This window comes from Amblyomma maculatum, chromosome 3, assembly GCF_055883805.1.
Source record: "Amblyomma maculatum isolate TAMU_Amacu chromosome 3, ASM5588380v1, whole genome shotgun sequence".
NCBI lineage: Eukaryota > Metazoa > Arthropoda > Arachnida > Ixodida > Ixodidae > Amblyomma > Amblyomma maculatum.
Window position 1 is genome coordinate 47,086,526 of NC_139346.1, and position 72,089 is coordinate 47,158,614.

The following is a 72,089-nucleotide window of genomic DNA, read 5'->3' on the forward strand; positions in this document are numbered from 1 at the left end:
AAACTTCGTTCATAGGCCGGTCTTAGCATTGAATCATTTGATCATGACGTAGATCATGCGGACGTCCATCACTCTAATGAATGTTCTAGATGCATAAATCTTGCTCTAGAGTCAATACATTAACTTTATGTAAATGAGAATAGCATAAAGGAACCAGTGTCAAACGACAAATAACTTTGAAAGCTCAGTATTCATAAGAAGCACGCACAAGAAATATTTTGTGTTACCCGCAGCCCTTTGTGCATTATAAGTAACTCGACCACTAGGTAACAATTAATTTATCTTCAAAAAAACACAACACAAGATTCGCAGCTAGCACCCTCCAATTATTTTTCTTAGTCGTTAGAACCTGCCAGCTGCTTCTCGAACAGTACGGCCCCCGCCACATCCATCCAGCGCTAACGTGGGTATTAGCCAGTATTTGACTCCGCTTCAACCGATTAGGACACGCGAAATAACTGTTTGTTATGACGGCCTAGTATTGAAAGATTCCTAGAGAGTGTGTCAATCTGTGTCTTCCGCAAAAGGAAGCTTGGTTAGACTAAATTACGACATACAATTGGAGGTGCATATGTCCCCGTTTCTTACTCCTATCGAAAACTAGCGTCTAACGTGACTAGTAGATTGACGCTAGATAAGAAGCGTAATGGTATAATGCAAAACCTAACGGTGCTCAAAACACTTTTGCGTCATAATGTTTATAAGAATTCGCTTGATATTTTTCTGATCACTTCCGACTCAAGCTTTCTGCCCGCACCCACACCTGACGTAATTGAGCGTTTCTCCTTAAAATATTTAACACCTAAAATGCAAAATAAAGGTATTTATCTTGAAAAATTATTTATCTGCTTCTGCAAGTGAGTTATTTCGCCAACCTGGCTTTCCATCAGTAAGTGAAATAAAGTCGCATTTATGGAGAATGGTAACAAGTTTTTTTTTTTTTCATGTTAATAGCAAGAGATTGCAATTTAACATCTATCACTTCATTGTCTTGTTCGACTAATAAACAAGACAACGCCATCACAGTACATTAAGGTGGGCCAATTTAATAATTATTTAGGTACCTATGATTCCCACAATCCATAACCATCAGGAAAATCTTCAAATAGCACTAATTTATGTATAACTAATTATCATTATTTCAAGAGCGCCTAAATTGCTATGATACTGCTTTTATTTGTGTACGTGCATTTCTATGTATAAGCCCCATACGCACTACAACCTTGAGCCAGAGTGCAGCATGTGTAAACAAAGAACTGAATAAATACATTTGGAGCGCCACGCGAAGGGAAAGTGCGTCACCTGTTCCTTCTGTTTTTGCAGCGTGGAACGTTTTCAGTTAGCCATAAATGCCGCAGAAGAGTCAAAATACATTTTCTACCCTCTCCTGCCTAGCGGCAGTGGGGTTTCTACAAAATCAAGTTATAATCTGCGACAAACCAGTTTCCTACACCTCTGATAAGCAGCCTTTAAAACGAACGGCACTGCTTTCCCTGCATTCATTCAACTGCAGCGCACAACCTGAACTCACGTCGTTTAATCTAGCTGGTACTTGTCGGTGAGCACCATCACTTTTTCATTCACCTCGCTTCTTACGCTCTACAGTAAAACCTGAATAAACACGTAAATGTTTCTTTGCCATCCCAGTGTCAAGTCTAAATTAAACGTAATATTGAAAACCGGAGAATATACTTACCTTGATATGAGGGCTCTGTGACATTCTGTTGAGGTTAGCCTAACTTTTGCAGCTACACTTGAACAAGGGGAAATTTATTAACTCTGAAATTAGGGTGCTAGGAAAAAAGCATAATGATTTTTTTAATTTCAATAATATTCTGCGAGCTTCAAATAAATATTTCGCTCAATATTGCCGTAGCTAGAGAAAACTACCCGCCTAAACTAACTAAAAATTGAAAACAGATGATGGATTTAACGATGAAACCAGAACGTTATTTAGGCTATCGATAAAAATGTTTTCAATACAGCCTTGAACACCTGTTGCAGATTAGCCATCAGAAATTACCCAAGATTTATGCAGTATCCTCCATAAGCTTGTTATCACCTATGTAATGAAATGACGTGCACTTTAATGCTCGTTTAAGATTCGTTTATCAATATCACTGCACGAGGCCTCCGAATAATCTATTTCTAGCCATTTTACCTGCCAACTGCTACCTGCCCGAGGCGTGTTCAGTATTCTTAAAGGCTCGGAAGCTCCAATCGAAGATGAGAGGGGGCAAGAGGGCGAGTGGTTCAAATATCCTAGTACGTTTACTCACATCTAGCCCTTCGAGATGCCTGAAATGGCGGCGCCCTTAAACTTGATCGTGTTATCCGGTCTCGTAACTGTGCGTCCAATCACTTCCAAGCCTTGCGGAACAATTGCCAAAGGAATGCTTCGAAGCTATCAGGCCTCACACTGTCAGCGCTGCCGGCACGATAGAATATATTTGCAACGAAGGGCTGCTAACATTCTCGCGTTAACATGAAACCAATATTTTCGTCAGCATGTTCCGCCAGATCAATGCCACGCACTTTTTATAAGTTTATAAATCCCCAGTTATCAAACGAGAAGTTATCAAACGAGAAGAGTCATCTGAAACAATAAAAATGTAAGCGTGATAGGGTAATTTGACCTGAAAGAAACATGGTATTAGGAAATCAAATCTACTGTGGGTAGCTAATAAACCGCTATAAATTGCTCTTAATTGCATTTTTGTAGTTCTAACTGCTGTTAACGAGTTAATAATTTGCTTGGAATGGATTGGTTTTCTGAATTTCATAGTTATGAGCGTATTTTTGTACAAAAGTGGTAAATGTCTTCTTCCAATTTATGCAGTTTAATGAGCGTTAAGTTATTCATTTCTCAAAACAAGACTAACTTAGTGGAGTATCATGCTCAAAATTATTACTAACCGATTTATGGGCCTCCTAAGCAGGTGAGAGCTTGAGTACTTGCCTTACATATGACAAGCTATACTGCGCTGTATGTACCAGAAAGAATTTGCGTGGCGAAACTGCACTTGGCCAATGTTTTTATTGTAATTTTACTGCTGTTCAGAGTCACTCTATATTTCTGACATATCGAAATATTTTGTGGAAGTTTTTCAGAAAGTTTTACTTACAGAGGAGGAGAACGTGTAAATTAAAATAAAATATATCAGGATACCGGGCTAGCTGACTCTTTTCAGCAGCAAGGAGGAAAGTTGAGCCGCAGGTTCTCGTGCCTTCATTCTCTCTTGCATGTCACGTGAAAAATTGTCAAGAGAAGGGTGGCTGTAGGCCGCGGTAGGGAGCTCTGGAAAATATTCTCCGCCTAGGGCATACGAGGGTAGGGTCGACCATCACATACACAATGTTGTTTATTAGCGTTGCTGATTACAAAGAGCTTTAAACAGTGGTAATTTCTAAAAGAGATGAAGAAATAATTTCTAATTCCAGGCTATTAATTTTGCTGCCTTCCTTCACCATAAAGCCTGAGCGCATAATTATCTATGTGCTCTTAATTCCAGGAAATAGCGCTGTGTTATAAATAGCTTGTTTTGCACATTTGACATGAACAAGTTCTGGAATACTCATGGCGGCATCAGAGCAAAGTAAGCAATATCGAATTTCTAAGCGTTACACTTGCAATTCAGATATATTTTCTCACAGATTTCGGTATGCTTAACCTTAACATTGTTTAATAAACAAGGTTATGGTTCCATATGGCCCCCCTCGTGACACTACGAACTCTTATATTTCTTTTTTGACCAAAAGTGTTACATTGTCCCAAAACTGCCTTACAAATTCAAAATGGTGCAGAGCCCCACCTCAGTGATTCAGTGTTTAGAGCACTCGATTTGTGAACCTTATAACGGGAGGCCACATCTCGTCCGCAGCGGCGGCTCATTGATGGAGGCGAAACGCAAGACGTCGTGTACTATTCGAGGGAAATGCACAATAATAAATGCTATGGTGTCAAAATGTACACTGCTCTGCACAGTGTTCCATCATAGCCTGGGTCGCTTAGGGACATCAAAACCTTTCAAACAAACAAAACAAAGCTGGTGTACCGTAGGGCAAGCGCTGAGTCCTATATCATTGATCATATATATCCACCATATTATAAGAAAAAAAAAAACGCCGAGACAACCAGCGTTTTGGTTAATGGGAATTGTTTCCGTTCGCATTCTCTCATTTGACTGTTGAATATCGCGAAAATAGTGCTCGGTAATTTCACGGCAAGCTTTGCTTCCCAATTCACTATCTCTAAAAAAAAAAAAAAAAAAAAAAAAGACGAGGAGAAAACCAACGACAATAATGTTCAGTGACAAAAGTTAAGTACTTTTATATTAAAAACTTTGTTTTTCTGTGATACTGAAATCAAGTACATCCATGCATTTCCCATTACCCGTTAGAAAGGATGTACTGACAATGCCTTGAGATTTAAGTACGAGCAACGTCTACACAAGCCATTGTTATCTTATAGGCATCATGTCTTGCTATAAATGTACTTTTCACGTGAGAGCAATTGTTATCATTTCTCCACATTGTTTTCTACGCACTAAAGTAATTTGGTACACCGAAATATAACTATACCGAACATGCTTTCGTTTTCGACTCGCGATAAAAAGATAATGCCGCGAGTCATTACAATTTCCTGCTGTGATAGCCCAATCTTCCCCGAACAGTATGTAAGATTACTCTGGTTACCCTGTTCTATAAACATTGGCTTGCGTGTTTTTAAAAACGGTTGTGGCATAAAATGATCCATTTCTCATTGAGATTGTATTTTGTGCACCAAACAACACATCCTAGACTACAATATACTAGAAAAGAATTATAGTATTCATTTTGATTTTTATATGTTGAAATGATTCTACGAGAACACTTGAGTACAAGTCTTTACGACCGATTGACAAAGTGTATTTCCTGTCGCTCGAGAAGTCCTCTTTAATCATATCTGATACGTGACTCTCATAAGGCTACTGTTCACATTATCTTTATATTTACTTATTTTCAATAAAGTTGCCGTTGTATGTTTACTTAGTTTACCATATTTTTCATTTTCATGACGAAATAACTTTAACTGTTGAGATTGTCGTCTTGAAATTGTAACAAGGATGTCCAAAGCAACCACTGTGGCTGCTTCTTTCTTCATCAGCCGTAGAGTTTGTTCTGGAAAGGATGACAAACATGAATTATTCCTACCCTCATACATCCGATAGCGTCGTTGCATATTGCTTCTCGCATATAAATAAGACGAGTAGTTCACCGACGAAGTCTTTTTGTAATTCTGATCTACTGGCAGCTTCCCAACATCTGAACAGTGGCGCGCATTTATTGACAGGATTCTATTGCGGCCACGAAGCCGGAACCAGGAAGTAAGGGAAGCGCGATCTTCACACTGGCAGAATATTTTTCGCCGCAAGTTTTTCACACCCACTCTATATAACATAAAGTTTTATAGATTGCATTTAATTTATATGAGACGAATCACGAGTTAAATACCCGGCATCTTGGGCAATTAATTGAAGAACAGACTTTAGCTGGCTAAACTGACCATCGATGAATTAATTCATGTAGTCACAAAAAAAGGCTCTCTCGAAGTACTTCTTTGTTAGCTCCGTCTCAGGCGCACGCTTCTCGTATACATGCGCTCTTTTCAAACAATATAAAGCACACATGTGCAGAACAGTTCACGATGAATCCCATTATACTAACCTGTTCAAACCTGGAGTGATATTAATACATGTTATGCAGTAGATTTATTACTAAGAAGTGGGATGCTAAAACAAAAGGTCATAGCTCAGTTTTCACACGTTAGTGTTAAACGAATGGAGTGTTTGGAAAACGACTGCTTTTGAAATATTTTGAAATCTTACGTAAGCAAACTACCTGCTGTGTTAGCGCATGCTAATATGATTTGCTTATACGAAATAAGACCCAAAAATCAAAAACATTTTTCCAACATCAATTCTGTGCATTATTATTAACAAAGACGGCACACAAATAGACGACACCAGAAACGGCTGGTTACATGTTTGTGGTAAGGAAAGCACAGCAGGGGGCGGCAGAAAGTTAGATGGGCGGATGAGGCTAAGAACTTCGCAGGGGTCAAGTGGAGGCAGCTAGCACAGGACCGGGTTAATTGGAGAAATATGGGAGAGGTCTTCGCCTTGCAGTGGGTATAGCCTGGCTGATGATGATAATGATGGTGGTGGTGGTGGTGGTGATGATGATGATGATATATAAATAGCCGCTTCTCGCATCAATAAACTCTTACAAGTAGTCGCATGCCCTGTCGTCTCTATTCTGTCTAAGTGCTCCCTTTGTGGCGCCTCTAAGAATAGAGGCGCTACTCCAAATAGCTACTCCAGACCGTGCTTTCCTATCTCATGTTCAGTATTGATACTTTCAGCTGGGTGTTCCATTTAACAGTCTGTTTATTGCAATGCTTGTGCTCATACCAAAATAAATACTTCGGAAAGACGCGATGCACAAGGTAGCACTCTTTAGTGTTACCTTGCGGAGGCAGTTTTACTGTACCTCTCAAAAATAAGACATGTCGAAATTAAGCTTCCAACCGAAGCCAGGAGAAGCGACTCTCTAACTGCACGCTTTGCTCTCTGTCGTTTTACGTATATCAGGGTTCTCCGTTCACCCTCTGACAACCGCAATAAAACATTACAATTACTGCTGAGGAAAATTCATTTGCGTCTGTTAAGACTCAGCACGACTATTTAATATAAAAACAACAACATCGAATTGATCATTCAGGGTAAATAAAACATCTTTAACGGATACTGGGTGCTACTTCAAGCTGCATTATACAGCTTTTTGCCCAGTGTCTCCTCTTTCCCCTGTAATAGGTTTATGGAGAAATAAACTTTCAATTCAATTCACATAACTAGTAGTCCTGAATGTTTCTTTTACCTAAGCGTGCGGATGTCGTCTTCTGTTTGTTTTTTCTTTCCTACTGCTCTTTAGCTGACTATAATATAGCGCTCGCATGGCGTTTAATATGTACTTTACTCTTTTTTTTCTCTCTCTCTCTCTTTCAGGTTGGCCAAGATACGCTGAAAAATGACGATGACACCTGACCTGCTCTCTCTTGTCGTCGTTCTAACGGTGGTGCTGATTATGTAAGCATATGTGGAAGCTATTCAAGTCGTCTCTGCTTTAGCGGCTGTCATGCAGTGCATGGAGCAGCGGCCAAACGCCCTTCTAGTTCCACGCAGCTTAACTCTGTCCGGTTCGACACCAACATGTTTCCTCATTCTGTACTGCGCACGTTGTTTGAATTTTGATATTAAGGACTGCGGGATTAAAAGACTATTCCTCAGGGGCTACGGAATCGATTAGTACGCAAGTCAGCACTGAGATTCTAAGGAGAGCGCAAAAAAAAAAGTGTCCAAGGCTAGAACCGATATCAACATTGCTGGAAAACGTAAAAAGCTAGCTTTGTCAAAAACATTTAGGCTACAGCTGTTGAAGCTGGCTGGCAGGATAGTGTCGACACCATTTTAAGAAGACATGTCCATGATACGCCGCTCCTATGAAGCGGGTGAGGTACAAACATTTATTCACAAAAATGAGGTTATCACTATATATTTCGGTGAGGCCCACATTAAAACGCACACCTGGCGTTAATAAATTGTGCTTTAAGAACGACAACTCAAGTATATATATATATATATATATATATATATATATATATATATATATATATATATATATATATATATATATATATATATATACAAACATAAAGGAGATGACACAAGTTAAGAAAAACCGTAAACTTTAATCCAGTAGACTTTAAACTTTGGATTAAAGCTTACTGGCTTACTGTTTTTCTACCGTGTATATATATATATATATATATATATATATATATATATGTGGACCTATGGACCATATCACGTGCCATATATATATATATATATATATATATATGGCACGTGATATGGTGATATATATATATATATATATATATATATATATATATATATATATATATATATATATATATATATATATATATATATATATATATATATATATATATATATATATATATATATATATGGCACGTGAAAAAATATTCGCTTGAGTCTGCTGTCTTCACAAACCTCAGCGACCAACCACAACTAAGTGATAAAGTCTCCTAACCTGACTACCTAATCTCTCAGAGTAGTCTGGTGAAGACGCTGATGTCGTCGAAAGAAGACGTGACCTGTCTCGACAAATTAAATTATTTTATTAACTCAGAACATGGTGTCTCTGGCGCTACAGCATCAATTCAACCGCTTGTATCATATAAAACTGTCTTCTCCTTTCTTTTCACCTCCCTCAGTCTCGGTAGCTCAATGCCAAGGATATTGGAGTGCTGAGCCCAGATACTTTAGTTGGCTTTCGACCGCTCATGAGACGTTTTCATAGAGGCGAAACAGCAGGCGCCCGTTGTCTGAAGCCTATAGGTTTTAGTAATGCGCGGAGTCTTCGCGTGGTCCATGGGTGCTTTTGGTATTTTGCCTCCAATGAAATGTAGCCGGAATTAAATGCCGCTACCTTTCAGCTAAGAGAATATCCACTGTGCCACCGCAGAGCGTCTTATGCGTAACGTTGTTCTCAGCAGAGAGAGAAATCGCTTGTCCGGGAATGCAGTTTGGGGGGATCACTTGCAACAAGCATTGTTCTTTTCTCTTTTCAGATGGAGATGGTGGCAATTTTCGTATTTCAGAAGACTAGGCATACCGGGCCCTCAGCCAAATCTTCTGTGGGGAAACCTCGCGGAGTACCATTCTAATGTAAGAATGGCAGGGGCTTGTGAATTTAAAAAGTAGATAGAGCACTAGAGCGGCGATGGGCTTTTGTAGATCAAACGAAAACTTTAGTCTACCTAAATTTCAATGTATTGGAAGTAGGTGCTATTTACTTTTTGCGATTTGTTACACATTTATTACTTCTAATCGGTTCTTCGCTAGTTTTACGTAGTCCGAAATACAGTCGCACAAGAGGTTTGCGGCAGTGTTGGTCTTTGCTTGACATAGCAAAGCATAACAACAATCGCACAAAATCGGGAAACAAGTACGCGGCATCAAGGAAAGGACTGCTTTGGACATGCCTTTTTTACGTCATTATTGTATGCGAGCATTTCAGCTAACTCGTTTATGTGCTCGTCTTTCTTGATAGCACAGCTTTCTGTGAATGCAGGATGCAACGAGAGAATATGTGACCAATGTAGTTTTGCCGGAGTAGAGAGCATGATAAATACGAACGAAAAAGCAGATATTACAACTGACGCCTACGGGAATCGGTTAACATTTTGTAAATGTGCAAACCAATGCAAACAACTGCAGTGTTCTGAGCTCCTTCGCATACACGTAAGTTGCGTGTGTCTTCTCCGCAGGACCTGTACAGGGTGATCGGCAAGTGGTTAAAAAAAATACGGCGACACATTTGGGTAAGTACAATAAATGTTTTCTTGTTTCATACGTTTATTAACAGTTAATCTACCCCCTATCTATATATTATACTTCAATACGACAGATGCTTCTTCTAGATGCGGAGATCTTTAGGAAGTTGAAACACTCCTCTAAATAAATCCGACATGAACAGCCCACAGGCTCCTCTCGAACCTCTGATACCAGGGTACGTGGCATTTAACTTAAAAAACGATTATCTTGGAGGCCTTAGTGGTAATGATACAGCGAGGTTGGTAAAAGGTGATAATATTTATGAGCTAAAGTATTTTTTGTAATATCTAATCTGCCTTTTCATGATAGCCTCTAACGTTATCTCGCATCTATCTTTTGCCTTATGCAGAATGGTCATTAGGTTGAATTGTGCAGAACGCGCTATTTGCACCTCTCCTACGGCCTATTTCTCAAAACTTTCAGTGCATTACCTTAGTCATTCTTTATTTGTTTTAATGTTAAGCCCTCCTCTGGGTTTTTCTATTCTATGATATTCCCTGCTGTTTTCTCAGCTATGCTATTTTTATTCCTGACGCGGCTCCCTCAATGGTTCCGATCTGTCTACATGACTGCTACTCTACCCTCATATTGCTCGTGTCTGCAATTGAAGGGTAAATGTGGTGGTGGTGGTGACTATGATGATGGGGGATGGGGTACTGGGCACGACGTATGCCAGCCTGAGCTAGCGGCGGCACTCTTGGTGCCCAGGGGAATGGGGTAGGGGAAGGTAGGGAGGGGAGGGGGGAGGACGCGCGAGCAAGTCCGCAGAGTCGGGGGCCGAAGAACGGCAGCACTGCGACGAGGTCCGCAGAACACAGAGGGCTATCCTGGGCGCCCAACGGGTAGCACACAGAAAAAGCACAGCCACCACAAGTCGCACTCCAGTGCAGGGTCGGCTTTGGTGCCAGCAGCGTGCTGCTCGGCAAGCGTCCTTTTCTATCACAGATCAGAACGCCGGGGTGACTGCAGAGGGTCTGCAGTACGCTGCCACGTCGGAGAGTCCGGGTGGCAGTTGAGATGACCGCTGGGAAACCGCTGCCGTGGCAGCGGCGCGGCGGGTAGGGGGCAGCTCGGAAGATGGCCCTCCTAGGCCCATGTGCGAGAGGCACACGGGACACTGCCTCGGTAAATGTTTCTCTCTGTATATATGAGCCCGTGAGCGTCTGGAATGTCGGATATGTGCTGGAGAAGCTAAGTAGTCTAACTGCTATAGATTAATTGCTAAAGAGCAGCGCGCAGTGACGCCGGAACACCTTGTAGTGAGTTCTTGCTTCTCCATTGTCACTGCAAGGTGCTCTGTAGGAACATTAAGCATGTTCTTATAGATTTATGAATTAATACTTTCACATTTTGTCAGGCAGTCTTAAAACTAACTGCTTCAGGCTTCAGAAGTATTGCCCCACTGCACGAGTTTTTATGTACCCTAGTCTCCAAAAAGGACAAATGCATTCCGAATATACGAAAGATGCTTTTCATATGTTTTGCGTATCTATTACAGATTTTAGCTAGACGTCTTCACTACTAGAATAATACACTGCAGTAGAAAATTCTGTTGGTACTTCAAATCTTTCTGTTACTATAAGTTCGTGGAAAAACTGAAAACAAAAATCGGACGGCTGAACGTTTAGCACGATTTTTGAAAGGGTTGCAACATTTTGGGCAACGTGATCTTGATTCAAAAGGAGATGTCACAGTTAAACTCCCCCTTTATGTGGTTGAAGGAAGGGGGTGGTTGCACCACTGCTGTAGCTCTCACTAAATGGGCCCCTGGAGGGAGGAATAAGAGGGAGAATTTAGCCCGCAGGAATCCTTGCCTCTGACTGTGATAATTTTACACGCAGCTTCTACAACGGGGACGTGCCATTCGTCGTAACCTGTGACTTGGACCTGATCGAAGAAGTGTGCGTGCGGAACTTTAAGAACTTCATGAATCGTGGAGTAAGTACGTTATTCTGGGCAGTGATCACTGAAACCTCTGTACGAAAAAAAAAGACGGACAGTTTGGCAAGGTTTGGCACAGTGCACGGTTCTAAGCTGCGGGTGCTAATGCGTCGGATTTCACTTGCGCTTCTGTAAGATGTTCGGTTTACAAGGTTCATCAGGCTTCAGACAAAGAACGGCGAAATCGGTTAATTGAGAGCTTATTGGTACCACTTTATACAGTTTTGAGAACGCTTGCCAAAACTTAACTAAAGCCCTGCAGTAGTAGTATTTTCTATACCCGTTGGGCATGGAAGACGATGCGTTCCAAGCACAGTGCGAGGGACTGGCAGTTACGCGCGTGATGTTTAACTGCCAGCGGCCAATGAAGCCGGTCTGTCTGCACCGCAGCTGAAGAGGAAACCATTCACGCCTATAGCGTCTTTCCATTTATTTCGAGTTCAAACAGCACCGGAAAAAGAAGGACCGGCGACATCCCTACTGGGGATTCGGGTGCTAGTGATGTAAAGGAAATTCATTTTGGCGTTTATAGTGTTGTGGTGAGAAATATCAAAGTTACCGCGGGTCAAAAAACGGCGGATCAAAATATGTCAATATCAGGCCTGCTGTCGAGTGTGAGGTTTTATACTTTATATGACAACTTGCTACCAGATTTGCGACCAGACCAGGCGATATTTTGTCAAACAGTAGTTTTAAAGTGACTTAACGACTGCTTTAACGTTCATCCGCTGGTCAAAACCAGTTTCCTTGCGACTCTTAGAGCTATACAGCTCGTACGCTGTAGCTATTCACATACATGAAGCCAGAATTTCGCTGTTTAGCATGAATATTCTCGCAATAAGGAATATCTGTAAGGCTGTTCAAAGGTTTCTTCATTCGGTTGACCGATTTCCATTCGCTTTTCGGAATACCTACTCGCACTGTACAGCTTTTACACATGACATTTTCTGCACAGGGATATTGATCCAGAATAATCACATATCCTTAACTCTCCAAACTCTTTAATTCCTCTACATACTCTCATTCCACATTAGCATGACGTTACGGCATTTTCCCTGCTAATATTGATAAGGGCACTCAGAAATATACCGTATTATATGTACATTATTCTAAAGCAGTTTACAAATTTTAAACAGGCTACTCAGTTCGGTTCAGTCCAGTCGTGTCCGACTCTTCGTGACCCTATGGACCATATCACGCCACCCTTTCCGCTCTCCCACTATCTTCCTAACATCACATAACTTCATCTGCAGCGCCTCGAGGATGCCATCTAACCATCGCGTTCGCTGCCTACCCCTTCTCCGGTAACCCTCAACCTTTCCCAACATCAAATCTCTCTCAAGCGACTCCTCTCTTCTCATCAGGTGACCAAAGTAGCTGAGCTTTAACTTCAGAGTTTGACCCTCCAATGAGCAGTCAGGGTTTATGGTCGACAATATCGACTGATTTGATCTTCTGGCCTTCCAAGGAACTCTCAAGAGTCTCCGCCAGCACCACAATTCAAACACGTCAATTCTTCCGCGGTCAGCCTTGTTCACAGTCCAACTCTCGCATCCATACATCACAACTGGAAAGACCATAGCACGAGTTATACGGATCTTGGTTGGCAGACTAATGTCTCTGCTCTTTACTAGGCGGTCAAGGCTAGCCATGGCTCTCTTTCCCAGAAGCAGACGTCTCCTAATTTCATTGCTGCAGTCTCCTTTCGGGGTAATCTTGGAGCCCAAGAAGAAAAAATTTGTCACAGCTTCTACTAGCTGCTCCACAACTATACCCCAGCTGCAGGAACTTTTACTTCCGAAATGATGGCGTACTGTTTATGAAGTCAAGAAATGGTGAAGTTTTTTTGTGTTTTAAAATTCCTTCCCGCGTATATAAAACAGATGCGCAGAGTTGTATTTGTTTAAAGAGAGGAAAAGCGCTTATCCGATTATTGATATTAATATATATCTTATTTGCCTCGCTTATGGAGTCTATAAAAATTTCGAGCGTGGTAAACGTAAATGGCTAGATAGTATGAGCTCGAGCCTTAAATAATCTTTTTTCATGCCCATTTCCACTCACTTCACTGCTTTATGCGTGAAGTTTTAAAGTTAGATTTACGTTCGCACGTATCACTTAGTAATCCATGAATTAGAACACATGAACGCATGCAGCTGAACAGATGCGGCTATTTAGTACTCAATATTACATTTTCTTTTTTTGCTCACTTTTCAAACAAAGCCTCGTTAATCTAATTTGTGTTTGTGCGTTTACTATGCTTTTCTCTGCACACAGATGACGATGGCAAAGTTTCAGCGGCATCCTTACATAGGAAGAGCACTCTTGAATGCTTCTACTCCTCTCTGGAAGGGCACCCGAGGTGCTGTGGTCGGCGTCTTCACTTCCGCCAAACTGAAACAGGTAAGCGCTTATACAACAGTGTCGAATGTTTTAAACGTGGTGCCCGCCTTTGCAGTTCATGAAGTGAGACTCAGTGCAGTCATGTGACAATCTCTGCGGATGTGTATCAAATTCGACCGCATGTACTAAGCTGGGAACGCGTCATGTCACCCCAAAAAGCTACTTTACTTCTCAGGGCCCTCAATATAAAAGCCGATTCATGAATTTCATCAGCCCCCGGGCCTTCATTTCTAATGGTCAGTGATGGATTAAATATGAAAGAAAGGTGGGAAGTCTGTTAGGCAACAGAATTCAGAAAACTGTAGACGTTTCACAGTTGGGATGATTTATCGATGTCCAAAACTCTATAACTGCAGGAAATGTACACGTTTAAACAGTAAATCAAGTTCAGCATTGAAAATTTCTTCATTTCCTTTACCTTCGGTATTACAAGCACGAAGCTCATGCGCAGTTTTATGATAATCTGATATTAGACATAGAAACGATTCTCACTTATACGCTGTTGTCTGGCCCATACGCATGAGGGCACTACGTGCTCACCGAGATATGGTTCATCACTTTTCCCTAATAAATGATACCGACTGATATACCACTGTGTTTACATTTCATGGCATTCAGATGATGCCGGAACTCGAAGACGACGTCAGCGTTTTTTTGAAGTCCCTTGAGCAGCATGCTGACACTGGCAAGGAAGTGCACATGATGGAAAAGAACGAGCCCCTGGCCATGGACGTAATCGCCAGACGCAGCTTTGGCACTGACCCACGATTTCAAGACGACCCCGGCCACGAGTTATTCGAACTCATCAAGAGCACCGCCTACAACGCGATGACTGGCACCGTCCACATGCGGTCCCGTGAGTGAGCTTCTTATATGTGGCCCCATGTGATTTCCTTTTAATCATGAAAGTTTAATGAAGTGGGCGACAGTTAAAGTCCCTCTTTACGCACCGAAGCTGTGAATCGCTGCTTCTCGTTAAGTACGAGATGGGCAGTGTTGTCACTCTGCTGGGACCAGAACCAGGCCAAATTTACCAGCAAAACACACCGCACACCCATTACGCGATGTGGATAAGCGGCGACGCCGGTTAATAACGGAATACAACGGGTCCTTTGACACATTGTTCGATATTAATAGCCGTTAATCACGTATATGGGAAAAAGATTGGGGGACGGGCCATGGCTTTTGAGCCTCGCCAGATTGGATGTGATAGCGGTAGCAATGCAGCTTTCGGCAGCTCCACGACCGGCCCAGGGGTGCCCTTTATTGGCCGCTTGCCTCGCCACCTAACGTGGCTTAAGTAACAATTTACGTCGTGTGGAATTTCAATGAGAGATAAATGTAACAATACAACATAGCATGTAGGACGCACGGAGCACCTGCATCTCTATTTTTATTCATTTTTATTTTATCTGACAGAACAACAAACATATTGTCAGAACGGCAAAGAAAGCAAGCCGTTCCCCTACCGCTGTCATGTTGGTATATTTAAAGCCACTTCAAACTATGCTTGGGAGGTTTCAGTGAATCAAGCGGCGTGAATCAATGTCCTAGGTGCTAATGCAAGGTCATTAAATTCTCTACTTCCTTCAACAGCTAAATATAGGCGCTGAAAAAAGAGGCACGAACCAAGAGAGGAGACGTCTTAAGACTTGTCTTTCTTTTGTCTAGAAGTTTTGTATACAGCATAGCAGAAGGAAATGCAGCGCCGCTGTTGATCCGCCAGCGAGCTAAATGGTTGATTCGCGGCAATCAGGGTATGCTCAGCTTATCAAAGAGCGAATACATGTGTATACTGAACTACTGGAGACAAACCCTTGGGGATTAACAACCAATCCTGCCTCATACATTGCTTGTACGCAGGGACCTCATCATCGCTCACTCCTGGACTTCATAAAATCTGCCAACCTTTTTCCATTCATTTGATCATTTATTCATCCGTCATATCATACCCCTACTGATACCCCCAGGAAATAAATATCGTTAAAAAAATAAAGCAATCGCTATTACTCTAAAAATCAAGCGGCCACCTTGCGGGACTCCCTGCAGCCTCGTTTGAAGTTCGCACTACGCTACGCAGGCAGACATCGCAAAAAACTTTTCGGCATCAGAAATTCTTGCATCTTCTCCTGAGGTCGTTTACTGCTTCTGCGAGAAATCAGGGTGGTCGCTCGTTTTATCTTAGTTCGGCTTATGTGTGCCATTTTCAGCCTTGTTTATGTATCTATTTGTATTTAAATAGTAGCGCAGTTTCTTACAGTAGGCCCAAGCAGAAAGGATCAAAACATGTCATCAATGTATTAATAACGGGATTAGTAAAAGACCTCAAGTGCAAAGTATAAATAAATAAGAATATCAAATACGAATACAAAATACAAGGGTGAAAATATCACATTAATATTTTGAAATATGACTGTAATAAAAAAAGCACTGTCAATAATTCGTCGTATCAACGCTCAACACTGGTTAGAAAGCTTAGTAGGGGCTTTTTCCGCCATTTTCAGCAAAAATGAGCATTTTAGCATGTCAATCTTGGTATTGTAAGCCGTTAACGATTAAGCAAGACGATTCCTTTTTTTTCCGAGTTATGCTTGGTGTAAGAAATAGGTCTAAACTCATAAACATATTATTAGTTTGTGTTAAAAAAAAGCAGTTTAATTATTTGGATTTTTCGGCGTAGCTGTAAGGTTTGGATCCCGTGAGTTAAAATGTGGATAGCTTGTAAGTCTGTACGCGATACTTTGAAAAAATTAAAACTGAAGGCTTATGAGCTGTATCAATTCAGTGCTTCGATGTTACATTAGACGGTGCGTGTATTTTCTAGTGATGACCATATTATTGAAAAGTCGGCTGCTTTTTATGTTTACCAGCTGAAGTTTTATTTTGTAGTGATAACAAGGACTTCTACCCACTCGATTCACACAGAGGATGAGATGAAATGTTGTACAGAATAAATACAGGAGAAAGCCTTTTTATGAGTTATTTTCATGTATCTTTCATTAGCCAGCCGGCATCCTCATTTATAAATCTAACAGGATGTTGACACAAGTTACTCGCTCTCAGGAGCAATGATAGATGTGGCACCACATATGGGACGAGGAAAAATATTACTATCCTTGTAAAAGGGACAGCATAATTCTTTGTTTTGTTTTTTAAATTTCACTGCATTAGGCAGTTCATGGATTTTGTAGCAGGCCGGTACATTCCCGTTCCCAGGGACAGCACCTCAGAGCAGGTCTAATCCGCCTTTTGCGCGAGTTTTCTGCGCATGCGCGAAGTCGTAGCGGTGACCGATGGAAACACATTGAGCGGCGTCGACGGCGTTTCTCGGCGCCGCCAGTGCACGGGGGCTGGCGGCACCGGGCGGCACGGTGGCCGTCACAGGCTTGGCAAAGCGATGCCAATCACATTACGGTTGCCACTCTCTAAGCGCGCCAAGATGCAAGACGCGGTTTTTCAGGTTTCCTTCGCCGAGCTGCGGCCAACAACGACGTGAAGCTACAATTAGGGCCACCAAGCGTCAAGATGTGAATGGCCGCTGCGTACTCTCGACTGTGCGAAAAACACTTCGTTACAGGTATGTATGCATCTAAAGGAACTGTGCATAATGAAAAGTATCTACCGGAGTTTGCACCAAGCCTGTAACCCACCAGTGATAGCCGCAATGAGCATTTGTTCGGCGCGTCTGATGGCGATGTATTTTGTCGTTTGTTTTCTTTATGTGCGAAGGGGCCGGGTAGCGCAGATATCACAGGTGGCTCTGTGCGCCACACCGTAATATTTAGCATGTTTTATCGCGACTGCCGCCTGACTAAAAAGAAAATAAAAATTTGGCGTTTGTTGTGATGCACCGCCGTTCGCGAGCCGAGTGGTTGAGCTGGTCATGAGGCTCGCGAACGGCAGTGCATTAAAACGCCGTATTTTTTTTTCTTGTTAGGCAGTCACGATAAAACATGCTAAATATTACGGCCTAGCGCGCAGAGCCGCCTGTGATATCTAAGCTACCTAGCCCTTTCGCACATAAAGAAAAGAAAGGACAAAATACATCGCCTTGAGGCCCCGGCGCAACTAAAGCAATCACGCACCGAAAAAATCCTCATTGCAGCTATCACTGGTGCGCTACAGCCTGGGTGAAAACTCCAGTAGGTGCTTTTCATCATGCATATTTCGTTTAGATGCATACATACCTGTAGTATCTGTGTTTTTGCCGCTCGGAGCATATGACGCACTTGACAATCTTGCACAACGCACAGTATTTTTTTATTAAATTAAAGGCTCGCCTTTGTGCACGCCAAAGCATTTTGTTCCTTTGGTGTACGCAATCAGATGCACTTCGTTAGGGAGCTTGATAATCGTCGTCTACGTCCAACCGTTTGCAACGGCTAGGAAACCGCCCGGCACCATTGACCGAGATGCGCATCCGATATGTAGGAGATTCACATGTGTCACCAAGTTGTTGATTCCGCAGAAATCGCGGCGGAGGCAGAAATGAATGTTGGAGATCCTTTCACAACAGAATGACCATTCTCTGCGCACCGAGAACCTTTTCACCACTGCGACCACATCCGTACTGACTCCTGAGGGCAGAAACAGGCTACAGCGCTGAATCATCCGTTGCCAGAAAAATGCAGCGCGTTTCCTGCAGGTGTGCATTCCGGCCGGGACAATGCCCTTTTCACGGGGTGTGTATATGTGCCTCTCTGTCGATCTTCGTGGATGAAATCCTATAGCTGCACGGTTGTAGATGACGCGAGGAGGAAGCGACTCCCATTGCACCATGCCGGCGCCGCGGTGACCGCATTGTGCTCGGTAACTCAAGACACCCCGCGCATATGCGCCGCTCAAAGTCACAGGAGACGATTCCACCTAGCTCTGCAGCAACAACAAACCCCTGGCTGCTTTGCCCTTTGCGATCCCTCTCTCTCTCTCTGCCCCCACGCTCTCCTGTCTGCCAAAAACCTGCACGCTGAGAGCGTCTCATTCTGTCACGTCGAACACGGCCCGCGCTACACGCTCTTACAATACGAAGATAGTATATGCGTACGTGCGTTATGAGTGGATTGTGAAAACGCTCTACCTTACCGCATACTGCGTGAACATGATATGCTGCAATCACAGTCACTACTTTCCGCTCCGAGGCCAAAAAAGGGGGGAAGCTTTCGCTTTCTACCAGCGTTGGCATGGCCATTTCGTATGGTGTGCTTTCGCGTCGTCTGATACACTGCCGCTCAATGTGTTTCCCGTCCGCTCCCGTCCGCTCCCGCATGATGGCGCCACATCCTCGCGCAAAAGGCGGATTATGGTATGCTTCAAAGGTTTTATTTTTTCTGACGCGGTTAGGCTAAGGATATGCTACCCTCTTTGTGCTGATGGTTCCCAATAACGTACCGAAAGTATGCCAGTGCCAAAAACCACTAAAAGGTGCGCCGACATTCTGGGCATCTGACAATCACATTCTACAAGTGCTTTAGCAGGAGGTTCCTCAAGGCAGCGAAATCGTACCCAGGGTCGCTATCTAGGCCAAGTAGCATTACGATATGCTGATTTTGGTTTTATGGGAATGAACGTCCCATATGGCTTGACAGTACGATGGCCAGAGTATAACGTTCCAAATAACTTCGACCAGCTGGCGGAATCGAACCCGGGACCCTTTTAATCGAATGCACAAGCAACTCGGCGCAGGGACGGGACGAGGGCTGACCAGTCCCACGCCACTGAGGCACATTCGCTTAATGAAATTTTTCAGATGCCTTCTGGGACTGCCTGATTGCGGTATACAATTAGGACCGCCAATCAGCATTAAAACAGCAAGAATAGTCACCTTTACTACTTAGCTGCTCTATTTAGTAAGACTAATGTGCAATGCTAATTTTTATTACCTAGCCTACAGCCTAAAAGTAATATATTTAGCGCTAAAAAATGAGGACTATATTTAGCACCTTGCAAAGTATATCACTGATCAGCAATGCTATCGAATCAACCCGTCCCGAAAGTTTTCTTTTTTTTTTGTATAGGTATTAAAAGTTGTAGACGCATCGCCCCTGAGGCGAACATTGACACCGTCCACTTCAGCTAGCCGATTGCAAGAGAAGCTGTAGTGCAGTAAACAAAAATACTAGATGAACTTGGAGAACGCAATGTTTAGCCTTGAAAAGAAAAGACAGAAGGGATTGCTCTCGCCAAATTCAAACCACTGCTTTATCTCTACTGGGCACCTCTCCATCTCTAGTGGGCACCTTGCTGAGTAGACCATGCGAAAGCGCAGTCGAAGCGCTGGATTGTCACCTGCTTTGGCGAATTATAGCTCTTTTTTATCCAAGAGGACTCAACAATTCTAACGTCACGTAGGCAGCGGTAATCCACTAACTTTGCAATTTCGGCCCGCATTATTTTAAGTTTCCTAACGCGCATTGCCGCAACAAGTGCATCTACAACAGCCGTTATCATTCACTCTGATTATGGCTGACTATTGCGTCGTTAGTGGCTCCTGCGAGCCTCTTCTCGGTGGCACCAAACCCATACACGATGGGAATAAGCAGGTAGGGAAAGAGAAAAATAAAAGCTCTTCGATCTTGAAGCGGAGAGAAGCAGTCTGCTTTCTGCTAGCGATGTATGCACTCCAATTTCTGTGCGCCTCTTAAAGGACCCTCCTAAGGGAACGGTGAAGATCCTTTTGGGCGATCCAGAAGCTCGGTACTTGCAGTCTTATGACACGCACCTTTAGGGTTCGCTTAACAGGCTCATAATTCTTTTATATTTTGTCGTTTCCAGAGTGTGTCGCAAGTTTGGGGCCCTTCATGATGCCTCTCTGCTTCTGTACATTCGTACTTCCACGCAGCCGGCACATGAGACGTAACGTAATCAAGATAATTGAAAATCGAATCAGCAACCCGAAGGTAAGCTGAGCCTTTTCGAAGGCCATGCTAAGGAAAATTTCAGAAACGCTTCATAAGGACCATATAATGATGTGTTCCTGCGACAAGATTTGTCTGTATCCACACCAGTCATTTCCCTCTCTCATTTTGTATTTTTTTGGCTAGGTGTATCTTATGCATGGAAGCATTTTAGAGAGTAATTTTATGAATTTAAGGATGGATGCTCCGAGGATTGAGCGAAAGTGTGCTCAATTCAATTCCTGGTGCTTGGGGTCGTTTACTTTTTGTGTTTAGTCTTTTGTTTTTATTTCAAATTTTTTTCACCTTAATAATGCTTACTGAGCACTCACCCTCTCTTCAAGTTTGAACTCCGCTATCGTTTAGATTGGGGTGGATATGAGTTCCAAAACAAGGATTCACTTGTGGGCATGATAGTACAAGATGGTTGTGGATGGTATAGCGTCACAAACAGACGAACGAAAGAAACCCCAGAGAACCGCTCTCATTAGCAACTATATTTTATTGGGAAAGTTGAAACGTTTTACCCAGTTGCGTCACATGACGCAAAAAAAGTCGTACGCATCTCCGCGAGCACTTCGAAGGGTTACATATTTTTGCGCAATCTCTGACACACTGAACCCGCATCCAGAACAAGCCCTGCCGCTTCTCTTTTTACCTCTTGCCAAGACTATGAATCCCCAAAAAATAGGGTCGTACACAATGCGGGCGTCTTCTTCGGATGTAGTACGCCTCCTTTAGTCCTATTGATGCTTTTACCGGTGCAGAAAAATAAAATCTTTAGCCGTGTGTGTAGTTTTCTTCCTCCTTTCTTCTCTTTGTGAGGTTTTTTCGAGCTTCATTTATTTTATTTAGTTTATTTAGAACATACTGCAGGCCTACAGTAGGCCCAAGCATTAGGGGCGAATACATAATATATGCAAAAAGAACAGGATTAGCAAAATTGAAAAATGTTAAATACAAGTTGTAACACAACATACAACAATAAATACAAGGCTCAGATGCAAAATACAAAAAGTAAACGTAGAAATAAATGGCTCTCAAATTAAATGCTGTGAAGAAAACATTGAGTCAAAAGAATCAGCTCTGGTTAAAAGATCTGGCGGACACCTGTTCCACTCCTCAATGGTGCGAGGAAAAAATGAGTATTTAAAGGTGTTAATCCTGGCACTGTAAGGGGTTAATGATTGTGCATGATGATTTCGTGTTTGGCGCGTAGTGTTAGGTTTAAGGAAGGGGTCTGCATTCTTAGACATTTTATGGTTTTTTAGTAAGAAAAGTAGTTTCAGCCTTTGAATTTTCCGGCGCAGCTGTAATGTTTCGATACCATGAGTTCTCATGAGGGTCGTTGGTGAGTCAGTTACACGATACTTTGAAAAAATAAAACGGACCGCTTTGCGTTGAATCATTTCAAGGGCCTCGATGTTACGTTTAGTGTAGGGATCCCAGACGGTGCACGCATATTCTAGTCATGGCCTTATTATTGAAAAGTAGGTTAATTTTTTAACTTCAGGTGGGGCAAGTTTTAGTTTATGTCTAAGAAAGCAGAGTTTACGAAAGGCTGAGGAACATACGTTTGATACATGTTTATTCCAGCTAAGGTTTTTCGTTATTGTAACTCCTAGATACTTGTACTCGCTGACTTAGGCCAGAAGGGGAGATGAAATATTGTAAGGAAAAGAGAAGGAAGCCTTTTTGTTAGTTTTCTTCATGTATACTGTTTTTTTCTTTTCTAAATTTAGCTTCATGTCCCATTTAATACACCATGTATGTACGTTCTGAAGATTGGAGTTTAGTAAAAATTGATCATCTTGGCAAGTAATTTGGTGAAATAAAACGCAGTCATCTGCGAATAATCTAATTTGAACAGGGGTAGTTATAACGTTAGTATTGTCACTGATATATATTAAAAAGAGGAGAGGTCCGAGGACGCTTCCCTGTGGGACGCCTGAAGTGACCGGCAGGTGGTTTGAATAGCAATCATCAATACGAACAAATTGTGTGCGGTGAGAAAGGTATAAGGAAATCCAATGAATTATGAAATTAGGAAGACCAATAAGTTCAAGTTTGTAAATTAGTTTGGCATGAGAAATAACATCAAAGACTTTGCTGTCTAAAAAAATAACATCCATTTGACCAGCGCTATTTAGTACACTTGCGAAAGTATGAATGACAGAAGTTAGCTGAGTGACAGTGGAAAAGCCTTTTCGAAACCCGTGTTGATGGGGGGTAAGCTCCTTGTTACCGTTTAGAAATGTAGTTATGTAGTTAGCTATGATATGCTCAGCAAGTTTGCAACATGTGGAAGTTATTGATATGGGACGATAATTAGCAATAAAGGCAGGATCACCCTTTTTCAGCACGGGCACAATCCGCGCTTTCCTCCAGTCGGAAGGAATGTTTCTTGTTTCAAATGATTTGCGGAAAATAACAACCAGGAACTCTGTGATGGCTTCTGCATAACGGCGCAAAAAAATATTTGGTATCCCGTCAGGTCCAGCGGACGCTTTAGTTTTGAGGTTGAGTAGCATGGAGAATACGCCAGATGAAGAAACAATGTCGGGGGTCGAGTTGGGAGACATGGTACTGGATTGAACAAATAAACCATGATGGGAAAACACACTCTGAAAATACTTATTGAATGCCTCAGAGATTTGCGATTTATCAGCAAGCTGCACACCTTGACATGAAATGCGCGTAATTGTTTTTTTCTTTATCGATAAAAATTTCCAGAACTTATGTGGTGAGTCACGAAGGAAATTTGGCAGGCTATACTGAAAGTAATTTTGTTTAGCCTGCCACAAAGCGCTTGTGAAGTTAGCCTGCTGTATTTTAACTATGTTTCGACAGGCACCCCCACGCTTCAGTCGTTTGATTTTTCTTTTGAAATGTATTATTTCTCGCGTAATCCAAGGTTTCTTTGTTCTATTAGGAATGTAGTTATCAATGCAGTACGTACAGATTTCTTTAAATTTATTCCAGAGTTCATCAACATTAGTTCCTCGAAACATGTCAAGGCGTAAGCTGAAGTAATCTAACACGCTTTCATCATTAGCTCTGGCGAAGTTTTTCACGGAAATAATTTTTGCTGGTTCACTATCGACATTTTGTTGAATGGGACAAGTAAAAACCACCATGCAGTGATCAGATAACCCAGTTTCAACTGAAACAGTAAAACGTTCTGTTTCTTGGCTGAGAAAGACGAGGTCGAGAATAAATGCAGCTTCACCGTGTATGCGCGTTGGGTGCTTAACTCCCTGTTGCAATTTATGAATCAGCATAATATCACACATGTATGAAGCATTTATGCCATTGTTTGTACTAGGGAAGGGACTATTCCAGTAAATATTTGGGAGATTAAAATCACCGACAAGGTATATTTTATCACGGCGAAATTTAGACATGTGATCGGCCAGCTCACATAAATATTGAGGTGGTGAATCAGGTGGTCTGTATACAGCAAAAAGCACAAACGATCTACCCCCGTACGACAGTTTTAAAGTCACACTTTCATGGTTAGCTATTTGCTGCAACGTGTGTGCCTCTGTGTTTTGATTCACAAGGACCGCAACTCCCCCTCCACGTGTTGCTCTATCCCAGCGAAAAACTTGATAAGAGCGGGGGAAAACAGTTTCATTATCTATATCATCTCGCAGCCAAGTCTCGGTTATAACTACGGCGTGTGGATTGTGAATCAACAAGATAGCCTCCAAAGCCTCCGATTTATTTACAACGCTACGTGCATTAATATTATGTAAGCGAAATTCCTTAACACGAGGTTGTGAAAGTCAGTCTTTGCTTTGATAACTGTTTTTATCACCGAGTTGAACTCTGCTGTTATCGCTGTCATCCCAGGTGTAAAGCATTTTTTCGATTCGCAGCTTGTCATTTATCAAGGTAACTGTTTTCCCTTCATCCCTTTCTGTTTTTGCGCTGTCCCACAGTAATGGACGCTTCCTAAGTGTGTTTCGTGAATAATCGTTCTGTATTGAAATATTACTGCCTTTTAGTTTTTTGCAGTTTTTAAAGGGTACTTGCTTTTCGTTATAGTCCTGGAAGAGCACAATTACAGGGCGGTTTGTTGCCTTTTTGCCCAGCCTGTGTATTCTGCCCACAGAACTGCACGGTACTTTAAGTTTTTCTGCAAAAACTTCAGTTAGAACCTTCTTTTCCAAGTCAGCCTCAGATTCCCCGGGTTCCTCTTTTACTGCAAAACAATAAGGTTTGAGCGGCGGTTCCTGTCTTCTAAATCAGTTATTTTCGCCTAGAGTTCATATATTGTTTGTTCTAGAGTGTCAATTCTGTTTGTCTGCTTCTCCAAGGCTGTAAACCTTAGTCTCATATCATTCATGAGTTTTTCCATATTGCTCTGTTGCTCTCTCAAAGCAGTCCCTTCAGTGGCTAGGCCTTTGTCTCTTTCAAGTAATTCTTCCAGCATTTCATTAGTATCCGGACCAGGATTAGTTTCAACGTCTCCACATAGGAGCAGTTTGCACATACAAAAAGCATTGTAGGCAATTTCAACGAACTGCTGTGGGCACGGCAGGACCAGAAGATAGCGGCAATCACTTTTAACAGAACAGTAATCGGTACTAACCTGCACAAGGCAGAAGAGAAGTTTGTGAGACCACATGCCTACGCTGGTTTCGCCGCGCCCACTGAAGACAAATTCCTGTTGACGTTCTTTTAAAGGCGATTCGGACAAGGTCACGTGGTGGCTAGGTGGCGTTCCAGACTTGATGTCACGCGGGAATGGACAATCAAAAAGAAGAGGCTCCAAAGGTGACGGTGCAGCCAGAAAACATGTGTCGATTTCTGATCCATTTAGTGCAGTCGTTGATGCGGCAGAACTAGGTAAAAAAATCCTGCACAAGGCAGAAGAGAAGTTTGTGAGACCACATGCCTACGCTGGTTCCGCCGCGCCCACTGAAGACAAATTCCTGTTGACGTTCTTTTAAAGGCGATTCGGACAAGGTCACGTGGTGGCTAGGTGGCGTTCCAGACTTGATGTCACGCGGGAATGGACAATCAAAAAGAAGAGGCTCCAAAGGTGACGGTGCAGCCAGAAAACACGTGTCGATTTCTTATCCATTTACTGCAGTCGTTGATGCGGCAGAACTAGGTAAAAAAACCTGCACAAGGCAGAAGAGAAGTTTGTGAGACCACATGCCTACGCTGGTTCCGCCGCGCCCACTGAAGACAAATTCCTGTTGACGTTCTTTTAAAGGCGATTCGGACAAAGTCACGTGGTGGCTAGGTGCCGTTCCAGACGATGTCACGCGAAAATGGACAATCAAAAAGAAGAGGCTCCAAAGGTGACGGTGCACCCAGAAAACACGTGTCGATTTCTGATCCATTTACTGCAGTCGTTGATGCGGCAGAACTAGGTAAAAAAACCTGCACAAGGCAGACGAGAAGTTTGTGAGACCACATGCCTACGCTGTTTCCGCCGCGCCCACTGAAGACAAATTCCTGTTGACGTTCTTTTAAAGGCGATTCGGAGAAGGTCACGTGGTGGCTATGTGGCGTTCCAGACTTGATGTCACGCGGGAATGGACAATCAAAAAGAGGAGGCTCCAAAGGTGACGGTGCAGCCAGAAAACACGTGTCGATTTCTGATCCATTTACTGCAGTCGTTGATGCGGCAGAACTAGGTAAAAAAACCTGCACAAGGCAGAAGAGAAGTTTGTGAGACCACATGCCTACGCTGGTTCCGCCGCGCCCTCTCATGCATGCAGAATGATTCCCATAATAAACGTAGCACAGATAAATTAACGTTACACGTTTTTTTTACGTTACCTAAGGCCTTAAACGCGTGAAAAATGCTTACATCGCCACCTTTATTAATACTGCGACGTCAAATCACTTTCTTACATTGCGCCTCCTAATTTTTGTTTGTCTCGTTTTGCACATGGAGTTTCGCGAAGTGACCGGAGGTTTTGGGGACACCGAAATGAAGGGCTTCGGAGATGTGGGACCATATGGGCTCCTTAAATATTACGAACTCGCCTTTCATGTTCACTGAAAAACTGCATGGCTGAGATTGAACTGAATACTCAGGCGCCTTAACCACTAAGCCACGCGGCGGGGTGGCACTTTAATTTTAAACGTGCATTGAGATATATTTGGAATTTCGATGACATGAACTTTTTGAGATGTGCAGTCAGGATGAGCCTAATAATAAGGTAATTATGCTTAAATATGCAAAATAAAATTTGAATTATTGGCCTTGACAAACAAGTAGAAATGAGGTGTAACCGACCTTTTCGCAGTCTTTTCTTTCTTGCATCCTGAGCAGCACACTCCCAAAGCTCTCCACAAACATTTGTTGCATTTAGTTATTCATCTCAATGTATTCGCCGCGTTCTGAATCTAAAATTGATTTAACAGCGCGCTCGAAATGCGGGGTTAAACCCTATATCGGGACATTCTTCAGAGAGGAAAATAAATATGATGGTATTACTTGCACCGGATTTTTGAATTTGTATTTTCACCCTGTGGAATAGTGTAGGACATTTTGTGACTAACATATTGGTTGGAATGTCGTAACCTTGCAATACATAATAAAGTCTCGCTTTTTTGGTTGTCCTGGGATTGCTATCATTAATTAAAAACTACACAAAAGAAATTTTGGATTCTTTATTGGCAAAATAATGCAAACGAAAATGATGTGCCCCGAGAGAATTACTACAGATATACAATTGTGACAGCGCATTCTCGCGCTGGATTAAAAAGCTGTGGCGCTCATAAGCAACTTCCAACTGTATATTTTCGCTTGTTCAATTCTTCAAGGAATGCGATGCTCGTTTGTGGACTCTACGACTAGCACGATCCCAATATGCGAGCCTTGTCTGTGTACTCATCGCATGTGTGAAAAAAAGGGTGTGCGGACTTCGTAACTGAATATCCTCACCAGTAATTCCGTATGTAGCTGTCCGACAAAAGTCAACGTGCGGAAAAGGCTCAATCAAACGAGCCTCTACGAACGAAAATGATTAGGAGTGAGCCTCAGTGTCCCTTTCATAAAGTTAAATACAGTGTCGTTGAGTGTGTTACCCCTCCGGTTGGTCACAGGAGTATAATAAAGCAACCTGCTGCCCACAGGCCCTTGTTACAGCCCTCTTTTCTCTATAATTTCTATCCTACTAAGTCCTGAAACCCGGTGAAAATTTACTGTGTGAACAAAATAGATATTTGTTTAATCCAGCTTATTACTTAGCTCCCTCTGCAAGGTTGCAGTAATACGAGAACAACTCTCTCGTTGTTGTTCTCCGTCGCAGCGCTCGTAATTTGCGCTCTGCAAGGTCTGAAGTAATTATTTCTTGGCTATTCTTCAAATGCTGTACGGGGTGGCCAAACGCGAGTCCCATGTTCGAAAAAGAGCACAATGAATAACATACTCATTGCAGTAACACAAAATGTTGTCCAGCCGCACATTTCTCTTTCTTAGCTTTGTCTAGTAAAGTTCAGAAACTTGGCCCATACGATATAGTACACCAAGGTATACACGGCATTTACCAAAGTGTTCAGCACACCAACGGGTCGGATTTGTTAGCCTGGTAATTGTCGTTACTCTCTGATCCCAAACGTTCGAGAGAAATCTCAGACGACCAAAATTTAAAACAAATATTTAAAGAAGCGACTATAGCCGCAGCCCTTACCCTATGCATATAAGTGGCTGTTATGGCGAATCGCGACCAAAGCGACATGCCGCACTCTGTACTTGCGCTATGATATTTATACACTTCAGAGGTCTCCCTGTTCGCTCTTTTCCCGCTTAAGGTGCCCTCATTCCACTTAAAGCGGGACTAGCCCTGCTCCTGTAGCTATGTGAAAACGTAATCGCAGATTTAATATTCCCCCCAAATTATGAGCAGCATGTGTTTGTAAAACGGGCTACGCTGCATAGTCAGATCCGAAACATGCGTGCTCAGAACTTTCGAGCGCGGCCTATGCTGAGCAATGTGTACGAATCAGCTGCTGATTGTCTCACGTTACCTTCTTTTGTTTCTTTTTTCACAGTCCCGAAAACCAGACGTCCTTCAAAACCTGCTTGAGGTGAAATATGTCGATCGTGGGAATGGCTCCGGAGCAAGTAAGGGAGAGAACGGTGAGCTGTAGCTTCTGTCCTTCCGCAAAACACCAGAAAAGGTACCCTATAACCTTCCACTAAACAAAAAACGCAGCAAGTGGCCAGTCACACAGGTAGCAAGACAGCGGTTCCTAAAGTCAGCGATAGCAACTGCTCCTGGTCGCGCACACCGGCTAATCGATGGGCTGCGGGATGCAGCCACCGGTCACTTCCCAAAAATTTCCATTAATTTTCACGGACGCTTCAAAATAGCATCTTCAACACCTAATACTAATAAAAAATGTCAGATGAATAAATGGATTCAAAAGGCGAAATGCAAGCTTATAGAAGCCAATAAGGCACAACGATTCTAGGAGCCCCTTCCAGCAGCATACCTTGGAACCTTTTCTGCAATAATTGTTTGTGCCCCATTTCTCTACGCAAATTTCGAGTTGGCGGCTCCGCTCAGTATTGTGATGGAATGCAGAAAGCGTTTTCGCCCATTTATTAGACACGTTTAGCGCAGCGAAAATGTACTAGCGTGCAAGTATGCCGGGTTACAGAGCGGTTCGTGCGCCCGCTTAATAAGCACACCTTACTCTAGCCCTAGCTGCCACTGCGCCACGCAGAGAATTTCTGGTAAAGATTTTGGGTAGTATACGTTAGTTCGCCTTCGCTATGCTAAAGTAATGTTCTTTTTTCGATGACATACGGGCGAGCGTAAATGGTAGCTGCTGTTTACCCTTTTTTCTCGTGTGGCTTACCTTTGAATTTCTGTTTCTTCTTTTCCCACCAGAAATACCCAAGTCGAGGCCTTTAACCCTTGACTAAGTATTAATCAGTGCTGCTGCGCTCTGCCTTGCTGGGTAAGATCCGGGAGGAAAACAATAGCGCTCGGCGAACCATTCCTCACTCGCGTTGCTTAATCTGGAAGAGCATTTAAGAGATATTCACGTTTGCTAATATCAATTTATTGCAGAATTCTCTTAAGAAAGGGCCTGTTTCAGTAATTTGCGACGTACGTTGGCTAATAACACAAGTCACTTGTTCATCAGTCTAGATAGGTAAGCAGTTTAAGAATACGGATATCGCAAAAAACGTATTCAATCTTTTGTGACCAACCCTGTATCAATAGCCGGTAAGAATAGTGCAGTGAAACTAAGTTTCTTTGTTTTAAAATTTCAATGAAGCCAAGGCACGGGTGGTGCAGCCTTGGGGTACCTACCATCCATATTCCTGGCCGGACGACTGAATTTATTCTCTCGTTCCATTGTCTTTTTCCATGCATATAGAGCCGATATGACAAACACTCTCCTTTTTCATTCGAACTCGTGTTCACATTTTGTATTTCTTGCCTGCCCGATTTCCTGCGGAATTAATTTTGTGTAAATAACTAGTTCGTACTCTGCAGGATTTAATCCTCGCCAAGTCACTAGATTTTGCGAATCTGTCATAAAAGTGTTTTGTAATATCGGAGTGTTACAAGGATATCAAAGAATGTGATAGGGGTCTAACCACGACGAAAATATGTAGAAGCCGCGATTACCAGCTCAATGCTAAAAAGTTCTAAAGTTCAAAATCAAAGTATTTTATGAGACGCGTATTTGTCCAAAGTAGTATCGCCTAAATACTGCGCTCTATTCAAGGGTTCCTCGTTACGCAGGTTTGAAACAATGGCCTCGTCGCTGAGTTACGTCACGTATACACTTGCCAAGCACCCAGATGTAGAAGCCATGATTACCAGCTCTCACAAATTATAAACTCTATAACGATTAAAACCAAAGTGTTCATAAGACGCGTATATGTCCAAAGCAGTATCGCCTAAATACTGCGCTCTATTCAAGGGTTCCTCGTTACGCAGGTTTGAAACAATGACCACGTCTATGAGTTACGTCACGTATGCACTTGCCAAGCACCCGGATGTGCAAGAAAAGGTGCGCGAAGAAGTCATTGAGGCTGTCCGCGAGCAGGTAAGGAAGAAATCTAATTGTTACAGCTCAATTTTTTTTGAACGAGGTACTTGACCGTCTTTATAGATGGTTTGGCTCTTGTGGACGTAACGATTCTTTCCATTTAATTATATTCCATTCTTATGAACAATACAATGACAAACGGATGCCAATACCTAAACCTATTGTGTCCACGCGTAGGGATATTATGCTTCATTAACAGCGTGACAAACGGGACAAGCTGAAGGAAGAGTAAAGACAACCAGACATCTGACGGATAAGAGTTGTCAGTCAGTGCTGCGTTTATCCTTACTCGTTTCTTCTTCTTGTCCCGTTTATTGCGCTGTAAATAAGGAACATCGTCACCAACTCTGCAAAAAACTTATCTTGTCGATATTATGCTCACAGCACAACATCGAATGCATCAGACCTCGTCAATAATATTTCGTAGGCCTGAATAACTCATTCGCTTTGACGGAATTGATAACCGCCCCACCACAGGGTGGCGCATTGGTTACGGCGCTCGACTACTGTTCCCGAGGGTGCGGGATCGTACCCCGGCCTCGTCGATCGCTTTTTGCAGGAGGCGAAAAGCAAGGCTCCCGTGTGCTGTGCGGTGTCAGTGCACGTTAAAGAGCCCCAGGTGGTCGAAATTTCTGAAGTCCTCCAGTACGGCGTCTCTCATAGCTTGAGTTGCTTTGGGACGTTACACCCGACCAACGAATCAACCAACATGAATAATCTTAGTGGCGCCTCCAATTAGATCGCGTGAAAGATGCAGCTCGCTTCTGGCATCAACTGAATACTGCAAGATAAGTGAAGAAGTTATCAACACAATACCGAAAGTCGGCAATTTTTATCGCTGAGAAGAGCTGTTGTTCTCAGCGGTAATTAATCACAATGGTCAGGGAATAGTCTTTTTTATGGTTATGGATCTGTCACATGAGCTGGAGATTAGAGATCAACGCCAAATCTTTGGCTAATATTGATCTGAAAGGAGTTTAACCTGCATAAGAATAAAGAAGTTTAGTCGGTTTCCGTGAGGAAAGGACGAGACAACACAAGAAGTTTTTTCGCGACATTAATTCCACTCAAGACTCTACTCCTGTTAGTTACAGCCACTAAACTACCTCTTAACGACCAGAAATAGGTAGAGATGGTGATCAGGTAGATTTCTGACTTATAGAAAATGTACTTTGCATAATGACTCGATCGGGCTTGCGATTAAGATTTGATGGGGGCTATGTTAATGATCTTCGAAGGGTGGAATCGGCAACAGACTGCATATCAGGTGGCGATGTCTTAGTCGTGAGCTGCGTGCATATGAATATAGTTCTCTTGTTCTTTAGTTGTTGATTATTTCATAGTTTTTGTACGAATCTACTATGCTAATATGCCTATATTGCGTTGGCTACGTCCGCGTCCTAAAACTAGCTCTTTATCTGTAAAGCACCGAACTCAATAGCAGGCTGAATATTAGAATTATGCAACAGAAATCCGTCCGCATTTACTCAACAAGCATTCTTTGGAGCGAAAATGCGCAATTAACGCAGTTCACATTTTCTAGCATTTGGTTTTGCATCCGTTCCCAAGCTTTATTATCCCACAATATGGTTCCGGCAAGTCCGATCTGGGAGCCGTTTACTTGTATGATTTTGTATGTGCTGCTTTAATAATTGAAGGCAAGTGACTGCATAGCAAGTGTGTGGTGTGGCGTGTCGTAAAGCTTTACAACAGTGGGCACAGGCCGCACACCGCGACGTGCAACAGCGTTGTAGTCTATTGAACACGGCATATTGTATAATACGGCATTCGTCGTCTAGGGCACGCTGGACTACGACATTGTAATGAGGAAGCTGAATTATCTGGAACAAGTCATGAACGAGACTCTGCGCCTGTACCCACCTGGTCTAACGTGAGTATAAGTCCTCTCGGTCTACGCGGCTGATGCCAGCAGCACTGAGGGTATACTGCCAACTTCCTGTGGGATCATGTTTTAAATCAATTACAGCTGTCGCTGCAAGCTACATAACGTGTTGCCTTGGGGCCAAGTCGTATTCTGCTAGCTGGACAAATTAGAGCTCGCCCGTGCTAAACCTGCCGAACAATGCTCAGAGTTTGAATTTTCGACAACGAATGGCCCGTTATAGCTAGTTGTTATTTCTGGGCACACTCTGCGGCTTATTGCAGGTTTGTCACGAGGACGACCGAAAAAGACTTCGAGTACAAGGGAATAACGTTCAAGGCTGGAACATGCTTCATGGTGCCGATCTACCAGATACACACGGACCCGCGCTTCTGGCCCAATCCCATGGAATTCAATCCAGATAGGTGAGAGCACAAACGTGTTATAACAAATGATCGCACACATTCAGTTTATGCGTTGATTTAGGAACCGGAACTTGAAGTTCTTAATTTGGACGTCTGGACCACAATCATCATCCGACATGCTCTTCGGTAGTGATAACCATCGCGTCCTTCTTCGCTCTTTCAGAATGCTAGCAAGACTGGGATGATGCTTCTAAAATACCTGGGTTTCTAGTTATGAGGCGTTTGCATATAACCGTCTGCAAAGCGGGTAACAGTGATTTTTGGCGCGTTTATTCGAATACTTACAGTAATGTACTGGGCACCGCCTACTTATGAAGCATGGACTAAAATGCCAATTTATAGCGTGATATAAATTGCAAAGCATTCCTCATTATACTGAATTGAATTAGTAAAGAGCAACGAAAATATTTTAGGTGTGTTGGTAATTGCTGCTCTGTTCTTTCAAACACTAAGTTCTCCCCTGAGGATGAGGACAAGCTGAACAAGAGGGCCTACTTTGCGTTCGGTATTGGACCTCGCAACTGTGTTGGCATGAAGATCGCCATCCTGAACCTGAAATATACGATCGCGAAGCTGGTATTAAAGTACAGTTTTTGAACTGGGGCCGTCGCAAATGGTGAGAACCAAATATCTGGGTTCAGCGTCCGGTACACCTGCGTTCCCATTTCTGTGTCACGCAACCAGGCAATGTGGTTAGCGAGATATTTTAAAACCCATAGCTGATCCCTTCTTTTCCTTTGGTTACGAAGGCTTACAGTCAAATATACTATTCATAATCATCAGTCTGACAGCACAATTGCAAGCTAAGGTTTCTATATATGTCTGCCAAGCAACCCGAGTCTATACCGGCTGTAAACCCTGTTCCGTCCGCCTCATCTCCGCAAAATTCCCTATCCGATCCGCCTACCGCTACAATTTATCTCGCGTCTAATCCAGTTAGTTGCCCTTAGGGGCCTGTCATCGATTATTGTGCCTGAGTGTTATGCATCTTGCCCATGCCCGTTACGTCCTGAATTTCAACATCAGAAATACATATGCAAAAAAGCCCAAAAAAAACGCCTTTATGTACACACGGTTCATCTGCTGCGAGGTGCGGTGATAGTCTTCAACGATGGCTTCGGTCCAAAATTCGATCAACCTCTAAATATTAAAAACGACATATTCTCCTATTTCGTTATATTACTGCCCTGCATAACTACGGGGCCGAAACGTGGAGGCTAACGGAAAGTTTTCCACTTAAATTTAGGATAACGTAGAAGGCTATAGAACGATAAATGGTAGAGGTAACGTTAAGATATAGGAAGTGTGCAGATTGGGTCAGGGAAATAACTCGAGTTAGTGATATTAGAGTGGAAATCAAGAAGAAGAAACAGGCGTGGGTAGGGCATGCAGTGCGAAGAAAGGATAACCGATGGTCATTTAGGGTAACAAATTGGATTCCAAGGGAAAGAAAGCGTAGCAGGGGGCGGCAGCAAGTTAGGTGGGCGGATGAGAAGATCACAGGGGTCAAGTGGACGCCACTAGCCCAGGATCGGGTTAATTGGAGGGATATGAGAGAGGCCTTCGCCCTGCAGGGAGCATGTTCATGCTGATGATGATAACTGTAACATGCCGGACCATACTTCGTCGTACCATATCATACCGCACGCGGCACTTTCTTATTGCATCTTATTACGTGACATCGCACCATACAAGTAATTTTGTATAATTACACAGTCAGACAGTCATGTGGTCGATTCAAAATACTAGTTCATAGGCAACCTCACACTATATAGCCCATTTTTGAAGTTTATATTTCGAACTCATCTCCTTCAAAGCATGTGAGATAGATATCTAAAGGCTAACAAATGCGACCTGGTACTGTTGCCGTCGCATCTATTAATAGTGTGAAGAATTTATGACCCGTGGGTATTACCAAATACTGCCAAGTATTGTCCTAATAAAGTACGAATACTTGCCACATTTCCATATTGGAGCTAGCTGAAGGCATCACAGCGCATATTTGAACTTAACCTTGTTTTGCTTTTCTTTTTCAGGGTCAAATGTGGTTAGACTCCCATGCAATGGTGTCTGAACCTAACGAAGGACCATGGGTTATCCTTAGTCGCGCCAAGGCCTGATATTGCAAGGCTCTGGCACATTGTAAATAATGTTCGAGTCAGCGACAGCGAAGAAGATAAAAACGTTGGTACCAAAGTACTGCTCAATACTGCAGAGCAGCTTTTGTTGCCACGCCTTAAAAAAAATCGAGGCGCCTGTTTTAAGCTCATTGCATTGAGTTTATTTATGCAATGTTATATGTTAGGAGGGGAAAACGTCAACAATGTGATGACAATAATTAAATTTCAAAGATAACAAATATTCTTAAAAGCATGTTGGCAAAAGGTTTCCCTAAAATTGATTTTCAACAGAGGCAGCATTAATTCCCACATTCTTCTTGCCGCTGGGCAACGCTCCCAACAATGAAGGTGATTAATATATGCGAAATTGATTCTCGAGAGCCTTAATGTCAAGAAGGTGAAAGAGTTGAAGATAGACACGATACTGCGACCTCGGTACCAATGGAAACACGGGTTTGCTTGAAAGGAAGGTGTCGCTTTTGAAAGCCAAGATATGGCGAATAGCTTTAAAGTGGTGTCAGACGACTTCATCTATAATAGGTCTGTGTTTGTGGAAATGAGTGATCCACCAGTGCCAAGGTGCGAGTGTGCATTGTGATGAATAAACTGGAGCACTGTGAATAAACTGTATTGAACTCCGAGATATGATTGTTTATTATTATACAGCTAAATTCTGAGCAAAACCATAGCCGTAAACTGGGCTAAAGAAATAGAAACGTATTTACCCCAAGGGAACAAAGGCTAAATTCAGAAAGCATATGCGTAATGATGTGCTTTTGCCAATAAAACTTGGTCACAGCATTCGCCATATTAAGTTGATGTTTATGTCCTCTTGTCTACATCTAATTTGTTACTGGCATTAAAATGTAAAAACAAAATCCCTCGCGGAGCTGCTATCCACCGATTATGCTTAGAAAAGAGTAATAAGTCCGTATGTTGCCGAATCTTCTCCCCTGCTATGACTTTAGTGCTGAGATTTGGGAATAAAGTGAGCGTCGTGAAAATTCCTTGTCATGCGCTTTAACATGGGCATTCGGAACTTTGCAAAGTGCTTTCACGTAGTTAAAAAATATAAAGAGCAGAATTATTGCTCAACTGTGATTTATTAAACGATTAACAGCGCTGCTGAATTCCACTCTACGCTTTAAAAGTTCAAAATAAAGTCTAAGCTTCAGAGAACTTCTGAATTAGATAACTTCCAAGTATACTTCGCAATCATTTTCCAAGTAAACGACGCTAGGAAACCGCTGGCCACGCTCAATAACTACTGCCTAGTACAGATTGCGCACAAATTCTGTCGTTTTATCACAAATTCGTCTTATATGCAGACGCTATACCTTATATAGATAGGAACGATCAGACGGTTGTAGAGAAAAAGCTACAACAGGGCGCTGAGCAAGTCCAATAATACAAGAAAAAAATATGTGATACATTGGAAGGAACAACTGCGTTCGTCATAATCACATTAGGTTAGAAACCATTTTGGTGAAATTATGATGGAATAAAATTACGTGACTATCGCGTAGGGTAAGTTCCAAGACTGGCCCAGCTAAATTTCGTAGGAACCACTGAATTGGTCACGCCCAAATCACGTTGGACACCAATATTGGTCAAATTAGGACGAATTCAAATATTGTGGCTCCAGGCGAAGTACAGTCTTTGTCAAAAATATACAGCCCAAGGGTTTCGCTTCTAAGCCATATAACGAGGTTCCTTGAAGCAATACTGGAATGTATGAGTAAGCTAGAAAAGAGCGAGGATGAAATTTGTCATCTACGAGGTTTCGAACGCTGCAGATGCTCAACGAGCTCCGTTACGGTGCTTAGAAGCAAAACCCTTGGGCTGTATATTTTTGACAAAGGCGGTACATATTGGAATTTGGAAGAAACCCAGTTGAATTTGGAAGGAACAACTTCGCAATATCCGTGTTAAGCTGGACGTAATTTTGATCAAATTTGCTCGGACTGAAATTTAGGGTGTCCGGTGGACCAGAGTTTTAGCATGATCCATCTAACTTTGGAATGATTCATTGGGTTGGTCATAGTGAAACTAGGTCGGAAAGTAGTTTAATACATAATGACGAAATCAAATTTCCTGGCTCCAGGCGGCGAAAATTCGCGGGTGGTTCATCTACATTTCTAATTGCCACTGAGAGCACCACAGTTAAATTGCGGTAGACATAAACTGAACCAAATTTCACGGGTCAGGGGGCCCCACCACGAGACCCAGAAGACTCAGCGAACATCAATAGCTAATTTAGCACGACTGAGAACCCCGCCCAAAGCTCAGTATTTTCTTAGAAGAAAACGTCCATCCTACGGTCCTCTTCTCCTTCTCCCAGCAGGCGGAAAACTGCATGCAAGGTTGTAAGCCCTCGTACCATTATTCTTAACCTATACAACATGGTGCTGGCCAGATTATAGTCGCGTATTGTAACCGCAATACCGAGAAATGTGGCGCAGCAAACACAAACACAAGCTAAGAGACACAACACTCGCGCACACTACCAACTGTAATATGTATCTGAACACACTTCCTCTTCACCACTCCTCTTCTTCTACACTCAAGTACATCTTCTCATCATCCTCTTCTTTGCCAAGGGGATATTGGCACTTTCTTCCCCGCAGAGCATAAACATGCATCGTACAAGCATGGCAGTCACCAATTCTTCACTTACTTGCTTCTCCACACCTCTGCTTTGCCCAGAAGGTAATACCACGCTGGACAGTCCCAAAGTCCACCACATAGTCACATAGTCAAACACTAATAACCACCACCACACATGTGCAGTAGGACATGTTCATCCACAATACATCACTTGTGATGTCCCTATGTATTGAAAAACCATAACCTGCCAACATGTCCTTCCAAAATACATCACTTGTGAAGTTCCTATGTATTGAAAAAACTGTAACCTGCCAACATGTCTACGAAGCAACGAAGTTCATGTACTTAAGGGAGAAAGAATCTTTAAACTAGCATGACCACAATACGTGAGAGGTTTCTAAGAATAACAGCTTTAGGCCCGATAATAAACTCTATTCTTTGAATTACTCAAGAAGATTGCTCAATAAATTTAGATTCTTTTCTACGTAAACTCAGCGAAGCTTCACTAATACATCTGTCTTCTTTCTTCTGTATCAAGAACTCCTCTAAAATTTCGCGCGCCACCTTATCCCGACTATTCCCTAAAATATTAAGCCTGCTAAACAATGGCTCACACTTGCACTTCTGATAGTGCAGGGAAAATTTGACTCCTTCCCATTTTCTATGGACTTCTCATGTTCCCTCATTCTATCTTTGATACATCTTCCAGTTTGCCCTATATATACTTTACCGCACGCCAGTGGAATCTCGCAAATCACTCCCACCACACATCCAATAAAACTCTTTACATGCTTCTTATCGCATTGTGCTTTCTTTCTCCTCCCTATTAATGCACTCAACCTACCCAGTTTTTTTGGGGCAGAAAATACAACTGGCACCTCAAACCTACCTGCCACCTGTTTCAGGCAGTGCGCAACTCTATGTATATAAAGGATCACGTGTGGGCGTTTATTTCTCAACTTATTTGCCATCCTTTTTTTTTTCCTTTCATTTTCTGAAGCAGAGACTCTGCTGCCCCACAAATAATCATAACCAGGAAACCAGCCACCTAAAGCCTTTGTAATTGGTTATTGAAGCTTTCCTCTGCCATATGCACACATGATGTTAACAAGGCCTACTCCAGACAAAGGGAAGCTATCCTTCTTTTACGAGTCTTTGAATGGGCTGAACCATATGGAAGTAGCTTTTGAGTAATACTGACAAGAAAAGAGTAATACTGTCAAGAGCTGTATTTATTATTTCAATGTTTCCTTACCTTGTGTTTAAATTCACATGACATGTGCTTTTTATATATGCCTGACTACTGCGGTGCTGCCAAAGTGGGGGCCCGTGGCTCTGTCAAGCTGTCAAACGGCAGCTTTTACCCCGGGCTCCCGCCATCATTTGTACCAGGATGGCAAACAAATTGAATTGAATTGAATTGAATTCAAAGAATCGAGTTTATTATCGGGCCTTAAACTGTTATTTTTAGACACCTCTCACGTAGTGTGGCCATGGTAGTTTAAAGATTCTTTTTCCCTCAAGTACATGGACTTCGTTGCTTCGTAGGCATGTTGGCAGGTTACGGTCTTTTCAATACATAGGGACTTCACACGTGATTGATTTTGGATGGACATGTTGGCAGGTTATAGTTTTTCAATACATAGGGACTTCACAAGTGATGTATTGTAGATGAACATGTCCTACTGCACATGTGTGGTGGTGGTTATTATTGTGCGACTATGTGACTATGTTGTGGACTTTGGGTCTGTCCAGCGTGGTATTAGCTTCTGGGCAAAGCAGAGGTGTGGAGCAGCAAGTGCTTGTAGAATTGGTGACGGCCATGCTTGGACGATGTATGTTTATGTTCTGCGGGGAAGAAAGTGCCAATATCCCCTTGGCAAAGAAGATGATGATGAGAAGATGTACTAGAGTGTAGAAGAAGTGCAGTGGTGAAGAGGAAGTGTGTTCAGATTCATATTACAGTTGGTAGTGTGCGCGTGTTTGTTTCTCTTTGCTCGTGTTTGTGTTTGTTGCGCCACATTTCTGGGTATTATGCAGCCCCAACTAGCCCCTCAAGCCGTTATTTTGTGTATTGTAACCACTTATTGCGAGCGTAAAAAAAATATTATAATCCAAGAATAATTGAGCTGTAACGTGTAAAGCTTGCCCTTCATCTCCAGTAGTGTGCGTCAAGTTGTAGGTCGTTTTAGGTGTCTGCTAGTAGTGAAATATTGTCAGTACACGTTACCCCGACAGCAGGTGCTCTGCGTCTGTTGAGCTTAATCTGTGGCGAAGAATATAACTGAGATTAAATTCCTGTAATTTTTTCTGAAGGATTTGAAATAAATGTTGCGTCAGGAAAACGCACTTTAATGCCAGATTACATTCATGTTCATCGCACTAGTGTGGGTGTCAGAAACACGCATGGCGCAGATATTGTAGAGCGCAAGGTCTGGTTTTTGAGTCAATAGACCACAAAATCAATAAATAACAGTCCTGATTCTTTTTGGCATCTGTTCGTCATGGAAAGCTAAAATTAATTAAACGGTAACGGCGATGATTTCCAGATGAAATGGTAATGTGATACCATTTATTTTTGGAAGTAGTACTTTGTGGTGTAGTTTATTTACATTCGGGGAATGCTTAGAAATGACAGCTGTGGTGAACTTTATTTAGCTTTTGAAAGTATTATTTTAAATTTTCTGCTATATTAAAGACTGCACTGCCCAGCTTCGTGCGGCCACTCATGCATTTGCAGGTGTCACCTTGCAAAGCTCTAAACCAAAGGCTGCCCTGTAAAAGATGTTAGGATTTCGGCACGCGGGCCATATTGAAGAAATGTCTACGCTTGAGCGGCATGTACCGCACCGCTAAAAGCGATCTCGCATATCACAGCATTTCCTTCTTGAACCATATGACTGCGCACGCAGCTGGCGCCATCTCCATGCGAGTATTGTCGGTGAGTTTCCCTCGCTGCATATTGTAACGGGTATTGCGCCAACGTCCAGGCAATGCCCTGAGCCTAGAAGACTGCCGAAGTCCGAGAGCGGTCCGAGCAGCGGTCTGAGAGCGGTTCCAGGCAACCAACTTCGTCGTCTACGCCAACCAGCAACCACTTCATCGTCTACGCCAACTAGCCACTGATTGTCTCCCCTTCGTCGTCGACTATAGCTTGTATCACTGCCCCCCTCCTCTGTAGCATCGACTCGATGCGACGCGGTGCTACTAGGAAGAAGTTAGCGAAAGGGTGTACAAAAGTGTCACAAGAACCCAGCGGCATTGACGAAAAGTTCAGTCATGCACGATCATGATAGGGCTTCAGCCGAACCACGTGCACGACTTGAGGACGCTGTGGCCTTCGGGATGGAGCTGAAGCTGCGGGAACAACGGCGTAGGTGACGTCACTGATACGGCGAACAATCTCGTAAGGGCGGAAGTATCGGCGTAGTAACTTTTCAGATAGGCCGCGATGACGAACAGGTGTCCACAGCCAGACGAAGTCGCCCGGCTCGTAAGTGACGATTCTTCGGCTGAGGTTATACCGAGCAACGTCATTCGCCTGTTGTCGTTGGGTTCTGAGGCGTGCTAGTTGCCGCGCTTCCTCAGCACGCTGAACAAAAATGTCGGCGTCAAGTTCGGCGTCAGAGCCGCAAGAAGGACCAACTGGCATCATGGCATCCAAAGGCGTGCTCACTTGGCGACCGAAGACAAGTTGGAACGGGGTCAGTCGCGTCGTCTCTTGAGTGGCGGTATTGTACGCGATAGTTATATAGGGCGAAATCGCATCCCAAGTGCGATGTTCAGCGTCCACATACATAGAAATCATGTCGGTGAGGGTGCGATTGAGGCGCTCCACCAGCCCGTTGGTCTGAGGGTGATACGCCGTCGCACGTCGATGGCTAGTGTGAGTCAGAGCCATGACCAACCGGATTAGGCGAGCCTTAAAAGCTGTTCCACGGTCAGTGATTACCACGGCGGGGGCGCCATGACGTAGGACAATGTTATGAACGAAAAACTCAGCAACTTCGTCTGCAGTACCTTTAACAAAGGACGCGGTCTCTGCGTACCGTGTTAGGTAGTCTGTCGCGACGACTACCCAACGGTTGCCAGACGAGGACTTCGGAAAAGGATCGAGAAGATCCATGCTCGCTTGATGGAAAGGGGTCTTCGGCGGAGCAATAGGCTGAAGAAATCCAGCGGGTTTCAATGGCGGAGACTTCTGACGTTGGCAGTCACGACATGAGCGTACATACGCCCGCATCGATAGGAGTAACCTGGGCCAATAATACTTTTGACGAATTCCTGCAAGTGTACGGCTCACCCCCAGGTGGCCGGCGGTGGGTTGATCATGACAGGCACTCAATATATCTCGGCGCAACTCGGAGGGCACAACAAGGAGAAACGTCTCTTCACTGTTAGCAAAATTTCGCTTGTAGAGCACGTTACCATGCAGAGTGAACGTTTGAAGCCCACCATGATAAACACGGGGAATACGGGCGTCGACGCCCTGCAGATAGTCGACGAGTGACGCTAACTCTGAGTCCATTCTCTGCAGCTTCGCCATTCGGGGTATACTAATAGCCCCCAGAAAGGGAAAATCACCGGCCGTTTCTTCTGGACTCATGGCGATGGGCGAGCGCGACAGACAGTCAGCATCCTGATGCTTCCGTCCTGATTTGTATACGACTGTTACGTCATACTCTTGTAATCTAAGGCACCATCTAGCCAATCGTCCTGAGGGGTTTCTGAGGCTCGCGAGCCAGCACAATGAATGGTGGTCGCTTATAATGCGGAAAGGTCGGCCGTAGAGGTATGGTCGGAACTTGGTGAGGGCCCATATTACCGCCAGACATTCTTTCTCAGTTGTTGAATAGTTGGCTTCGGAGCGGGTAAGTGTTCGGCTCGCGTAAGGATGACCGGTTCTGCCCCGTTTTGCCACTGAATTAATACTGCACCAACCCCAACGTTGCTGGCATCAGTGTGAACGTCAGTTGCGGCGTTTTCGTCAAAATGGCCTAGTATAGGGGGATTCTGTAGGCGGCTGCGAAGCTTGTAGAAAGCGGCCTCTCGTTCACTTCCCCACAGGAACGGCGTGTCATCTCGAGTCAGTGTGGTTAGCGATTCCGCGATGTCTCGTACAAAGCGTCTGTAATAGAAGCACAAACCTAAGAACCGTCGAACAGCTTTCTTGTCAGTAGGGTGCGGAAAACCAGAAACGGCAGCTGTCTTTTCAGGATCCGGGCGAAAACCTTTTGCGCTGACCACGTGACCAAGGAAGCGAAGCTCCTCAACGCCGAAGAGACATATCTCCGGTTTGATTGTCAGGTTGGCGTCTCGGAGAGCTTTTAACACAAGGCGTAATCTTTCTAGGTGTTGGTCGAAGGTGGTCGAAAATATGACGACATCGTCCAGGTAAACCAAACACGACTGCCACTTCAAACCGGAAAAAACGGTGTCCATAATGGTTTGAAACGTGGCCGGTGCCGAACATAGGCCGAACTGTAGCACCTTAAACTCATACAAGCCATCGGGTGTCACGAAAGCCGTCTTCACCCGGTCTCTTTCATCCACTTCTATTTGCCAGTACCCACGTTTTAGGTCTAGCGACGAGAAGTATCGGGCATCTCGCAGTCGATCGAGTGCGTCGTCTATGCGGGGAAGTGGGTAAACGTCCTTTTCTGTGACGAGATTAAGCTTTCTGTAATCGACACAGAACCGCAGAGTGTTGTCCTTCTTTCTGACGAGAACAACCGGCGAAGCCCACGGGCTTGTAGACGGCTGAATGACATCGTCGGAAAGCATTTCGGTGACCTGTCTCTGAATCGCTGCTCGTTCCGTTGGAGAAACGCGGTATGGGCGTTGGCATAGGGCGCGTGGTCTCTTCTGTTATACGGTGCTTGGCGACCGGAGGTCGGACCACTTTGAAAGACGTTGCGAAGCAGTCTGCAAAATCTGCCAAGACAGCTGAAAGCAGATCCTTCTGAGCCGGCGATAACTCGGTGTTAATTTCGACAGGTGGCAGAACGTGGCGAGGTCCAGTGTCATCTTGAAGGGCTTCTTCCGCGGTGCACAAATGTGGACACTCCACGACGTCTTGGAGGAAGGAGATTACCGCGCCTTTGACGAGATGCTGAAATTCGTTCGAAAAGTTGGTGAGCAGAACGGTAGTGCAGCCATCCCGCAGGTGGACGAGACCTCGGGCAACAATGAGACCCCTCTCAAACAGCAGCGGGATATGACCCTCCGCCATGCCCTCAAAGTCATGAAATAGGTCATTCTGCACGCGCATTACGACACTGCACCATGGTGGCACCGTGACATCATCCTCCACAATACGCAGAGCATGGCTACAGGGATCGTGGGTGTCGAAACGTGCCACTGCCCGTTTAGTCGAGAATGTGACTCATGCCTCGTGTGGGTCGATCACAGCACCGTTTGCCTGCAGAAAGTCGACCCCCAGAATCAAATTTCTCGAACATTCGCGCAAGACAACGAATTCCCAGACGTAGACGAAACCGCGGATGCCAATTCGGGCTGTGCACCTTCCCGCCGGGCTAATGAGGTGACCTCCAGCCGTGCGAATGCTAGGGCCCAACCATGGCGTCACAACTTTGCTCAATTCCTGGGCGAGGGCGTGGCTCATCATTGAATAGTCTGCACCGGTGTCAAGTAAAGCGATCGTGTCAGTTCCGTCAAGTGTCACGCCCAAATCAGAAGTAGCGCGTCGGATGCAGTCGCTACCCTGCCCTTGTGAGAAATCAGCGTATCGGTGTATCGGCGGCGGAGGATCTTCAATTTTTCCGACAGCAGCGGCCCTGCCTCCGGAGACCGCTGGAATTAGTTTTCCCGGTGTGGACTGGGAGAACGCCGCTCAGTATTGTTGGCGTCTCTACGAGGGCTTGGGGAACGGTACCGCAGCGGAGATGACGACCCTGAGCCATAGAGCCTGTATCTCCCAGGCCTCTGACGGGCCGACAGATGAGCTTCAATTTCTAGCGGCCGTTTACCATTCCTTGGGCAGGGCGCATCGGGTGCGAAGCCGCGAAGTCCCACTCGGCGATACGGGCATGCACGGTAAAGGTGACCGGCCTCCCCGCAGTGGTAGCAGATTGGCCTGCGGTCCCGCGTACGCCACACGTCCGACTTGCGAGGGCGTGAAACAGGCACCATAGCTTGAGTCGATGCGTCATACGGACTGACCTGGCTCACCACCGGTGTCGGGTCAATAGGACCACAGGCAGCTGCTTGACATGCAACGAACGCGTACGTTGGTTTGTCGTCTACCCGTGGAGGCATGGTAGCGACAGGATTGTAGGCAGCTGCCTGATGATCAACGGATGTATGCGTTGGCATTTCATCGACGCGCTGCAGTACGTCGGTGACCGGGAATTCACGAGCAGCTTGGCGTACCTAATCTCTGACGATTTCGGTCAGTGATGTCACTGGTGCACTCTGAGGCAGACGGAAACGTTGGAGTTCCTCTCGAACAACCGACCGAATGAGGTCACGTAAGGCGTCCGCACCGCCTCCATGACACGACGAAAAACATCTGGGCCAGGCTGCTGACATCTCGGTTGTACTGCCGGGCCCGTTGTTGGAGCGTCGTTTCTATGGTCGTTGCCTCCGCGAGGAATTCAGCAACGGTGCGCGGTGGACTGCGAACGAGGCCCGCAAACAGCTCCTGCTTAACTCCACGCATGAGATGGCGAAGCTTCTCCTCCTCTTTCATATTGGGGTCTGTGCGCTGGAAAAGACGGGTCATGTCTTCACAGAACATGCGCGCACTTTCATTTGGCCGCTAGTTCCTGGACTGAAGTGCAGCTTCAGCTTTCTCGCGGCGGTCGGCGTTGGGGAAGGTGATCAGAAGTTCACGGCAACATGCTTGCCATGTGGTAAGGGCACCCTTGTGGTTTTCGAACCACGTACGCGCAGACTCTTCTAGGGCGAAGTAAACATTATTGAGCTTTCGCTCGTCGCTCCAGCCGTTGTACCGAGCCACTCGCTCGAAGGTCGCCAGCCAATCCTCAGCGTCTTCGAAGACGTCGCCGTGAAAAGATGGTGGTGTTCGCGGCGGGTGGCGAAGCTCGGATCTGAGAGCCTGGGATCAGTGGCCATGTCGAGGTGGCTCGAGAGTTGCGGCTGCGTGATCCTCGTAGGGGTGGAAAGGGCCCAACCTCAGGCGACTGTCCGCGGAGGCGGCGACTGAGTCGCTGGTGGACCGGAGTCAGATTTGTCGTGAAGCATGTAAACGTGGGAAAGCGTACCCAGCACACTCCACCAGACTGTAACGGTTATTGCGCCAACGTCCAGGCAATGCCCTGAGCCTAGAAGACTGCCGAAGTCCGAGAGCGGTCCGAGCAGCGGTCTGAGAGCGGTTCCAGGCAACCAACTTCGTTGTCTACGCCAACCAGCAACCACTTCATCGTCTACGCCAACTAGCCACTGATTGTCTCCGCTTCGTCGTCGACTATAGCTTGTATCAATATTTTAGCGATGCCGTCATCAGCAAGCCGGCGACGAGCCGCTCCTGTATTGTATTCCCATGACTTTTATTTTCCGCCGTGTGCGTCTCAAGTCGTGGCTTTGTTGCTTGCGATTACTGGCGTCAACTTGGATCGTTTTCTCTTGGAAGAAGGCAGCAGAGCAGGTAACAATAACACAAAGCGCAAGAGGCACACACACGCACACAAGGACAGCGTTGTCCTTCTTCCAAGAGATGTGTGACCAACTAGCTCATCGTTCTACTCTATTATGGATCGTTTTGTCGTCGTTCTACGGTCTCGTCTGCTTCATGAGTCTTGCCGTTTAAGCTGTAATTCCTGTCGCACAGTTTCGAGCTACTGCCCTTGGAGCTAAAGTGTAGTTTGATGCTTCTTTACCAAAGTACGACCTGCTCTGATAATATATCGTACTGCGACTCCAGGGTATTACAGCTACTTCGGTGTGCACTGGATGCATATGACAGCCAGGAAGGTTTCTGGTAGAGCTTGGTATGGAGGTGCTTGGTGGAACGTTCGGTTGACCGCTTGGTAGTGTGTAGGAAAGAGAATGTTGTGTTATGAATTGTATTCATTTCCTTGAACCGCAATAAAACGGAAGGTTGTGATTTGTTTTGGCTGTATGAGAGGAATGACATGTAAGAATTTCTTCTGTTCATGGTGAGACAAAGACACAACTAACGTCACTGGTAAGTACTGTGTTGCCTGATACATCGTGAACATGACTTGGTATGTATTATGGTGACTCAATTGACAATTATAATTCCTAGAACTATTACCGATAAAGAGCACTTCGGACACGTTTGTAAGCACGTATCCCGCAAAGTGAACTTTACCGGAAACGCTAATGCTGCTTACGTTTTAGAAAACTGGAGTCTGTGAGCGCGAATATTTTTTACTCCACTAACGTCTCTAAATATGCTGTTGCGACATTGATTTTGTGCTGTTATCTTAAATTAATAAAGTAGATCAGAGTATAGAGAGTCGTAAACCACAGGTCATTGTCTGCTCTCAAATCTTCGTGTTGAGATGCTATTTCTTTCTGTGCGTTAAGCATATAGCAGTATTTATTGAGGTGGGTTGTCTTATTTAAGCTTTCCTGGGTGCGTATAGAGCATGTTCTTCCCTGAATATTTCGGAATGACCCGTTGCTGTGCTGCAGTGATTAAGGCACGGGACTACTGTGCCCAAGGGTGCGGGATCGAATCCCGTACGCGGAGGCTGCATGCAAGGATATTTGATGTAGATGATTCGTATTGTAGAGTTAGCGCCCTACGCCAAATTCGGCTGCGGACGCCACAGTGGAGGGCTCCGAATGTGTTGGTCAACTGAGTTCACTGGCTTCGCAGGGCGCACGGCATTTTCCCTTCTCTTCCGTCTGCATTAAAAATCAGCAGCGAAATATAAATTCGAACCTTCGTCCTTGCGATCACAATTCGAGCACCCTAGACACTGAGCCACCGCAGTGGGCCAAAGTTCCCAGTTTGCATACTTGTCTCCAAAAAGGAGCTTTCTGCGTTCAAAATAGTGAGCTGGTGCTGTGATGACAGCCGCGGCTCCCCTTAGGGGCAACTCTTCCCTACGCAGTGAGTTGAATAAGCAGGGAATCCACGCGAATACAGATGGGAAGTCAGTGATGAATATTTTGCATTGAAATTAAGGGCGAGCTGTTTCCAGTGTCTTGAGTCCTTCTTACCCGCGCATCGCGTCGAAGCTGCTAGATTCAGCAAGCTGCACCTTGCACCAGTGAATCAGAGCCCAGGCTGTCAGCGCGGATCGTCTCTAGGGCTTACTTGTGACTGACTCGCAGTCGCCCCCTTCATAATCTCAGTGAAGTGGCGCTCAAATAAATACTTTCTAAACTGTAGACAGGCCCCCAAGAAAAAGACGAAGACATTGGCCATCCGGCCTCTGATTTTCCGGCTAAAAATGTAGCTGCCCTTTCGAGACTGCTAAACAGTAATACTGGTGTGTAGAAATCGCTTTGTAATGTCGATAGCGATTGCCTTGCAAGAGCGAGGTCTGGAGTGTTTCAACGCACCCTTTAAATACGTACCGCTTTATAGGCTACTCAAGATAAATGCTATATTTCAGTAATGTAGTTCGAACATATAGCCTTTATGATGCCCATTTAGAAGCATCAGTATTCTGATGGCTAGGACATTATAATGACAACTTGAATACTTTGCAAGGATATATCTGATGCAAGCTAGCCCCAGAGGTAAGTGTGAAAATATTATTTGAGTTTTAACCTGATTGGAACGATGATACCTTGCAGAGCATGACCTGTGATGTGACGACGCGGCGGAGCATTCAGGAGTAAGGCACGCAAGATCCAAGGCAGTTCCTTGGCTCTGGCGTCCATGTATGTTCTTTCGCACTAACCACGTCATCACAGTTCACTTTTTATGGCGGTTATTGATAGCGCTGATAACGATAGCTTTATAGAATTTCTTCTTTTTTCTTCTATCTTCTATATCAAGTGAAAGTGCTCCTCTCTAATGATTGACAAGTGCGCGGTGACTAGTCTGGGCTGGTGAGCCTTACTCGGTCATCAGCGCTGTCTTGACACAAATCATGCTAGTGAAGATTGGTTCACTGAGCAAATTTCTTTTGCCAGCACGTCTTACCCAGCGAGACAGAGTGTGCCCGCGCAGGTCACTACTTCGTCGATGGTTAGTGCCCTTGACTTTGGGATACTTATCGAGGTAAATGGAACAATAATCAGCATGTAAATTGGCTTTTGGGAACTGGGAAAACAATTCGACATCGAACAGTTACCTGGACAATATAGGTCTAAACTAAATGCGTAGAAAAAAGCTTCGTTCCAACGACCATGCGCTTAATGCAGGGGGCCAACTGTTCACGAGAAACTTAAAAGCAAGTCAGAGCTCATGTGTACTGAGACCTAGACACATCGTCCGTTAAAAGTGATCCTATGTTTCTTCACTTACATATAACTGCCACAAAACACACAATAATGCGAGGTTTATGGAATGGTAGGGGTGCAGAGCTCCATAAGGATTTCCGGAAAGGGCAGAATGCTTCTTATGACCTCGTGTTCACTTCATTAGTGCGCGAATAAGGTGAACTTGGAGCTGCCTTAAAATTTATCTGAACACGATCATCATCACTTGTGTAATTCTAATTTCATGTGCTCTAAATTTGTTGCACAGCTTTCATTTTGGTCGGAGAGCAGGGTGGGAGTGTTCGGATTACCCCGTCATGAATGACATTACGTAAAATCCTTACTTGAGCATTAATGCAGGTGCCTCTAGCACATCTTGCCTGCCGCATTGATGGGTTTTTCTCCCAGAGGTCATTTAACAAAAAATTAGGAATGAGAAGCCGGGATGTCTATTAGACAAAATACGAGACACTAATCATTGGTACGCAAACGCTGCCGGTGTTAAACAAACGCAAAAGTTCTAAACTATGCGGAAGGGCACCACATCGAAACGGCGATTCCAGGATCCGGCAATGCTGATTTTTTTTTCTAGCTGCTAATATTACCGATGAACAAAACAAAGCTGAAATTTTCGGGCCCTGCAGAAAGCAGGATACATGTTTAGGACTTCAGTCTTAAGGGGTAATATTTTGCCCACCTGGTATTACTCGACCATAAATGAACAGATTCTCTACCATTTGGATCACTTTGGCGAGTAGCTATGGGATAGTCGTCCATTTTTTAAGGGCTAGTGTACACTAACAATCCGAAATGTATGCTCTGAGCTATTATTAAAACCTGGTAAGGACATTTTCATTTATACAAATAATTTTCTGTGCCCGTATATCTCGTCAAATGCCACTTTATCTGTGCTCTTGGCAACATTTTCCTTGAACATGACCAAAAACGTCGATAGTAAAGTATATTGATAATTGGTTAACAATACGCACTTATTGTGATATTAACCGTCGGTAAGATTCGGTGCGTTTTCAGTGTGCGGTGATGATTCATGATAGCAACTTTTGTTTGTTATTTTATACATGCGGGTGAATGGGCCGGAATCAGAATGTTCAATGGATTCAAAAGCTGAAGTCATTTTGTATCACATACATACATACAACAGCCACCTGGTTTACTATTATTAGTAATAAGATAGATGCAAAAAGACGCGCACCTATGGAGAGGGGGTATAAATGCACAGCGTGATAAGGATCAGATATTTCGGTGAGAGACTAGAAGCGCCTGCTGACTGAAACCTTGCATCTCATACCTACAGAAGTCATACTTAAAGGCTATTTATATAACGACGCTGAGTAGCGAGGCAAAATGTTAATATCGAAGAAATATGTTACGGGGTAACCTATTGCAATGAGGCCCGGGCCCAATTAACTCAACTGGAATTAAGGAACTGGTCGGAATTTGCTGCGACTTACCGTTCTGTCCGTAATTACCTCTGGATGCTGCTGTGCGCTCGACATATTTTGCCTCAGTAAGGTTCTAAAGAATGTCGGGCTTGCGGAGCTGCGTAGAAAGAAGCAACATGACCTCATTCCCAAAGATCACAAGTCCCTGGCTTTGATTCCAGACATGCGGAGCAGCTCATTAGGCGTGAACTATGTACTTCTGAAAAATTGTGTAGTAGAAAAAAACCACAATGGATCTCTTTGTGTTACTAGCTGTTGGCTCCTTTCTTATACATCCCATTAAAGACAATCGTTTTCCCTGCACTTCTTTCCTGGTTACTTCAAAATTCAGGTTTGATTTATGGGATTTAACGTCCCAAGGCGACGTAGTCTATAGAGACGCTGCTTCCCAAGTCACGTATATGCTATTTCTGGGCTATCAACCTGCGCGGACCGATGTGAACGCCGAGGGTGACTTGTAGTATCTTTAGTGTTCTTCTGCTGTTCAGGATGAAGTGAAGCCCGGACTGTAGAGCTGGTGTAACAATCTGACAGCGGTTACTATCTATTTAGTTTAGAATTGCATGCACACAAAATATGGTATCCACGCTTCAAATGTCGAGAGCGCGGCAAAGTGTGAAACTGAGCTGAAGGCGTTTCTTGCTGCCCTACTTACCGCGAGAGCGAATATGAACAATGACAATTAAGAGCTCCATACGAAATGATGAAATTTGAATGCAGAAGTGCAACGCTAGAAGTTAAGGCAATCAGTCGTTGAAGTGGTTCTTCTCTGTGGACATTGCCCACAGCTTTCACTTCTATTCTGCCGTAAGAAACTTGCAGAAAGTGATGCTGTTGATTCTTTTATTGCGAAAGCAATGCTACTCGCACTTTCAAGCCTTCGCGTAACCCGGCCGCAGTTACGTCTTACCCACGTGACGCTGTGACGTCACACCTCACGTGACACACGGGCTAGCAGGAGCTGCCAACTTGGGTCTCTCGTTTGACATGGGACGGTTATGTCAGAATCAGCCTGCTAGGACCCTGGCATTCACGTTACCCCTATAGGCCACTAAGGCACGTTCATATGGGTTGATTAAAGCGGGGCTTTATATGTGGGCTGAGGAGGAAGAGAAAGAGAAGAAGAAGAACGCTCTGTCCCCCGCAGCTAGTGCTTTCGCTCTATATTTGGTTCAGCAGCGTTGAACCCTTGTATTTTTTTTTTGCGCCGCGCAGCGTTGTCACCCGCTCCACAACTTGTCAGACAATCGTGAGTTACGCTCGAAAAACAGCTAACACGCAAACCCTATGTAGACACGGCATTTGCCTGCACAACGAAAGCCATTGCTACCCCCAGCTTCGAGGAATCAACGTGACGTCATGGGCTTACTTGGCCTACAAGCTCTAGATATTGACTTACCGAAGGGTCTTTGTTTCGCTTTTCGATCGTCTTCATTATCTGCAGCTTCGTAGGACGAAAACGTCTAGGTAAGAGCGAAACGAAGCAGAGAGGCTTCATGAACGACCCCAAACTTGCGATGCTCTCTGAAAGGAAAAACAAAATCTGTCATCTTTTGTTTACCGCTTACCGTGAATGTAAATACCGTTTAGAAGGAGGCTACGAGAGAAACGGCAGTTAACGCAGTGGTGCTTCGTTTCCAGGAACGAGAAATACGGATGCAGTTTTGGATGCTTCCTAATATAACGAGTGAGTTTGCGGTCAGAAAGAGAGACACAACGATCCATTCAGTTTTGTGTGGGGTATATATTAATGAGTTAGCATTAAGCTCTCATAGCAAAAATATTCTGGCGTCCAGCGTTATTTACATTGCTTTGTGAATGGACCACTTTGCATCTGTGATGGCTAGCTGGTTCCAAATGGGAGAGAACGAAAACGTCTCTACATTTATACAGAAGGAAAGGCCCGGAGGTTGCTGCTGAGAACCATGTCCTTGGCAAAGAAAACGTGATGATTAAAAAAGAGACTTTGCACAATTGACAAGGAATAAAGTTGACTAAGAATGGTTGGAAAAAATTGTAAAAAACTTAAATAAATCTAAGGATCGGACACAGTTTTGTAACGGCTACATATGCACACTATTACTCAAGTGATAGAAAAGTGTTAAAAATATAACAAACCCTTATATATAGAATTTGTTGATTACACGAAAGCATGTGACTCAGCCGACACCTCAGTATCTCTACAGGCATTGCGAAATCAGGATGTAGATAAGCCGTATGTGGAGGTATTGAACGATATCTATAGTAGCTGCAGAGCGACAGTATTCCTCTTTTAAGAAATAATAAAATTCCTATATAAGAAGTGTTACGCAAAGAGACGCCTTCTCCCGTACTTTTCCCCGCTAGCTTTGAAAAACGTATTCAGAGACCTTGAATGAGAACAATGAAGAATACCTCAATAATCTGCGATCTGTTGATGATGTTGTTTTAGGAAGTAACTAAGGGGATGAATTTCGAAGAATTAATAATGCTCTATACAGGCACATCAGAAGGATAAGCCTCAAACAAGTGTGCAGAAGACCAACATAATGCTCAAAAACCTCAGAAGCCAACAGCAGTTTAAAATAGGGAGCGAGATGCGGGAAGTATTCGCAGGTCGTGACTAGCAGCTCACCAGTGTCCCTCAAGAGGAAAGTATATAACAGTTGCATGTTACCTGTGCTCACCTATGGGACGGAAACTTGAAGGGCAACGAAAAGGATTGTACTCCGATTGAGGACAGCACAGAGGGAGCTAAGGAACGGAAAATGCTATGGTGTAACCGTAAGCGACAGGAAGCCTGCAGATTGCATAGCGAAGAAACTGAAGTTAACGATATTCTAGCCGGAATCAAGAAGAACAAATGGGCGTGGCAATGACATTTATTGCGAAGAGAGGGGTAGCCTATGATCGCTGAAAGGTAACAACTTGGATGCTAATTGAAGGAACGCATAGCAAAGGTGGCAGAACATTAGGGGGCAGATAAGGTTAGACGTTTGCAGGGGCCAAGGGATGCAGCTACCAGAGGACCGGGTTAACAGGAGGAATATGGGAGAGGCTTTTGCCCTGCAGGGGTATAGTACGGCTGTTGATGGTTTCGATTATGATGATAATGAATAAAAAGAACTCCAATATAAAACGGCTATGACCGACTCAGCGAAAAGTAAAACTGGAACGAATGACGCTGAAGAAATGAAATTCAGTAAGAATTACTCGGCGAGAATAATAGCTTAGGGAGCAAAGAAATTCATGGTAAACGTTATAACGAAACATGAGGAAAAGATAGGAACATTATTTGAAGAATTTAGGAGCCAGGGAAGAAGCATAGATCATCCTACTGCTAACAACTGTCAGCGTATAGCCAAATTATGCACCCCATACTAATTTACGTATTTTTTGTGCGGCGTCCATGATGTTACATTGTTGATTCCTGCAAGTATTACTTGCCTTGTAGTTTGTGTCCCTTTTGTTCGCGAGCTGAAACATTCTTCTACTTCCAAGGCATGATCACGTTTTCATAATAGCTGTTTGGTAATGGCCGTTTAGGAATTCTTGTCACAACCTATGCATATAGCGACACTATTGGAGAGCTTGCGTACTTGAACACCATCTGACAGCTTTGATCGAACTGTTCATCGATGCCATGAACGCGAACGCTATGGAGAACATTGCAGGTCTTCCTCGGTAACTGAAACATTGTAGGTTACGTCCCAGACACAAAGCAGTTTTTGTTTAAATCGGCAAAGTTGCGACTGGGAACGGTTGTATTGTGGTACGGCATTTCACGTTTCCCATTTCACATTTGGCGTGACCAAAATGTTCCGATTCTTTTTTGCAAGGCTACACATCGCTTCTGGTAACGAGGATAGCACTTTTTAGCTGCTTCTGTTGGAGGCAGGAATGATTTTTGTTGAGCATCCTCACGCTTCCTTTGAAAATAAGAGTACGGGAGGTCAAATAATTCACACAACGTTAATAGCGAACTGAGACGCCATATCAAAAGCCGTAGGCAGAAGGAATGGGAATTAGTATTCCCTTGTGTTCCAAGAAACAAATAACCACAACAACTGGAAAGCAAACATACATGATCCATGGATATTTGCAAAAATTGATGATGCCACAAAATTTTGTCAAGTTGCCATTTGCGCATGAGCGATAAAGCAGCTGAGGCAAACGAAGACGCTCCATTTAGAGTATTTCAGGGCTGTGCGCCATATCTGCAATCTCAGTCGGCTCCCACACGAACTCTTTCAGCAAACGCGTACAGCATCCTAACAGTGGCTTCTATATTAGAAGGGCTGTGAATCATTGCAACCTCACTCCAAGAAAAAAAAAATAAAGGCGCGGTTTTTATGCCACCGGGGATAAATCACCTTCTTCTGGGGCACCCGGTTCTACTGGTCGCATGCAGTGAGATATACGCCACGATCAGCAGCAGTGAGCCATGTTTAGACACTTTGCCCTTCTAAGTTTTCCTGGGGACGCGGATCCCGAGCACTCGATCATTCCATCGGACTTTGGCAGTGAGTGGTGTAGACATATTGTAAAGATTTCGAGTAGTGCTCCAAAAAGATGAAACGTGGAGTCCCGTGAAAACACACGATTACATCAAACACCTGCCACAAATAGTGTTGCGGCTTCAGCAGAATGCTAGTTATATTAAGTATCCTGATGAAGAAAAAAGCTCTAGTACACGAGTCAGAAGAGATTTCCGATTTTGTTGAGTGTCCACGAGATCAAAACATTCACTTTTTGTAACCAAAATTTTGTTGCAAGCAGGAATGTTACTGCTATTTTATTGTTGGTGTACTTTTAATTATTGAGCGCGCTCTCATCCACTGGAGCGGCCGGTTCTAGTGTCGACCTAGGGCAGCAAGTGAGATCACGTGACTCCGCGTACTGCTGCTGAAGCAGGCGCTGGATTTAATTTGTGTGTTTTATAATCTAAAAGTCGCGTTTTTCTCAGCAGTTTTGCTTTTTTATTTGTGCCAGCATCACACACTTTTATCTTGCGTCGTCGCTGTTGATTTAGTTTATTTCAGCTGTTGACATGGTCTGTTACTGCTCTGTATACGCGATGGAACCCGGCGCACGCTCCTATTTTTACCAGAACAATTTGCTGAAGAAAGCTTGGTTAAACAAGTTGCCAATGTATACAGAAGTGAGTGGCCATTCTTGTGTGTGCAACATGCGCTTTATCGAGCAAGATTTCAGCTATATGAAGTTGAAGAGTTCCGTGAGGTGCGGCGGAAGGACTGACACTAATTAAGAGTTTATGCTTTTTCGCCTTGAAGCTAGCAAAATCTGATTGCTGGCGGTAAAGAAAATATTTTGCCTTCTTCGCCGAGCAGTACCTACCCAGATCAAGGAACGTTCGTCTGAAAGCGGGGAGGCGTCAACTTTCTTCTTCGTGAAGGCATTGATGCCCGAAACTTAACGGTTCTGCTGCCACGTGCAGCGGTAAGCATTGTGACTCGCCTTAAGCAAGTTTAGCAGCAATTTCAAATGACCGAGAGAGCAAATAACCATGCGTATACCATAATTTGCTTACGTAGGGGTAAAAAAAAAAGCTACGCGGGAAAACACGCCCTTACTCCAAGCTCGAGCGGCAATCATTGCGGTCAGTGTGTACAGAAGGAACGTGCCTCAGCACTGCACAGTTGATTTAAAAGATTTCTTCACGTCATCCGCCTTTTAAAACTTGACTATTCAAAGATCAGCCGAATGGCGCCGCATCTTCGTGCACTGTGTGAAGAGCCCCGCATCTGTCACCGCCTGAGAGCTCCGTTCATCTAGCAGAAAAATTTGATTCCCGAGCAAAGCAGCTATGTAGCGGCGCCGAGCGTAATTTTCTAAAAATGATTACCATGATTTGTTACCGCTTATTTCTTACTGGATGTGTCACTAGTTCACTTTACTTAAAAACAGCGACAACATTGCCAAAGGTGTGCAGCGTCATAGTAGTAGTTGAAACTGGCCGGGCTACGCTTCGACAGTTCACGGACTCTGAAATGCCTTCTTTCCGGATAGTGTTGGCTTAATACGACAAATAGTCTTCAACAGGCCTAGACCGAAGTGCATATTAAAGAAAAATAATAAATTCTGTAATAACGCGCAACTAAACTGCCTTGAAAAGCATCACATAGAAGCAGTTCAACGCGCGTTATCCCACTTACAGCGTCACGTGGTGCTGTCAAGAGGTGGCGCCACGGTATGTCCTCGCACCCAATATTACGCATCCTGATGAAGAACAAAAGCTGTAGGACAAGAGTCAGAAGAGATTTCCGTTTTAGTTTGAGTGTCCACGAAATCAAACAATAGCATTTTCGTAACCAAACCTTTACTGTAAGCAGGAATGTTGCTGCTATTTTATTGTGTACGTACTTTTTTTACCAAATAACAACCTAATGCAACACAAGATGACCGTGGTGACAGAAGGAAAGAGTAGAAAAGTTTCTTTTCGAGGCCATTTTGAAGGCGGAAGCCTTTCTTGCCTTACGAGTGCCGTGACCAGGATTTGTCACCAACAAGTGCGCCCCGAACTGATTATGGGATAAAAATACGAAATCAAATTTGCGGTTTAAATTATTTGATATATTATTTCATATTTCATATTTATTTTTCGTAACAATTTAGTGCGATAGCAGCAGACGTCTCAGGCGGTGCAAAATTAGAGTTATATGAAGTTCCCCCATTAATCGGTTCTATTCTGCGACCACCCCATACCGCCCATTTAGCAGCAACTACATAGATTGCATGGCTGGATTATAGGAAATATTAAAACACTTATTATTAATACTAAGTAGCTTTCATAAGCAACATACTACTCTGAACTGCTAAGTAGTGCTACTTACTATTCAATTCGCCCTCTGTATAGCACTATGATTAGAAATATTGACAAGCACCAATAGTAAATAAAGCAATGATGTGTCATCAACTCTTACGTATAGTTATGTATTGGCTGATGTTTTGCCGTGATGTAGACTTTGACGCACTTACTGAGAGAGGGGAAGCAAACTACGAATCCCTAGCACAGACGACCTGGTCGCGGTGACGCCGCTATTTACCCTGCTGTCATCATATTCAGTCCGGTCCACGCCCAGGTAGACCATGCATCGCCAATCCACCACTCCACCACCGTGAAGGTTATTTCGAGACATGAAATTAGCAGCCATTGCCGATTATTCATCACAGATTTGTGCGCGGAAAGCGCGGTTTGCGAAGAGCATTGTTTTCAGGCTTGCCCATATTGTGCGATTATTTTGTATGGTTTACTAACAGAGAGGAATGATCGACAGCAGAGGATGATGGGAAAGGACTGCGGAGGAACGGAGAGCCACAGATGACTCCCAGGTGACTCGAAAGGAAGACACGATTAACCACGTGACATGCTCACTTACGGCCCAGCATATGGACGGCGCCAGGCATCGCGTTGCACGAAGTGTGCTTGCCGAGAACGATCAGCGGGTGGTCGGGGTAGTCCTGAAAATGCTCTAGAGTCCCAAAGAAGCGTCTTCCGACGAAGTCCATAGCCAGGGGCTCGTAGAGTTTCATCATATGCACTTCGTCGCCTGAGTTGGCGTACTTCTGTAGCGATCGCAGTAAAACGGTGACGTCTTCTTCAAGATCTGGCATCATCTGAAGAACCATCGAACGGAAAGACAATGGTATATTGGTCATGTCGATTGTAATGAATGACTGCTGAAGAACAGAAGAAGCACCCTGAACTGTGTCCTTTTTATATTGTAATGTACTGCTTACCACATGTTATAAGACCACGATAGTTTAATTCGCCGCCATTCATCATATCACACTGTAAGCTACACAAGCGGCGCCGCCCCAATACAAAACTCGTTTACAAATAAGCACCTTGAGATCTCATTTACACAAGATCTTTCTTGGTCAACTCATGTCACCGACGTCCCCAAAGAAGCTAACCGCGCTTTTGGTTATCTAAAACCAACCATAAGACTTGCTCCATGCAGTGTAAACCTGCTATATATTTAACCTTAGTACGCCATACACTTGAATATACCTGCTCAATCTGGGACCCGGAACAAACTAACCTCACAAACACTCTCGAATTCGTTCAAAACAGAGCGATAGGTTTTGCATTTTAAGAACTATTCACCTCATACAAGGTTGAAGAACTACACATCTACAAAGCTAATAAACCTGTGTGTTCTTCCTCTAACTGCTCTTACATGGCTTTTATTAGTGAAACAGCGCCGTTAATAGGTAAACATACTTCTGTTAATAGTCGCAGCGCCAATACCTGCCTTTTCCCTTATTTTAGAACTTTTTAGAACCTTCCTCGCACACTCAACAAATGTAAATACAGTGCAAATTTAAAATTCAAAGAATGGCGGCATATTGTTAAGGTGTGAGATATTTGTATTTTTGTTATTTTTGATCTTGTAGGTACACACTCATGTAGAAAGCAAATTTTATGCATTTATCTATATAGTTTTGATTGTGTTGTACTATTTGATATGTCATTTTTATATTATGAATGTAAATCTGTTTTACACTTTACGTCAGAGAACCGTCAGCATATTCGGGGAAATGTTCTACATGCTCTTACTTCATACTCCTAATTTTGTAGTAGGTGAGCCTAAAACCTCCATAGTTTACATCAAACAAATGCATTTATCGAATGTATTTATTCTACGCATCCTGTAGTGTGTATTTTCATCTCATTTTGCATGAATTTCACACTTACACGATCTGTTCCAGGGCGTTCATGGTTGCTCTGTACCGAATAACGACATCACAGATGACCCGTGAAATTAGAAAACTGCTTTGGAAAATTTCACTTCCATGTATTCCTATGGGCGCTAAGCCTACTTTTCACCCCCAGTCGGCCCACGCTGGCGATAGAAGCGCCACCGCATCGTGCCTACGTCACAGATCGGGGTTGGTCTATAGGTTTTCCGGGCCCTGTCATGCTGCAAAAGCAGCTTTTTCCTAAAACTCAATGCGGTTCTACTTGCGAAATAAAAGTCAAACCAAATAAAGCTTAAAAAATAAAGCAAACTTTCCCAGTCCAGGCTCTGGGTGAAAAACAGACTCTGGCTTTATCATAGGTTTGATTATTCACCCCACAATCATTTCATTATCACCTGTGTGTATCTGCACTCATCTGTCTGAACCATCCAGAAGCCGTCCATCCCCCTTGAGTATTTAGACCTGTACATATAAAGCCTTTTTTTAAGTGTTATTTTGTTTAAACTGGAACAGTTTCCTTTCCTAAGCTGTGATTCATTGCCAGTGTACGCATTTCAAGGTATTCATTGAAGAAATGACATTCACCTTCAGCCCCCCCCTCATGTAATGCTCCTTGTGGGTCCTTGAAGTACTAATAAATAAATAATAAATAAATATAGAGCCTAAAAAGATGAATGGTTTTCATTTTCAGTACTAGAACTATATAAACTGTGAAACTTGAATGTAAATGTCTTTTTTGTTTTGTACTCCGTTCGCAAAAGCAGTTAACATTATCATGAGCCAGAAAAAAGGCATCTCACTGGGGCTGACCTTTCATGTGAAATGCTCTGAAGTTCTCTAGTCGTAACGAAGCATATGCAGCGGAAGGAACAGCTTTGAATTGTGTTTTTGATGTATTGTTTGACCCATAGTGTCCCAACTACTGTTCCACCCCAAAACTTCCATTCTGTCCTACAGAGAGTTCGTACTAAGAATATTTAGTTCGCTCATTCTTTTCTTCCATTAAGTCTCACTTCTTGAACAGCCAAGGGCGCGAACATGTAATTCTTGTAAAATATTTTATCAAGGTAACGCTTACTTACCAGCTTTAGTTTCGCTGCGGTAAAACCACCGGCAACAGCACTTCGTATGCTCCTCCAGGGGGGAGCAATGGCATTCAAGATTAATTTACCCAAGTACGGATGGCGCTGAACGGTTGCCATCGTCAGCTGAAAAAAGAATAGTAATCGGGCGCGAACACAAGTGAGAACCAGGCAGCTGCTATTGCAGAGTGTTTGTGAAATCAGTGATATTAAGCACCAAATGGTCTCAATTGCTTTCACTTTTGTAGTGCATTCCTAGCAATAATATGCTATGTCTGCCAGGCCATTTAGAACATCACGTATGTATTGCGCAGGAGCCAGACCTCAAGTGAGGTGTCCGGGAAGCGCTGAGTGGGAGGGGAGGTGGCGCGGTGGTGCGCGTATATACTTCAATTCTTATATTTAGGCGTGACGCTTTCTGACAGTGCATTCGGGGTCTTGTAGTCTATCACTAAAATTGTCTCAATAAATTTATCAGGTTCATAGCGAAAACTAGAACAACGCTTTCTCTATCATTTTTAATATAAAACGTGTTCGACAACTGTCAAGCAGAGGGTAAGACTGTAAATATACCAGATCTTTACATCATTTCTTGATTCGATAATTAGGTCCTTGACTCAGCAGTACAGGCTTGTGCCCTAAAGCTTTTCTTACGCATTAAGTAATCCTGCGGCATACATTCTCTGTTGCAGCAGCTGATACTGCTGTAAACTTTGTAATATCCTTCGTGAAATTCAGGTATCCAATATAATAGTTGTTAGTGCCTTTGAGTTCTAGAAGCTCAGATGGCTGCCAGTTTGACACGTTACAGTAGGCGATAAATTATTAAGGCATGCATATATAACCGACGCCCAGCTGCAGCTAATAATGTAATGGCTTCCCAAAGTACGAGTGTGCGAGCAAGAAATAATTGTCTTTATATAATACGATAATACGAATATTACTAATAATCATATAATAGTTGTATTAAAATACGGAGTGAGCGTTGGCCTTTTCCGAAACCTAACAAGGGCGAATAAAAGAATAGTACGAAATCGCATATGAATCGAATATATTTACGAATATTCGTACCTTGTACAGACATTCACAAGCACGAATAATCATTGGGCAGTAAAAAACTATCCACGGTCCTGGATTATGCAACTAACAGTGCAAGCTATTAGGTTGCAGTTATGTTCTCTCAAAAGATGGAGCTCAGATTTCCACTAGGGGGACACGAACATTAGATCATTATATAAGATCACTGCAGAGCACAAGCCATACACGTCCACCTTTTAGATCGTGCGCTCTGCTCTTCTTACTGCAGCTACCAAGGTCATTTACTTTTGCTTTTGATATTGGGGCCAGAGACAATGTAGTTTAGAACTACGTAAATTTTGACCACCTGGGGTATTTGCCCTACAGTGACCACGCAATTAGGCTGTGGTTTAGCAGCTGCTTCGGACACGCTTGGTTGCTGGGTCTCGGTATTGTCGTGATGCTGGGACTAAGTCGACCCGGCCTTCACTTGGTAGCGTGCAGAGACTCGGGGTTGATGAAGGATTGAATCTTCGAAGTTGGTAAAATATATACAAGCAGGTTTAATGGCACTTTGAGAAAACTTATTTACATAAAAAGAAGGTATATCAGCAAAATGGCAAGCGTTAGGAGTTCATAGCGAGAAGCGTCTGGATGAGCCGTTTAGCCAGGCTCAGAGCCTCATTTCGTGCTCTGCAACGTCCTTACAACCCCCTATGTCCAGCCCCTCTCTGAAGATGCTGACGAACCAGTTCCAGAGCACGCCCCTCAGATATCGGCATCCAATCGAACACATCACTGCACTGATGGTCTGATGCACTGACTGCTCCGGTATTGTTTCGTCGGGCGTGGTCACTTGTTGGCGGGTAGAGCTTGGGAACGGCGAGGAGGTACATTACTATTCTTCTGCAAAGATCCGATATGGTGGTTCCGGCAAGTGGATTTCTTTCTCAGAAACCCAAGTGTACGTGCGCGCCACGAATACTGCTCCCAGCATTGTCCCTTTCCGGCAATTGCCACTCTTTCCTGCATTCCCGGGAAATCCTCTAATGGCCGTATTCGTCATGCTCCTTTCTTCTCCTGTAAGTCAGCGGACGTGTCATTCTGATCGCCTCCTTTGGACAATAGGTATTCCTCACTTGACAATAGCGCCTCTCGACGGGAAGGGTGAACAGTTGAACAAAAGCACTTCCGGCTATTTCCCACAGGGAGACATTTCTTCGTATTTTTCTTGAGGTTCCCTTGACAGGGCCAATTTGGCAGTTGCAGAGTCTCGACAAAGCAAAGCAGGCTCCCACAAAAAGATTCATGGAAACAGGCTCACATAGAGCCCTTGCACCAACAGCACATATCAATACTATGCTCACAGGCGAACAATAGGGCGTGCAAGGGCTGACCAGGCACGGTCACAAGAGTATGCTTGAGGTGCGTGCCAGTCCCAGAGCATCATCGCTTCGGTGCAGGCACCAGGCCGATGGGTAGCCGTGCTTAGCAGACCTTAGTCTATTATAACTACAATTAACCACGATAAACTTCAGCACCGTTTTTTTTTACTAATACCTTAATGTCCTGAGCGCCTGCTGGGAACTAAAGACCGTTTTCGTTAGTAGCGAAAGCTACAAAGGCTGGAAAAAACGAATTTCGCGGAGCTAGGCAAAAGCCACTACTGTGCATGCGCTCTTAACATGGTAACCAGCTGCGCCGTTCCAAGGTGTATTGATTGATTGATTTTTTATTGATTGATTTATAGGAAGGGAAAGGCGCGGTAACTGTCTCATTTGTTCGCTGTGGACACCTCAACCGCGCCGTAAGGGACGGGAGGAAGGTGGGAGTGAAAGTGGAATGAGAGAAAAGGGAGCCGTAGTGGAGGGCTAAGGAGTAATTTCGAACACCTGGGGATCTTTAACGGGCGCTAACATCACACGGACACCTCTCCGTTTCGCCTCCATCGAAACGCAGCCGCCGAGGTCGGGCTCGAACCCGTTTGATTTATAGGAAGAAAAAGGCGCGGTAACTGTCTCACTTGTTTTTCTGTGGACACCTCAACCGCGACGTAAGGGAAGGGAGGATGGTGGGAATGAAAGTGGAAAGAGAGAAAGAGCCGCAGTGGAGGCCTACGGAATTTCGACCACCTGGGAATCTAACGTGCGTTGACATCAAACAGCACACGGACGCCTCTTCGTTTCGCCTCCATCGAAACGCAGCCGCCGAGGTCAGGTTCGAACCCGGGTACTCCGGTACAGTAGTTGGGCGTCTTACCACTGTACCACCCCGGCGGGGCGGTTCGAACCCGGTCCGCCGCTGAGGTGGCTATAGAGAGGAGGAGGAGGTTAAAAAACACATTTATTTATAGGAAGCGAAAGGCGCGGTAACTGTCTCACTTGCTTTTTTGTGGACACCGCAACCGTGCCGTAAGGGACGGAGGAAGATGGGAGTGAAAGTGGAAAGAGAGAAAGAGGAGCCGTAGTGGAGAGCTACGGAGTAATTTCGACCACCTGGGATGGATGGATGGACTAAACTTTAATGTCCAACAGATAAGCTGATCTACGCACCCCCCGACACGCAGGTCAAGGGGCGGGTGCCGCCACCTCAAAGGCAGGCCGGGAGGTCTTGGGTCCCAGCAGCCTCTTCAGCCAGTTGGACGAGTAGGAGCTGGAGCTCAGGGTCCGAGCTGCGCAGCAGGGTCTCCCAGGTGTCTCTACAGCCTATATTGTTCGTCCTCCTGGGAGAATACGGGCATTCCCATATTATGTGGTCGAGGGTCCCTCTCGCCCCACAAAGATTGCACTTGTCACTCCTAGCCTCAGGGAACATGTGGTTCGCCATAACCGGGTGCGGATATGTGTAAGTTTGCAGTCGCCTCCACGCCACTGCTTGTCTGCTGTTTAATTTCGGATCTGGTGGGGGTACCAGTCTACGATCCAATCTGTAGTGCTGCGTGATCTCCCCATATTTTAGCAAGCGCTCTCCGCTTCCTCGGTCATCCAGTGGCCCTGTAGCGGCTCGGCGGTAGAGATCTCGAGCCAGCTTGTGGGCCGCCTCGTTGCCGGGGACGGCTTCGTGCTCAGGAGTCCAAATTATTTGAATTTTCCTATCCAACTTTTTCTGGCCTAGGATTCTGGCTGCTAAGGGCGATATCCCGCCCTTGCTAAAATTTTGTATGGCAGTTTTACTGTCACTGATGACAAATTTCGCTTCCGTTCCGACGCAAGCTAACGCGATCGCAGTTTCCTCGGCTATTTCTATGTTCCGCCCGCGCAAAGTGGCAGCTGTCACGGGATTGCTCCGGCCGCTGACGACCGTTGCTACTGTGAAACTGCCACCACCTCCCGCCGCGTCTACATAGGCCACTTCATGTTCCGACATTTCGCCGAATCTAATTTCTAATGCTTCGGCTCGTTTTTTCCTCCTGTCTTTGTTATATTCTGGGTGCATGTTTTTTGGCAGCGGGGGAATCACCAAATTTTGTCTGACTTCTCTAGCTACCTCCACCTTGACCGTGGGACCTCTATCCGGATTTATTCCAACTTTCGTCAAAATGACTCTTCCTGTCTTCGTGGTGCTAAGTCTCTCAATTTGAGAGGTTCGCACCGCTTCCGCAAGTTCTGCCCATGTGTTGTGTACCCCTAGAGCCATCAATCTCTCTGTGGATGTGCATATGGGCAGTCCCAGCGCTCTTTGTACGCATTTTCTAATTACACACTCAATTTTTTCTTTTTCCACCGCTTTCACATCTAGATACGGCGTTGCGTAGCTCACTCGGCTGAAGATGTAGGCCTGTATCAGTTTCATCAAATTTTTTTTCCTTTAACCCTCGGCCTCTGTTGGCAACCCGCCTAATTAGGCTCAGGGTCTGCATCGCGTGATTCTCCAGCCTCTTGATGGTCTCGCCATTATGTCCGTGTGACTGGAGAATCAAGCCCAAGATTCTGATTTGGTCGACTATTGGTACCTCGTTACCCGCCACTTTAATTTTGATCTCCGACGGTGCCTTGCACCTTAAGTGCTTCGGATTGTATATAAACAATTCTGATTTCTGCGGCGAGCACGCTAGGCATCTCTCTGCCGCGTAATCGACTATAATGTCGGTGGCGGCTTGGAGCAGGTTTTCGACGCACGAATCACTTCCCCGGTTGACCCAAAGGGTGATATCATCCGCATATATACTAAATTTTAATCCTTCGAGCTTTGCCAATTGCTCGGGGAGTTCCCTCATAGCCACGTTAAAGAGTAGGGGGGACAGCACTGATCCCTGGGGCGTACCCTTACTCCCTAGCTCTATTGCGGGGGATTCCAGCGTCTGGAACTTCATGCAGGCCGTTCTACCTGTCAGAAAGTCCCTGATGTACCGATATGTCCTGGTACCTACATTAATCTTGTTCAGCCCTTCCAGGACCGCCTCATGTTTTACGTTGTCGAAAGCCTTCGTGAGGTCGAGCCCCAAAATTTCTTTCGCATCTTTAGACTTTGAGTCTATTATGTCATGTTTGATTTGGAGCATGACGTCCTGCGTACACAAGTGAGGACGGAACCCGACCATCTCATGTGGCCACAGATCGCCCTGCTCCATGAAACTCATCAGTCTGGTCTGGACGACGTGCTCCATCAATTTCCCCACGCATGAGGTTAAGGAAATTGGTAGTAAATTTGCTAGTTGAGGAGGCTTCCCTGGTTTCGGTATTAAAATAATGCTTGCCGTCTTCCACTGTTGTGGGAGCTCGCCTTTTTCCCAACATTCCTGCATATACTCCGTTAGATACCTAATGGAGTCATCATCTAGGTTCCTGAGCATTTTGTTCGTTACTCCGTCAGGGCCTGGAGCCGACTTCGTTTTAAGTCTTACAATCTCCGCCCTCACTTCCGCTTCTGTGATGGGGGCGTCCAGCGCCTCGTTAGGCGCTCCACCATAGTCAGGAAGTGGAGTTTGTGAAGTTTCTCCCACATACGTCTCAATTAATTTGTTCATGAAATCATCATCGTTCCCTTCGAAAGCGTGCCTCACTTTTGCCAATCTTATACCAGATTGCGTCTTCGAGTTGTCTGGGTCCAACAAGTGCCGGAGGAAGCTCAACGTCTTGGTGAGGTTCATGCTCCCCTCCATTTCGTCACACTTGTTGTCCCAATTTTGTTCGCATAATTTGAAAGTATAGTCTTCGATTTCCTTATTATGTCGCGCAATCCTTCTTCTGAGGTTGTGGTTCCATTTCTGCTTTTTGAGACGACGCTCCATGCTCTGCTTAGCTTCCCACATATGCAGAAGACGGCTGTCCGCAATCTCCGGGGCGTTATCACCTTCGAGCAATTTTGTTGCCTCTCTAACGTCCGATTTGAGCGCCGTCGCCCATTCCTCGATGCTTCTGATGGGCTCTAGTTCCTGAGCCCTCCTGATATCTCTAAATTCATCCCACTCAACGACGGCCGGCGCGCGAGCCCGGCGTGTTTTAACGCTTTTCCTCAGTGTGGAGACAATTATGTAGTGGTCGCTGCCAAAATTTTGATCCGAATTATGCCATTCTAGACCTTTCACGTTTTTCGAGAATGTTAGGTCTGGGGATGTATCCTTACTGACGCTATTGCCCACCCTCGTTGGGCTGTCGGGGTCCGTGTGCAAAGTGAGCCATAGGTCATGCGTATCCTCCCACAGCTGTCTACCTTTTGGGCAATGGTGCGGGTACCCCCATTCCTGGTGATGTGCATTAAAGTCGTGGCTGGTTGTTTGAAATTTTGAGGGCCTTGCGAAGCAGAGCTCTGAACCTCACCTTCCTTTGCCTGGGTGAGCTGTATAAATTTAGAATGAATAGAATAGGGTCTTTCTGTTTTCCGGTTAAAACTTCTACAAACACGTTCTCGATCTCTCTCGACTCTAGATCGTGTTCAATGGCTGCAATGTTTCTTTTCACGAGTGTTGTGACCGAGGATTTCTCTCCCCTGCCACTATGAAATGCCTGATATCCCGACAATTTTGCGAGCCCCCCGGTTTCTTGGAGAGCAATTGCAAATGGAGTCTCATCTAATAGCAAAAGGTACTGTTGCAGAATCGGCCGCTTGCGCCGGAAGCCACGACAGTTCCACTGCCAGATTTGATTTTCATTTGCGCGCCTGGCCATTTTGCAGTTGCGAGACGACCTGTTCTATATTTTGTTGCCACCCGTTTATGGCGGCCATCTCATTCCTTAACCTTTGGCATTCCTCGGCCTGTTTCTGAACTGCCCCGAGGACAGCTTGAATTTGGATGTTGATATGATTCATAAATTCACTCATCTTGGCATCTAACCTTTCCAAATTTTCCATCCTTTTCTCCATAGCCTGAATAGGGTCGGTGTCTTGAATTTTGCGTTTCACCGGTGGTGGGAGGGACGGCTCTGTGACCATCTTATCCTGTCCCTGCGGCTGTTGACGTACCGCTTGGGAGGTCGTTTGTCTAATGGGTTGTTGCGGAGGTGTTGCCTGCCTCTGTGATTTCTTTAAGTTTTGGATCTCGGAACGCTGCGATTCGACTATCCCCGTTAAGTTTTCGATCATTTGCTTTAATTTCTCAATTTACTCGTCTCGTTTACCCCTGTGATTATTTTCCTGGGAGACCTTGCCCGCAAAACTCACACCCGTACGTTCCTTGCTCCTACCTCGTCTCCATGCGTTGGCAGTATCCCTTGAGCTTGAGCGTCCCCTGGACTGGCTCCTGGCACAAGAATCGGAGCGGTCTCTGGGCGGCGGCGGTGGTCTGCCTTGTTTCGTTTCCAGAATCGGGAAAGAGTCCTCGCGGAATTCGAAGTCTTCTTTTACTTTCGGTTCGCTTTTTCGACTCTGATGTCCCCCACCAGTCGTCGCTGCATGTTCCATCTTCTCCCAATGTCGCTTCTTCACTTCGTAGGGAGTGCGGAAAAGTTCTCGACACTTGGGGTCTCCTAGGGCATGGCCTTTGCCGCAGAGCCGGCATGTTGGTTCACATTTGTGTTCTCTTGACGGGTTCTCGAGGCCGCAGCCACGGCACTTGACGTTCGTCGGATCCGGGCACACGTCCTCGCGATGACCGAGTCGGCCACAGGCGGCGCATACTTCGTATTTTTTTGCGGTACAGCTGGCACCTGTGCGGCGTCCCGTTGAGATAAATCCATCTTGGCACTTCTTTCTCCTTGAAGAGAATGAAGATCGACTTGGAATCTTTGCCCAGCCTGCGGACGCCTCGAATCTCGGGGTTGTCCTTGCGATCTAGGCGGTATAGAATTTCTTCAACAGAATATCCGAGCGGAACCCCGTGGATGACTCCCTTGCCGCAGTGCTCGGGGGTGGCCACGTAGGTAGAAGTGTCCACTTTTTCACCATCGAACATGAGGTGTTTCACGCTCACGTACTTCAGCTTCCTCTCCGCACTTGTAGTGATGACCAGAACGGAGTGCTGCTTCATATTTGGAATTATTATATCTTCCTTCTCTTCGCGTGGATTGATCCCCGCCGACATTTTGATGATGTCAGTGAGATGTGCTGTTCCATATTTGGTAAGTCTAAGTAGGCCTCCACGAGGTCGGAGAACAATTTTCTCGGCGCCATCTGGAATGCGCCTCTGCTGACGCTCGATCGACTTGGCCGCCATTTTCCTGCGTGCTTGCTTTTCCTTGGCTCGCTGTTTCGCAGTTTTCTGCCCGCTCTTCACTGTAAAAACAAAAACACCTCTTTAGGTGTTTTCGCATGTCTATAACTAACACCCATGCACCCTTGAAAAAAAGTCGCTTCAGTGTGCCAGTACACCCTAAAGATGGTGATTCGGTTGGTCATAACACCCTTCTATGGGGCCAATGCACTGGGGTGTTTTCATCACCTTTACACCCTATTGCAGGGTGGGAACAGTGGCATTGCACCCTTACACCCCTTGAAAAAAAATCAGTGCGGATAACCTGCATATATTGCATTCCCTAATTAGGAATTACCTTTGCCACTACACGTTCTTTAATGCTTTTCCTATGTGCACATTTGCAATCAAGCTTAATAGCATACCTGGTAACCACCTGCAATGCCAAATAAGCATGTAAAGAGATGCTGCATGTCATTATTTTGACATCTCGAATGGCCCATGCCAGTATGATTGTTTTCTCAAATTCACAGAGCATGTTACGAAAGAATGTCACAGCTTCAAACACAGAAGGAAACTGGAAGCATTTTATTTGGCATAGAAGGGTCAGGGTTCGGACTAGTGGGTGCTCGGGTGCCAGTGGGGGGAGAGGGTCAGGAGGGGTACTTGTGTTCTGTTCCTTCATTGCTTTGCGCTATGAAACCTCATTTATTTAACAATATGGCCGCTCTCAACCGAGAGATTGCAGACGGGCAAAAACATACATGTTATATACGTAAATACCTAAAAAAATGAAAGAAGCAAAACAGTTCAAACAAATGCAGACAACAAAGTATACATTTTTTTGAAAAACATATCCGAACAATGTACACAACAGCATGGTGACATTTCTTAAAAAACAACAACAAAAATTTTCGTGGCATGCAACAATAATCGGAGTACACAATAATAATCCTACACTTTGTCAGTGTCAACACGTGCACTTGCATAAAATTCGGCCTTGTGCGATAAAATAAAGCGTCGTGCAGCGCATCTTGACTTCAACACACATATGCCCAAAAAGAGGTGCTCTATAAGCAGCAAAAATTATCGGACGCCTTGTCATATCACAGATTGAACAGCCAAAATCGACCCATTTTGGAACAATACCCTAAGTAGAGGCAATGACTCGAAGAAGCTTCCGCTGCTCAATGAAGACGAAATGCTCTTCAGCTTCTTTGATGCTGCTCCCAGTATATCCGACGCAGGGCGTGGCAGGCTTTTCTTCCTGTTCCTTGATAAAAATGTGAAAGAAGTGCATAAGAGAGCAGCTGTATAAATGTCCATTGCGCCTGAGCAAATTCAACATATTTTCTACTCTATATTTAGAATACACCAATGCCCCTTTAGTGTACAGCAGTGTGCTGGAAAAGGGCCCCGTCAGAAACCACTAGTGGTATCTCACAATTACCAATGCAGAGTATACTGTTATGGTTGATTCAGAAGGCACAAAGCTGGCAGTGTTTGATCAAGTCATAAATGAGAGCATGTAAGGTCAACCCATTTTTATTCATGCATCATACTGTTGCATGGTATTTTCAGATTATGCAAGCTATTTTGTTGAATAAAAATGGCTACACCCATCAAAAGCACCTGGGTTAGAGAACTTCCACGCTGCCCCACAAACTTTTCATTTCACATGAACTGGAATGTTTAATATGATAGTTAAAAATGTAAATAACCAATAGCTTGTTAAAGTATGCAGAAGGAAAAAATACCAGCTGGATTTCCGTCGCTCCTAACAGCATTCGGATGATTTCAACCGGAAAAAAATTGTTTCAAAAAATGGTAGCAAATTAAAAAAAAACTGGTAATGCAGGGCAAAAGACAAAAATACTGCCTTGTATTTTACATAATGGTTTAACAGCATTTGTAAATTGAACTGCCCTATTACAGAAACCACCACCTTCCAGTGCGAAACCAATTCTTTTTCACACATTTCTGTTGGGTACGCTGGTGGTCTGCGAGATTCAGCGAAGCTGTGACGCGAAGACACTGGTTGCACTTGTATGATGGGAGAAAATACTGACATTTACTTTACAAAGATGCAGGTGCACTGCTGGTATCCCACAATGCACTGAAACAAGTGCTGAATGGATGCTGGGGCTGCACTGGTCCCAGTATCATTTTCGAAATAGGCAGAGAAATGGGGCAATTGAATAACAGTGCCCCAGTAAGCACAGTTTTCGTGGAACTCAATGTGCACTTGAATATAAAATTAAGGCAGTTTCTTTTTTCTAGCATTAATGGGAGAGCATCTTTCTCAAGCAACCATGATTGGTGCAGTTCTGATCCTCACTTTACCCACTGCTGAATATCTCGCAACTGAAAATAAAATTAGTAATAGGCTACTTTCAAAATTTGTAATGATTTGTTGACAGCACTGGAACACGGTGTTTACTACTAAAATATTAACAGCTGGCTCAACTGAAGGCTTCACACAAGGCCTACAGCATACCCTGCACTGGCCAAGTAGATACTGCAGAACCCAACAAAAAAAAAGTGGAAAGAGCATACTTAGTGATGGGACAGTACAAAAAAAACAACAACAAAGTGCATGTAATACATAACACATAATGCATTTCTGAACTTTTGCACTTCTTCTTGTGCTAAGCATGAACCAGCCAAGCCCGAGGTCATCGCAATGCTTCCTGAAGTGTTTACATTTAAGGTTTAGTAACAAGGAAAACAAGAACAGCAGTTTACATTAGGTAGCGAAATACTGGAAGTAGTAGGCGAATATGTCTACTTAGGACAGGTAGTAATCGCAGATCTGGACCATGAAAAGGAAATAACAAGAATAATCAGATTGGGATGGAGTGCATTTGGCAAGCACTCGCAGATTATGACTAGCAGCTTACCGGTATCGCTCAAGAGGAAAGTATACAACAGTTGCATCTTGCCTGTACTCACCTATGGGGCTGAAACGTGGAGGCTAACCAAGAGACTTCTACTTAAGTTGAGGACAACCCAGAGGGCTATGGAACGAAAAATGGTAGGGGTAACATTAAGAGATAGAAAGCGTGCAGAGTGGGTCAGAGAAATAAC

General features: G+C 44.4%; 1 long non-coding RNA gene and 1 pseudogene across 1 annotated transcript in view; one reads left to right on the forward strand and one right to left on the reverse strand.

Annotated features, from left to right (window-relative positions):
• Window positions 1-7,068: 7,068 nt before the first annotated feature.
• On the forward strand, window positions 7,069-35,292 carry LOC146194702 (cytochrome P450 3A4-like; annotated as a pseudogene).
• A 34,912-nt stretch (window positions 35,293-70,204) lies between these two features.
• The window catches only part of LOC146194703 (uncharacterized), a 3,936-nt gene continuing 2,051 nt past the window's right edge, over window positions 70,205-72,089 (reverse strand). Inside the window, exon 3 of the long non-coding RNA XR_014705468.1 lies at window positions 70,205-70,275. This is a non-coding gene — a long non-coding RNA (uncharacterized LOC146194703). The remainder of the gene's footprint in view (window positions 70,276-72,089) is intronic.